Source organism: Onychomys torridus, chromosome 1, assembly GCF_903995425.1.
Source record: "Onychomys torridus chromosome 1, mOncTor1.1, whole genome shotgun sequence".
Taxonomy (NCBI): domain Eukaryota; kingdom Metazoa; phylum Chordata; class Mammalia; order Rodentia; family Cricetidae; genus Onychomys; species Onychomys torridus.
In genome coordinates this window covers 79,176,139-79,245,168 of record NC_050443.1, presented here as the reverse complement: position 1 = coordinate 79,245,168, position 69,030 = coordinate 79,176,139, and the positions used below count along the sequence as shown (strand labels likewise).

General features: G+C 48.9%; 1 protein-coding gene across 1 annotated transcript; it reads right to left on the bottom strand.

Annotated features, from left to right (window-relative positions):
- Window positions 1-46,590: 46,590 nt before the first annotated feature.
- Window positions 46,591-68,443, bottom strand: Chrdl2 (chordin like 2). Its single transcript, XM_036175608.1, has 13 exons — window positions 68,337-68,443; window positions 67,448-67,766; window positions 67,092-67,222; window positions 65,106-65,244; window positions 61,600-61,693; window positions 60,052-60,194; window positions 57,669-57,762; window positions 55,952-56,004; window positions 53,865-54,024; window positions 52,742-52,936; window positions 52,274-52,447; window positions 47,587-47,679; window positions 46,591-46,745 (listed from the first exon to the last, which is right to left on the bottom strand). Exons 1-13 carry the CDS (start codon window positions 68,441-68,443, stop codon window positions 46,666-46,668), a joined length of 1,782 nt encoding a protein of 593 aa, XP_036031501.1. The 3' UTR covers window positions 46,591-46,665.
- Window positions 68,444-69,030: the final 587 nt, after the last annotated feature.

The window sequence follows — 69,030 nt, the reverse complement described above, 5'->3', positions numbered from 1 at the left end:
AATGTGCCTGCCTGAGGGATTAGGAGCAGACATCCGGGAGGCAGTGCTGAAGGTGACATCTTGAGCAGACCGGAGCTTGGCAGGCAGGAAAGAACACCTGGCAGGAGGAGCAGGGATGAGGCGGGAGGAGCAGGGATGTGGCGGGAGGAGCAAGGGATGAGGTGGGAGGAGCAAGGGATGAGGTGGGAGGAGCAGGGGTGTGGAAGGAGGAGCAGGGGTGTGGCAGGAAAGAGCACATGGCAGGAGCAGGGATGAGGTGGGAGGAGCAGGGGTGTGGCAGGAAAGAGCACATGGCAGGAGGAGCAGGGATGAGGCAGGAGGAGTGTGGCAGGAGAAGCAGGGGTGTGGTGGGAGGAGCAGGGATGAGGCAGGAGTAGGGGTGTGGTGGGAGGAGCAGGGGTGAGGCAGGAGGAGCAGGAGTGTGAGAGAGCACAGTGCTGCTCATTCTGAGTGACTCGGAGAGGCAGAGCAGTGGGTCTTTGCACTATGCAAAGAATTTTAATGTGTCAGATCCATGCATTAGAAAAATCACCCTTAATGGCCCGAAGAGAGCTGCGAGCTAGAGTATGAAGCCAGAGCCAAGCTGCAACTGCAGCTTGAGAGAGCAAGCCGAGGGAAAGAATTTGAAGTTGGATTTTGTTCTGTTTTTAGCAGATGATTCCCTTGATCCCACTGGAAACGCAGGACTGGAGAACATTTGGAGTGACTTCAGTGTGGGGTGATCAGCCTCTGTCGGGTCACCTCCTGCTTGGAAATCCTTTGGCTCTCGCCTGAGCCATGGTCCTGGTTAAAGCATGGAGATGGGATTGGTTCCACAGCTCCTCTCAGGACTCACAGAGGCCCTTCTCTGACGCACATGCACACTCTGAGTTCTAGCCGGAATGACAGCAGCTCTCTGGAATCCTTGGGGCCAGAGTGACCCATACTCACAGACTGGTCAACTAGGCCCAGCCCAAGGCATGTTTGCCATAACCTACTGGAGGGCCAGGTGCTTCTGTAAACTTGATAGCAGTTTTTATGAAGTATGGCCAGCCCGGTTTCATGAATTAAGAAGGCCAGAGGCTGCCCAGCTAGGATATGGCAGGGCTGGGAGCGCAGGGCTGGGAGCTGAGAGGCAGGCTGAGCTCTTGCCGTGCATTCTTGATGCCCGTTCTCCCTAGCGCTGGCAAGTGCAGTACACAGTTCTGCATGTCGGAGTTGGGTGCTCATGTCAGCTGTCCGCCGAACAGTCACCCGACTTTGGACAGTTCCATAAGAGAATGTTTCTCAAGCAGTAAGGGCTGTCTTTGCCATAAACCCCAAAGTTCACCCCTAAAACTTGGAAACTGCATATAACTTCCACATCCTAACTCGGCACATAGCCAAACTCATAGTGTTCGGTGGGTTCCCAGGCCCCACACTTTAGAAGCAGTAGAGCACCTAGAGATGGACACTCCACGGTTTTGCGGAGAAGACTTGACCTTCAAGCGCTGCACTGATTGGATGAAGTTCAGTGCCCATTTACCACCAGTGGTAATTGCTTTGAAACAGGGTCTCCTGTATCTCAGGCTATCCACTAAGTAGTCAAGGGTGACCTTGAACTTGGAACCTATTGCCTCTACCTCCCAGGTACTATGAAGTGCCCATCCCTGCCAATGTATGTGGTGCTGGGGTTGAACCCAGGGCTTCGTGCATGCCACGTTGAGTGCGCTACAACCAGAGCTACATTCCCAGCCTCAGTGTGACTTCAGAGACAGTTTGTGAGTGCTCACCCACTATGCTAAGCTAACAGCTGCCTAAAGGTGACTGTGGATGGGAGAGAAATGTTCCCAGTGGCTGGTCAACAAGTGCCGTTAGTATTTTTAGAGCAATGCTTTGGCCATTAATCTTACCACTGTAAGAAAAATGAGTTGTCATACTTCATTAGTTTTTTCCCAATTCAGTTTTATTCAAATGTCCACTTGATATTACAAAATAACATTCAGCCTCAACACTGACGTCATAACAGAATGAGGAGGGAGTGCTGGTGGGCCCAGTGTCTGAGTGGGTGTCCTTGGGATAGTGCCCAGTTGTGATCCATGGCTCCCTCTATGCCATCAGCACCCCTGCCTTCGAGGTGTGTGCCATTCTGTGTGTAGAGAAAACATTTGCTCTACCTGGATAGTGCATCGAGAAGCCCCTGTCTCAGTGCACAATCCGTTTCTGCAATCACAGACATCAGAGGATGCCATGACTGACAAAAAATAAAGAGATCCCCAGCAGTGGTGAGGCCTCCCCAGGGATGCATGGGGTGCTCAGGCAATAGTCACGCCTACAGTTCAAGCCCATGTGTTTCCCCTGGTTGTTCCCAAGTACTGTCTCCTTGTGGTTTCCATCACTCTCCAGATCAGCCAGCTCCAGCTCTCCTTCCTCCACTGGTTCAATAGCTGTCTTATTCCAACACACTCCTCTCTGGGCACCAGATGTAAAGTTTCAAGGCAGCAGAGGCCAGGCTGGCCAGTGCTGGGACACCTGCTTTGCAGGCAAGCCAGTCAGCTGCTGCTTCTGATGATGTTGGCCCTCTTTCAGGACAGCATGGGGTGTCGACTCCACCAAGTGCACACATGGGCAGTTGAGGGAGCCTCATAAATTAGGGCTTTGTTTGTTTACTTCAGGCAGACATCGCGGTGTAGGGGAAAGAGCCTTGCCCTCAGAAGCCAAAAGCCAGCGTTTGAGTGCTCACTGGTTATGGGATTTTTTTTTGGGGGGGGAGGGTCTGGGAAGTACTACTGTCTTCATAGCACTTGTCACTAGCCTAGCTGTTAGCATCTGTTGGGATGTCTGCTTAAGGGCTGGTGCTACCACAATATCAGTTTTTCAGGAAGTCAGAGACTGTCTTGTCCATCAATTTTATCTCTGAAGCTGGGACAGTGCCTGGAACATAGCACACACTTAGAAAATAATGAAGGAAGGAACAAATGAATGAGTGAATGAATGAATGAGTTCCAAAACTGCTTCCTTGATTCATTGACTTGTGATTCCAGGAAAGCCATTTATCTTCTTTGGGTTCAATTTTGTCAACCTTAACTCGAAGGCTTCTCTCTCGTGTACACTAAGGTTTAAGAGTTTATTCATCGGGCAGTGGTGGCCCACACCTTTAATCCCAGCACTCGGGAGGCAGAGGCAGGCGGATCTCTGTGAGTTCGAGGCCAGCCTGGTTTACCAAGTGAGTTCCAGGAAAGGCGCAAAGCTCCACAGAGAAACCCTGTCTCGAAAAACAAAACAACAACAACAAGACCCCCCCAAAAAAACCAAACAAAAAAGAGTTTATTCAGAAGGGGCTGGCGATGTGTCTCAGTTGGTAGAGTACTTGCCTAGTATGCACAAAGCCCCAGATTTAGTCTTCAGAGCCACATAAAATGGGATTTGGGCATATTCCTGTAATTCTGGGACTTGGAAGGTGGAGGCAAGAAGATCAGAAGTTCAAGGTTATCAGCTACATAGCAAACTCAAGGGACTATCTCAAAACAACAACAAAACAAAACAAAACAAAACAAAACAAGAAATTCCCCCATGTCTCTATGCTGAGCATTTTGGCAAGCCTTAACAACAGTTACCGACAAAGCCAGAAACAGGACTTGTCCACGTGAAGTTTTGAGAGAAGCAACCAAATCCGTATCTTCATAAAGAAATGTCAAGAGGCCACTGGAGAGGTGACTCCATTAACACAGTGCTTGTGCAGACACTCAAGTCTGACATCCTTTCCATCTTCCAGATGGTGAAATATCAGACCTAAATGCCTTCTACTGGGCAGATTCAACGTCTCCTAAGCAGACCTGGTCTACAGACTCTTCCTGAGTACAGCGCTCTCCTTGGGAGACACTACAACCAAATCCTGGAAACGTTTTAGGTTGTTCTTTTCTATTTATTGACTTACTTTATGTGTCTGGGTGTTTTGCTGCATGTATGTGTGTGCATACATGTAGAATCCAGAAGAGGGCATCAGATACCCTGGAACAGGAGTTACAGACAGTTGTGAGCTGCTGTGGGTGCTGGGAGGCGAATCCAGGTCCTCTGGAAGAACAACCAGTGCTCTGCCCTTAACCTCTGAGCCATCTCTTCAGCCCCCTAAGGGTAGACACTTGAAGAAATTCTTAAGATATCCTTCTAAAAGATTGTATCATTCTTATACTCATTATGGGGGACATGAGGATGGTTTTCCTCACAGCCTCAAATCACAGAGGCCAAATCTAAGCCAGTGGAACCCAGCTCCTAATCAGACTGATGTTGTTCACTTAGAACCTTTGACATTTTAAATGAAGAAAGAAGGCTGAGCTTTAGGGACAGTGTCCAGTGGAAGCAGGATGCAAGTGGAGGGAGAGGAGGAAGTGGAAAGGCCCAATCCTCACGATGGTGTGGTGTGGTGTGGTGTGGTGTGGTGTGTGTGTGTGTGTGTGTGTGTGTGTGTGTGTGTGTGTGACAACTTGTATGTTCTGCTGCTGCCACTCAGAAAATGATGTGCTTGTGAGTCTAAACTGACAGAACACTCACACTGGAGGCCTTGAACGTACCCGAGAAGGGGCCCGCAGAATGCTTGTTCTGTAAACATGAGAACCACCAGTATAAAGGGCCAGGTGTGGCACTGGTACCTGAGACTTCAGCCCTGGATGGGAGAAGCAGGTACTTTTTTTGTTTTGTTTTGTTTTGTTTCGTTTTGTTTTTCGAGACAGGGTTTCTCTGTATAGCTTTTGCGCCTTTCCTGGAACTCACTTGGTAGCCCAGGCTGGCCTTGAACTCACAGAGATCCGCCTGCCTCTGCCTCCCTGAGTGCTGGGATTATAGGTGTATGCCACCACTGCCCGGCTTGCTGGCCTTTTTTTTTTTTTTTTTGGAAAAATTTGTTTATTTATTATGTATACAGTGTTCTGTCTGCATGTATGTCTGCAGACCAGAAGAGGGCACCAGACCTTATTATGGATGGTTGTGAGCCACCATGTGGTTGCTGGGAATTGAACCCAGGACCTTTAGAAAAGCAGCCAGTGCTCTTAACCGCTGAGCCATCTCTCCAGCCCCAAGAAGCAGGTACTTTCAAAAAGAGCTTGCTGGAGAGCTAGCTTAGCTGAAATGGTGAGCCCTCTGGTTTAGTGGGAGGCCCCATCTCATTGTGGGAAGGTAAACATGGACACATGGCCCCACACACCCATTCATACACCACAGAGAGAGAGAGGACTGAGAGGCTGAGTTGGGGAGCAGCAGAGGATGCCACATTAGCAACCAGGCCAGGACCGTGGTCATTGCCTCATCCCTGCCTGCTTCCTATGCTTTTTGATCTTCCACAGTTCCTCGCCTAACAGTGGGGTGATAGAGCAAGATCATGTCTCGGGAAAAGGGGGAAATTTATTTGTTTTGTTTGAGAGAGGGTTTCTCTGAGTCTGGCTGTCTGGAACTCACTCTGTAGATCAGACTGGCCTCGAGTTCACAGAGATCCACCTGCCTCTGCCTCCCAAATGCTAGGTTTAAAGGCATGAGCCACCACAGCCAGCTAAAAGGGGGGTAATTTTTAATATAGAGCTACGTGGTGATTTGAAAGAAAGTGACCCCAAAGGGAGTGGCACTATTAGGAGGTGTGGCCTTGTTGGAATAGGTGTGGTCCTGTTGGAGGAAGTATGTCACTATGGAGGTGGGCTTTGAAGTCTAATATATGCTCAAGATACCACCCAGTATCTCAGTTCACTTCCTGTTGCCTGCAAGATGTAGAATTCTCAGCTACTTCTCCAGCACCATGTCTGCCTGCCCATGCCATGCCCCACCATGATGATAATGGACTAAACCTCTGAAAACGTAAGGCACCCTAATTAACTGTTTTCCTTTATATGATTTGCTGTGGTCATGGTGTCTCTTCATAGCAATAGAAACCCTAACTAAGATGGGGACAACAGCCAAGACTGCATAAGCCAGGCATGGCAGCACATGCCTATAATTTCAGCATTAGGGAGGCGGAGGCGGGATGATTAGTAATTCAAGGCCAGCCTTAGCTACATGAGACCCTGTCTCAAAAGCAAAACAAAATCTAGTGTAATTTGGTAAGAGAATGGACACATAGATCAATGGTACAGGAGAATCCAGAAAACAGATCCACATCAACCAGACAGTGACTGACAGATAGGCATAGGCAGTAGGATAGAGGAAAGAGAGTTTTTAGCTAATGACAATGGGACATCCATGCACAAAAGAGAAAACTAAGCAACAGATCTTATCACTACCATCGAAATCAATTGTTCAGACCTAAATATAAGTCTCTAAGAAGCCAAAAGAGAAAACCTATGGTCAGGCCCGCATGCCACGAACCTGCCATAGAGTAGCACAAGCATACGAACTGAGACTAACTTGAGAGAGACAACTAGGAAACTGGTTTTAGCTCCATTTTATAACTTTTTTTTTAAACTGTTGCCCCATGTTCTGGCGCCATTTGTCACTGGAGTTATCTCCAATCCCGCGTGGGCCTGCAGCCACTCAGACTCAAATAAACACACAGAGACTTATGTTATAAACTGTATGGCTGTGGCAGTCTTCTTGCTATCTAGTTCTTGTATCTTAAATTAACCCATTTCTATAAATCTATAAGCTGCCACTATGACCTTGGATTTGGTGATGACCTTTCAGCTATGTAATACCAAAGGCAAGATTTATGGAAGAATCAATAAGCTGGAGGTCACTAAAATGAGAGAATGTGTGTTCTGGAGATGTTTGTAAAAGAAGGAGAAAAACCACACAATGAGAGAAAACATTTGCAAAGATCTCCAAAAAGAGACTATTATTCAAAATGTAGAGAAATTTTTTTTTAATTCAGTAAGAGATCAAACTGATTTTTTTTCCATGGGTGCATATCTTTATGTGTGTGCAAATGTACACATGTGTGGAGGCCAGACAGCCTCACACACACACAGCCTCAGGCACCATTCACCTTTTAATCAATTTACTTTTATTTATTTAGAAACAAGGTTTCTCAGTAGCCTGGAATTTACCAAGTAGATTAAGCTGGCTGGCCAGTGAACCCCAGGGATCCTGTTTCCCCTCCCCAGCACTGGTATTGCATGTGCTGTCCTGTGGGCTCTGGGGACCAAACTCAGACTCCCATGCCTGAGCTGTCTTCCCAGCCCCTGTGGTTTGTGTTTTGGTGGTGGTGATGTTTTAATGGGTGTCTTAGGGTTCTATTGCTATGAAAAGACACTATGACCACAGCAACTCTTAAAAAGTTAGCTCAGTGGTAGAGCATTTGCCTGGCAAGCGCAAGTCCCCAGGTTCAATCCTCAGCTCTAAAAAAAAAAAGAAAGGAAAAAAAAAAAAAAGAAGAAGAAAACATTTAATTGAGGCTGGCTTACAGTTTCCAAGGTTTAGTCCATTATCCTCATGCTGGAAAACATGGCAGTATGCAGGCAGACATGGTGCTGGAGAAGGAGCTGAGAGTTCTACATCTTGATCCACAGGCAACAGGAAGTGAACTGTGTCACTGATGTAGCTTGAGCATAGGGAGACCTCAAAGCCTGCCCCCATGTGACACACTTCCTCCAATAATGCCACACCTACTCCAACAAAGCCACACCTCCTAATAGTGCCACTCCGTATGGGGGGCATTTCCTTTTAAATCACCACAATGGGCAAGACTTGAGCTTTCAGTGAAGACTTTCAATGAAGAAGACGTATAGGTGGCAAGTGAGGACATACTCAACATCCTTTGTTAGGAGATTGCCATCCAACAGTGAAGCCCCCACCACACACCATTAGAATGGCCACAATCCAGTGGACAAACACCAGACCTGGAGATAAAGTCGAGTGTTTCTTTACAAAGGTCTTTTTAAAACCTTATACTGGGAGCTGAAGAGATGGCTCTGGTTAAAAGCATTTGCTTTTGTTCAGTTCCTTGTGCTCATATGGACCCTCTGGAAATGGACTAAAAGGTATTTGTATTTCCTGGCCTCTGCCATCACCTGCATTCTTACACACACACACACACACACACACACACACACACAGACAGACAGACACACACATAAATAAATAAATAAATAAATAGATAAATAAATAAATAAATATATAAAAATATTTTTTTAAAAGTCCACGATAAAGTTAACAGCAAATCAAACACTGTAGAAGAAAAGCTTAATGAATTTCAAGGCAAAGAAGTTGAAACCAAACCACAGAGTTGGCATGGATGTAGCTCAGTGGTCAAGCTCTTGTCTAGCATGTGCAAGGTCCTTAGTTTGAACTCCAACACTGAGATCAATCAACAACGTCAACAAATGTTTTTAAAACAAAGGAGGGGGGAAATAACAAAGTTTCAGTATATTTAGCGAAATTGTGAGAGGAAAATTTCCAAATTTTATAGAAATTCTAAGTCTATAGATCCAAGAAGTTTCTTTGGCACAATGAAATAAAGAAACCCCCACTGAAGTAGCAAAGTAAAATTTCTGCCAACAGGGTTGAGATATAGCTCAGCGATGGAGCACTTGCCCAGCATGCTCAAGGCTCTGGATTTGATACCTGGTACCAGATAATAATAGTTTTTGCCAAGAAACAAGTGATAGAAAGCAGCCAGAGGGTGAAAATCATTGTGTGCAAGCAAAGAATGACCCTGCACACCAGAGGTCAATAGAATAGGACAACCCAACATGGTGATAAAAGAAAGAAAGCCCACAACTCTATACACCTAAGATGGACTTCAACAATTAAAGCAGGAGCTGGAGATATGGCCCAGCAGATGATTTTGCAGAGGACCCAAGTCTGGTTCTCAGCACCTAGCTCAGGCTCACTACCACCTATAATTCCAGCTCCATGGGCTATGATGCCCTCTTCTGGCCTTCACAGGCTCCTGCACTTGTTTGTGCATACACACAAAAGGTATTTAAGATAAGACGTTGCAAACAAAAGTTCAGAGAACTTGTCATCCCTGAACTGTGCTGTAGGAAATGCAAAAGGAGGTTCTGCAGGCTGGAGAGAGGTAATACAGGGTGGAGACCCAATTTTACGTGCTTGCATAAAGATCCTGGAAATGTTCCATGTGTGGTAAGCATTAAAGATGTTTTCCTGATTTATTCACTTCTTCCAAAGATAATTGAAATCAGCCAGATTTTACGCATTACCATGCTTCTGGAAGAAACATTATGATGGCTGCCCAAGGAGAACCCCAAATTCAGTTCTAAGTTACATGGATTGGTGACAGAGGCTATAGAAAATCTACATTTGTGAAACATTACTTGGTGAATTTGACAGGTATGTGGTTGCCTTGGGTGCTGAGTTCAGTAGCAGAAGATCACTTGTAAACTACTGAATGCAGATGGGGGCTGAAAGCTGGCAGGCTAATATGTGGCTAGCACATCTCTAAGTCCAGTGTGCTGTTATAATGCTTGATGGGACATCAAGAACTACTGGGTAGGGACTTGGGTGACAGCTCAGTAAAGTTCTTGCCATGCAGACATAAGGGCCTGAGCTTAATTCCCAGAACCCACGTTTTAAAAAAAGCTAGGCTTGGTGGCATGCATTTGTAATCCCATGCACCTGGGAAACAGGCAGGTCCCTTGGGGCTTGCTCGGTTGGCCAGACTAGCCTACTTGGCAAGCTCCAAGCTAATAAGAGACCCTGTATTTAAAACAAAAAATTGCCATAGGAACAACATCCAAGGCTGACTGTCTGGCCTCAACATGCATGTACACATGTGCATCTGCACATACACATACATATACACACAATTACTTTAAGACCATTCATGTACAAGTACATGAAAGCAAGCCCACTATGTTGTTATATGGCAACTAATTGTATATGAAACACATGGTGAGACCCTGCCTAAAATAAGTGTACACTGCTTTTGCAAAAGACCTAAATTTGGTTCCCAGCACTCACATCAGGCAGCTTATAACCACCTGTAACTCCAGCTCCAGGGGATATGAGCACTCATACACATGTACATGCATATATACATGTGCACACACATATATACACATAAGCAAAAAAATTAAAGGAAGTTGGCAGAATTAAACATAATTATATTGGCATAAAACATAAATGGACAGAACATTCCTATTAAATGGCATAATCCTCAGAAAAGATTAGGAAAAAAATGTTCAGCGGTGTTGGTGCACACCTTTAATCCCAGCACTCAGAAGACAGGTGGATCTCTGTGAATTTGAGGCCAGTCTGGTCTAGAGCTGTTGTACAGAGAACCCCTGTCTTAAAAAAAAAAAAAGCTGGACCCAATTATACTATTAGCAAGACAGCATGTTAAGCATAGAGGTGCAGACAGGTTGAAATTCCTGGAATAGAAAAAAGATAGGCCATGTAAAATAGACAGCAGAAAACCTGGAATGGCTACAGTAGCATCCAATGAAGTAGACTTCAGAACAAGGAAGAGGTCTTGTGTGTGTGTGTGTGTGTGTGCCATGTGAGTGCAGTGCCTGTAGAGGCCACAAAAGGTCATCAGATCCCCTGAAGCTGGAGTTGCAGGTGGTTGTGAGCCTCTCCACATTGGTGCTGGAACTCAACTCTGGTCTTTTGGAAAATCAGTATGCACCCTTAACCACTAAGGTCGCAAGGATTATTTCTTTTTGTTGTTGTTTTTTTGGTTTGGTTGGTTTTTTGTTTGTTTGTTTGTTTGTTTGTTTTCAAGACAAGGTTTCTCTGTGTAGTTTTGGTGTCTGTCCTGGATCTTGATCTGTAGAACAGGCTGGCCTCAAACAGATTATTTCTTAGTAAGAAAATCAGTCACCAAATTTGTACTCATTTAGTGCCTTGAAGGGAAAAGCCCATAGTGTAGAAAAGCTACCATGATGGTGTAGTGGATAGCCATCCCAGCATTGGCCTGGAAGTTCCAACCTCCATTGAGGCTTCAGTAATGATCACGCCCACAAGGCAGGGCAGAGGAGGGAGCGGAAGACCAAGGAGCAGGAGGAGGTGGCTCTCTTGGTTCGGGACGCTGGACGCTGGAAGTAGACCGAGCAGAGTTCTCCAGAGAACACCGCCGGACTGCCCTATACCTTTGCCAGACCCTGCAACCTACCCCTTCATTTGTAAGTTACCCCACAAAATAAACCTCCCTTTTAACTACGTGGAGTGGCCTTAATAATTTCACCAATATCTGGCGCTCACGTGGGGCAAATTCCAAAGGCCCAGGCGGCTCCCTCCCTCAGCCTCCTTCTGGCTGGCGGCTGGCGGGCACCTAAACCCACCTGCAAAGTTCCATTTAACCAGGGGACGCCTACACGGTCCCATTCCCGAAAAAGGGAACAGCAAGTCCGGTCTCAGTTCCCTAGCTTAGCCCCTAGACCAGCGAAAACCGCTGTGAGTGAGGCATTCCCACTCCTCCCTGAGTGCCGGCTCCCCGCCATCTTGGCTCCTGCCTTCAGCTGCCGCCAGCCAAGGTCGCTAGCAGGCCTTGCTTTGGAGCTATACCAACGCCTCCTGCTGGCTGAAAAGTGCTACTGCACCCCCCCCAAAACCACGGAAAGGTAAGCTTCTTTCAAGTAAAAGTATTTGATAATTTTACACCTTAAAACTGACTAACAAATTTTGAGTAATTCTTGTAATATGGCTGACAACATTACCTCACAAGAATTTAAAAACCTTTTTGCCTGTATGATGAATGACATTTTCCTGGAAATATACGACCTCCCTAAGACATATCTGGCCTGTACCATTTTGACATTCATTGTAATAATTCACACAGTGTTCAAACACTGGTTTAATAGTAAGAACAAAGATGAGTCATTATTGGGACTGATACAGGCTTTAAAAGTTAGCAATGAAGGCTTACAGAAAAAGATTCTGTCTATGGAATCTGCTGACCAGGACTTACATAAAAAGATTCTCTTTCTGGAATCTGCTAACCAGGAATTACAGGTTTTAAAAGATAGCAATGAGGACTTATATAAAAAGATTCTCTCTCTGGAATCTGCTAACCAGAATTTACAAAACAAGCTTGTACCCAAAATTGCTTTTATTGATAATAAATATGAGTATTTAATGGATAGAACAGTAACTCTCCAGAGTGAAGTTGTAGCTACTCAGACACTATATAAGGAAGAAAAATTATCATTACTTGATAAGATAAGGTCCATGGAATCATGTGTTTCAGAAGAACATAAAAACTTACATGATTCCATGAAAAATCTGGAATCCCTTACAAGAGAGGAGGTTTACTCCCTGGAACAGACCCTAGGAGCTCGTTTACAAGCCCTGGAGGAAACTCTCAATAAACATGACAAGGGACCTAATAAGCAGAAGGGCAAGACCATACAGGTTGTAACATCTCCAAATGGCTCTCATACAATGGCTTATCCTGTTATCATCCATGAGAAGCCAGCAGATGACACACACCCCGAGCCATATACGACATATACATTACAACCAATTTCAACAAGGGACTTTAAAACTATAAAGGAAGCAGTAGTTACATATGGGATACACTCCACATATGTAAAACAGATGTTAAATTCGTGGTCTACCTCACATAGAATCATTCCAGATGACTGGCATCAGTTAATTTCAGCTGTTCTAGAATATAGCCAGCAGTTACAGTGGAAAAGCTGGTTGAGAGAAGAGGCAAGAAATTTAGAACAACAAGGTAAACTCAGAGGTTTTGAGATCTCCCAAGATCAAATACTTGGTGAGGGATGTTTCGCTGACAGGAATGTACAAGCCATTTATGATGAGCATACAATATCCCTATGCCGTACAGCAGCTCTAAATGCTTGGGAAAAAATTCCAGAACCTGGAAAAGCAACTGAGGTATACACAAGATATTTCAGGGACCACATGAACCCTTCACTGATTTTTTACAAAGGCTGAACACAGCTATAACAAAAGCTGTATCAGATAAAGAATTAAGAAAAGTATTAACTGAGTCCTTGGCATTTGACAATGCTAATGCAGAATGCAAAAGAATACTTACACCATTAAAGATCAGATCAGCTCCTTTGGAAGAATGGATTCAGTATACTAATGGTGTTGAATCTTTTAACTACAGTAATGAGGCTTGGATAGGAGAGACAAATCCCAGAGGTGAAAGAAGGCCCCGTGGTACCAAATGTTTTAAATGTGGTACACCAGGTCATATAAGTAAAAACTGTACATGGGGTAATCCTAGAAGCAATACTCCTTCTAGGAATAGCCTAAACAGGAGACCCCAACCACCTCCTGGATTATGTAGAAGATGTGGCAAAGGCCGACATTGGACCAGTGAGTGCAGATCAAAAATAGATATACGAGGCAACCCTTTACTGGCGGGAAACGCCTCAGGGGGCCTCTTGCAGGCCCCCAAATCAAATGTGGTAAGAACATTCCCGGCCACTGTGGAAGACATTCCTCTTCAGGACAACTGAATAAACCAATGCCTATTGTAAAAACCAATACTGCAATGGATGATAAAACAGCTCTGATAGATGAATCACAGTTTACAAAGAACACAATAAAACAAATATTTTGGCAGACTTCCATAAATGAACAAAGACCAAAGCTTAGAATTCGAATTAATGGCTTGGTTCTGGAGGGCCTGGTAGACACAGGTGCAGATGTGACTATAATTACACCAAAATCATGGCATCCAAATTGGCCTCTTCAAGAGGTAGATGTCCAACTTTTAGGAATTGGCACCCTATCTCAGATAAAACAGAGTTCGAGATGGGTTGAATGCATAGGGCCAGAAAGACAGAGAGGAAGGCTGAAGCCATATGTAGCAAATGTAGCAGTAAATCTATGGGGCCAAGATCTGCTACAACAGTGGAATACCCAGATTAAAATTCCTACACTCTCAGAAAAGGAATACAGGCCAATGCATGTTTCTAGGAATAATATCATAACATGCTATAAAAACCAGTCACCTACCATTCAGGCTGTACACAGAGCACAACTGCTGTTGAACTCTCAGAAGTACCAACTGCCTTACCTTTAAAATGGCTAACTAATAAACCTGTCTGGGTTGGACAGTGTTTGTTTGTTTGTTTGTTTGTTTGTTTTCAAGACAAGGTTTCTCTGTGTAGTTTTGGTGTCTGTCCTGGATCTTGATCTGTAGAACAGGCTGGCCTCAAACAGATTATTTCTTAGTAAGAAAATCAGTCACCAAATTTGTACTCACTTAGTGCCTTGAAGGGAAAAGCCCATAGTGTAGAAAAGCTACCGTGATGGGATCAGGACAACTTCTGGAATGGCTGAGTAAGGAGCTTGAAAACCCTTCTTCTGAAACAAAATAAACAAGCCCAAAAGTTAAAACTGGTAAAAACAAAGAAATGCCCAAAGGCCTACAACAAATTAAGACGCATTCATTCATGAGAAACTGCTGAGCTTGGCATAAGAACTGTGGGATTCCATGTGGTTTTAACCTGGGGCTCCAACACTACCCCCCCCACCCCTACACTCCCAGCTTCTCTCCACCTTTCTAATCTTAGGTACCATGGCCATCGTTCTCCGTGCAGTGGCAGCTTTTGAAATCTTGAAGCTTTTCTCTGAGGAGAAAAACTTTGAGCTGAGCTTGGGAGATACACACCAGGAGACACCAGTGTCAGTGCCAGGGCACTAGAAAGACCATGGCTTAGCTAGCCTGAGGCCGAGTCCTAGTTGGAGCATGCTAGGGACCAGGGAGACACAGGCAGTGAGGAAGTTGTAGTTGGGCCTGGCAACATACACATGCAGGAGGAAGTGAAGAGTGACTCAGCTGCCTACTTGCTCTTGATAGAACTTGAGGCAGATGGGTAGAGGAAGCATGAGAGAGCCCAAGGGTAAGAGAGATCTGGGGCAGACCTACAAACTGCCTGGCTTTTCATTTGTCCCTCAATTCATAAGGTTCTGACAGAACTGTTACAGAATGTGGAAGTCTTAGTAGTCTAGAATATTTGAGTGAAATCTCTGATGTCATTGGCAGACTATTAGGCAATGAAGACATGGGTAAAATCCCTGGAAAGCAAGATTGGAAAACAAACAAACAAACAAAAACCCCCAAAACCAAGATGGCTAAAGAGATGGCTTAGTGGATAAAGTGCTTTGCAGTACAAGTGTAAGGACTGGATTTCGGATCCCTAGCATGCACATAAATGCCAGTGGACATGGCAGCAACCTGTAATCCCAGCACTTGGAAAAGGAGACAAGATCCTGGGAGTGAACTGGATAGCTACATTAGTTGTATGTATGAGCTCTGGGTTTGACTGAGAAATCCTGTTTCAACAAAGAAGGTGAAAAGTGATAGAGAAGGACTTCCTATGTCATCCTCAGGCTTCCACCCTAATGCATACAAATACATTCACACATCCCTGTACAAACACATTTGTCTACACACCTGCAAGCAGGCAGGTATACCTATCTCATGCACATTCAAGAATGAAAGGAAAAAAAGAAAGGAAAGAATTAAAAAACAAAACAGAAAACAACAATAACATAAGAGACACAAATGGTCCCACACTGCAGACTTCACATATTTCATCAAGTTACCAACAAACAACAGCAAGGTAATCAGAGCAGAAATCCACTACACAGGAGCTAGAATGAATTATCTGAAGTGTCCAGCTTTTAACAATAGAGATGAGCCAAGAAACAGTAAAATGTGTGTGTGTGGTGATACTCTAGCAAACTTTCTTGTTAAAATATCTGTTGTGGTGCCACTAGCTCCCCAATAACAACACAGAGACTTATTATTAAGTATGAAAGCTTGGCCATTAGCTTAGGCTTGTCTCAACTAGCTCTTATAACTTCAATGAACATATTTATATCAATCTGTGTTCTGCTATTTTGTGTTACCTCTCCCATCTTGCACCTCCTGTTTCCTCCCAGCATCTGGCTGGAGACTCCACCTTTCTTCTTCACAGAGTTCTCTCTCTCTGCCCAGAAGTCCTGCCTATACCTCCTGCCTAGCTATTGGCTGTTCAGCTTTTTATGTACACCAATCACAACAATACATCTTAACACAGTGTACAAATATCCCACAACACTTCTAAATAAAAATGAAAGGTTTTAACTCTAACACAGTTAAACTATATACAATAAGAGCAATTATCAAGTAATAATTACATTTACAATGTCCAGTCCATTTGCATTTGGCAAATTTGGAGACATTACTTTTTTTTTAATCTATCCTATTTTGATGTGTCTAAAGTTTTATACTTAAACCATTTTTTTTACCATAATTTGTATTATTATTCTATCTTTTAAGACTTTAAAACATCTTAGATCAACAACTTGTTTTTATGTTTCTCAACTTTATAAACTTTATATCTTTTATTCTAAATTTGATAACAAGGAAAACTGTATAACTATCTAGTCTTCAATCCCCATCAAAGACCCAAGAAGGATAAAATGTTATTTGAATAAATGAGAAATGCAGAGCAAACAACTTTTAAAACTATAGAAACAACAGAGACAAGGTTCCTCTGCAACATTGGGGCATCCATTTTCAGCTTGTAGGTCTAGAATATCTGACAGACTTTTCTGTGAAGCAGGAATTTTGAAGGACTGTCCTACCTTTCCTGGCAAAGTTCAGCAGTCTCTTTTCTGTCTTGCTTGTCCAATTTGGACAGCATACTGTCAGCAGTTGAGGCAAGGGCAGTTTCTTGCCCAGATGCTACCTTTGCCACAAAGAAAGCAAATTCCATATGGAGGTTCTTTGATGCCCATGGTAATGCCAGAAGCAGATGTGTCTCATTGTCATGAAAAGTCTTATGTTATTAAATCATCTTAAATGCCATATTTTGTAGGTCTTTGAAGTGTTTGAAGACCAGCTATCTATCTAAAATACATGTTTAACCTTGAAAAATACCTAACATGACCACAAGTTTGATTATTATAGATGACTCACTACTAACCTATATTTATTAATTATACATTACATTTTCAAATGAGCTGCATAGGTACAATACATATATATATATATATATATATATATATATGTATATATATGTATATATATACATATATATAGTATAACAAAAATAACTTTAAATTTGTATCAATATACAAAAATATCTTAAGTAACAGTAGAAACATATATACAGTACAACAAAAATAACATTAAATTTGTATCACTATACAAAAATATCTTAAGCAAAAGTTGAAACAAATATACAGTATAACAAAAATGACCTTAAATTTGTGTCAATCTACAAAAATCCATACCAATGTGAAGTATTTGAGACTAGTAGCTGCTTTCTTAGTTTAAAAGTAGATTCAATAATCTACCCTTTTATCCTATCGTTCCTATATCCCATTTTTGATCTTTTTAAAAAAAGATCCTTGAACCTGACCTATTATGTTTAAATTTTCTTTTCCTGACTATGGCCAGTAACAACTTGTAAACAACCCCACTAAACAATGACAAACATTCATAACCCACCAAACAACCAAAAACAACCCACTCCACTTCTTGGGAATGTGGGCATCATGTTTTCTAGACCTTTCTGTTGTCTGGGGTGACAGCATCTTTAGGGGACCCTAAGAAAATTGAGATAATGGTCATGTCCTGGGAGAGCTAGCATTATTATTATTATTATTATTATTATTATTATTATTATTATTTTGGTTTTTTGAGACAAGGTTTCTCTGTGTAGCTTTGTGCCTTTCCTGGAACTCATTCTGTAGCCCAATCTGGCCTTGAACTCACAAAGATTCACCTGCCTCCACTTCCTGAGTGCTGGGATTAAAGGTACTGTATTATTTTTTATTTAGTCTCTGTGTGATGAGAAAGGGTAGAGCTTATCTGAAGTCTTGGCTAGAGTAGTCTGGGAGGCTGGACCACCTCAGCTAGAAGCTTTGAAGTTGTTCTGGATGCATAATTTTGAGGAAACTGCAACAGAAGCATTAGGAGAGGCTGGGTCATTTGTGCTACTTGTTTTCACTGGTGTCTGGTCCTTTTTTCTGGAAACACAAACTTTAAGGTAACATATATATTTGCATTAACACAAATATGGAATGTGTGGTGTGTACAAGTTAGCTAAAGATGATTTTCTGTTCTATGTTTGAGCAAAAAAAAAAAAAAAGGCATCTGTCAAATTTTAAGTCCATTTGAACTGTCTAACCAAACTGTCATAAGTACACTGTAGCCAATAAGATTTGTTAAGTTTCATCCAGTCTCAGAGCTGTTCCTACGTGGAGGGACCAGCACATACATCACCTGTCTTGAGGTTTTTCTTTTGTCTATTTTTTTATGTTTATAGCCAAGATTTTTAGGAGGTCTCCCTCAACTAAATATGATGTTCATCAATGCTGAAGAGATCCATAACTTTTTGTTTCCTGTAGAAACAACAGCAAAACCTCTCCCCCAATGCAACATATTTTCTGGCTTCCATTCTGAAGTTAAGACATTCTTAAAGCATATAGGCTGGTTTTATTCAGCAGTTTCCACAATCCAGTGTCTCTCAGCAGCTATTGTGTGTTTCCCATATTTACAGGACTTTTAAAAATATATTACTTTACTCTTTCTTTTAAAACTTTATTATTTTTAAAATATTTATTTATTGATTTTTCTACAACTGTCTATTTTCTTTTCTTTTTTTCATTAGCATCTAAGCATATTTTTAAGCATACTGTAACCTGTTCAGAGGTTTTCTCAGTCTGAACCTGACTTTCTGTAGGTCAGCAGCCTCCTCTGACCATGTGAATCAAATCTTAAACTGATAGGCTACCACCACATGGCTCAGCTTATCACATGGTGTGCTGGCAGCTGGCTCCTTCCCACTCTGTTCCATCAGAGCCTAACCTTATGCTGGTGGGTACTGGCCCTGGAGCCGCATTTACCTGCCCCAGTTCTGGGAATTTGTTGTGTGTGTGAAATTTTATTTGTGCTGAAATGTGATATTTTATTTGTATGTTAATAAATAAAGTTGCAGCTGGGCAGTGGTGGTGCACGCCTATAATCCCAGCACTCAGGAGGCAGAGGCAGGTGGCTCTCTGTGAGTTTGAGGCCAGCCTGGTCTACAGAGCTAGTCCAGGACAGGCTCCAAAGCTACAGAGAAACCCTGTTTTGAAAAACAAACAAACAAACAAACAAACAAATAAGTAAATAAAGTTGCCTGGATATCAGAGGTCAAATAGCCATAAAACAAAAGTCAGGTGGTGGTAGCACACACCCTTAATCTAAGCACATGGCAGGCAGAGTCTTCGTGTAGTCAAGGACACAGCCAAGTGTGGTGATGAGCCTTTACTCCCAGTACCAACCATAGAGACCTGGAGGTCTGTATAGACAGGCAGTGACAAGGAAGTCATGTGGCTGGGCTTAGATCCAATGATAAAGCAGAACAGGAAGGCAATAAAAAGACAGATTAAATGGGAAGAGGCTCTCTCTGTGGAAGCTACTGCTGGTGGTAAGCTAAAGCTAGTTGTGGCTCTTCTCTGATCTCTTTGGCTATCACCTCTGTGTTTGGCTCTGTGTTTCTTATTTAATAAGACTGTTTAGAAATTTGTCTATAGTTGTATCCACTTGTGGCAGGAGTTTGTACACAGTGCAAGCTTCTCAAGTGCTCAGCTGCATAGCCGGGCCTCTTAAAAGAGCCTCTCCTCTGTATTCCGAGTTTACCTGAGAATCTGCTTTTCTATGTGGATATTAGAGTCTCCATATTGGATGCTATAGATAGCAGTACTTTCTTGTTGGGACCACCAACTCACAAATAATGACACAGAGACTTATTATTAATTGTGAAAGCTTGGCCATTATCTTAGGCTTATCTCAACTAGCTCTTATAACTTAAATTAACCCATTTATATTAATCTACATTCCATCATGTGACATTACCTCTCAGCCATCTTGCATGTCTTCCTGTTTCCTCTCTGTGTCTGGCTGGCAACTCTATCTTTCTTCTTCTGAGTTCTCTCTCTGCTTTAAGTCCCACCTATACCTCCTACCTAGCTATTGGCCATTCAGCTTTTTATTACACCAGTCACAGCAGTACATTTTCACACAGTGTATAGGTGTCCCACAACATGATACAATGATACATTAAGATGGAAGAGACTGTCATTCAACTTGACTTGAGAAATCTTTGTAGACTAAGGCTCTCAGTGGCCACAGGGAATCCACACAGTTGCATATGAGTTTTTATAAGGTTTAACACCTATACTTGAGAAAAAGAAAAACAAACCTTTCTAGAAAGTAAGAATGGGAGAAAGCACACTTAAGCTGCTAACCAGAATCTATAGAAACCTGGATTTCAGGCTGGAGAGATAGCTCAGCAGTTAAAAGCACTGGTTGCTCTTCCAGAGGACCCAGGTTCAATTCCTACCAGTCACATGGCAGCTCACAACTGTCTGTAACTCCAGTTCCAGGGGATCTGACACACTTACACAGACATATATGCAAGGAAACACCTATGCACATTAAATAAATAACTAAATAAATAAATAAATAAATAAATAAATAAATAATCCAACAACTGGATCTCCTATATCGCATGTTATGGTGAATTACTGAATACCTTTCCACATTTGGGACCAAGGCGATGACATTTGCCATCACCAGGTCATTCGATGTTACATTTCAGGAGCTTGTCATCATTTCATATGACAAGAAAAGTCATGCAAGGCATTCACAATGAAAAACAGGGGAACAGCATTTTTAAAGAACATGATCATGTACAGAGACAAATTTAACTTAGAGCTGTTTGCATGCTAGCAGGGAGCAACTGGAAAAGAAAAACTTTGACATTTACAACAGCTTAAAAGTATAACATGGGGCTGGAGAGATGGCTCAGAGGTTAGGAGCACTGGCTGTTCTTCCAGAGGTCCTGAGTTCAATTCCCAGCAACCACATGGTGGCTCACAACCATCTGTAATGAGATCTGGTGCCCTCTTCTGGCCTGCAAGCATGCATGTAGGCAGAACACTGTATACATAATAAATAAATAAATCTTTAAAAAAGTATAACATATTTAGAGATAAATTGAATAAAATATTTAAGACTTTACACTAAAAATTACAACCATTGACGAAAAAAGCTGAGGTACCTAAGTGAATGGACATTCTGCCATATTCAAAGATTGAGAGGATGCTGCATTATTAACTTGTCACTTCTCACCAAATGGAAGAATAGATTTAAAAAATTGATTTCCAACAGGCATTCTTTTTGCCAACCTCAAAAGGCAGAGACAAGGATCTGCATATAAATAATCTAGAATAAATTTCTCTCTCTCTCTCTCTCTCTCTCTCTCTCTCTCTCTCTCTCTCTCCCCCTCTCCCTCTCCCTCTCCCTCTCTCTTTCTCTCTCTCTGGTTTTTCAAGACAGGATTTCTTGGTGTGTCTAGTTCTTTTGGAATTAGATTTGTAGACCAGGCTGGCCTCGAACTCACAGAGATCTGCCTGCCTCTGCCTTCTGAGTGCAGGGATAAAAGGCGTGCACCACCACCTGACTAGAATACATTTCTTAAACTAGGACAGTGAAGAGCTTTCATTACTTGTCTCCAAACTCACAACAATGACACAGAAATCAAGAGAATATGTAATTGTCACTGTCTTGAAAAATTCAGTGGCCAGGACTGGATTGTTAGTCTGGAAATACAAAGTAGCCCAGGACTGAATTGTTAGTCTGGAAATACAGATTAGCCCATTGATTTTCATCCAAAGGCCAGAGCAATTCAATATGGACAGAGACACCTACTCAGCAAACAAGGCTGGGACGAGCTATGGGGCATTTTCTTGAAGGAAGAAATGCCTTAGATGATGGGCATGATCCTTGGGAAGGCCAAGGTTTCTCAGATGTGGCCTAGACAATGAGAAGAATAAAAGAAAAAACAAAATGGAATTCACCAAAATCCAGAGCTCTGCCTACAGAGACACCATTAAGGAGGTGAGTAGGAGGTAGATGGTCCACACACCTGTGTCTCTCTGTGTCGGGAGTTGTGTATGTGTGATGCTGGTGTGGAACTTAAGGTCTTGCACATGCCAGGGAACAACTCTACCACTGAGCTACAGCATGAGCCTTTCTAATCTTCCAGAAATGTTGAGACTGGGTCTTTATGAGCCGTCTTCCCAGCTTGGAACTTTCTCTGTTGCCCAGGTAGGACTTGAGGCCCACCCAGGGGTCCTCCTGCCTCAGCCTCCCAAGTGCTGGCATTGCCAGGCTAGTTTGAGAAATATTGGTATCTAGGGAGCCAGACAAAAAAAGGGAGAAATAATATTTCTTTCAGCAGCTGACTCCAGACAATTAGATCCCACACGAGTGGTGATACTGAACCCCTTTCCTACATTATGTGAGAACTGAGGAGGGCTGTGGTAGAGAGCTTTTTAATGGCTCTAGAGTTTCAGTTTTGCAAGACAGAAAATTCTAGAGAAACCATGAACACTAATAATCTGCCACTTAAGATAGGGGCTCAGTGGTAAAAGCACTGGCTGCTCTTGCAGAGGACCTGGGTTCAGTTCCCAGCACCCACATTGTGGTTCACAACCATCTGTAACTCCAGCTATAGGGGTTTGATGCCCTCTTCTGGCTTCCTTGATACCTGCCCTCCCCCACCATATAAATAAACATAAATAAAAAATAAAGCAAGTCTTTAAAATTTTTAATAAAAAGTATTAAAATTTTAAACTAATAATGGATCTTAACACCTAAACACAAGAGCTAAAAGTTATAAAAGTCTTAGAAGAAAATGGGTCAATTTTCATGACCTTAAGATAGGCAAAGCCTTCTTAGACACATTGAAAGTTAGATAAAGAAAAAATAAATTGATGTTTCAAGAGACATTCTCAAAAAGGAAAGAAAGAAAAGAAAAGAATAGGTCATATGGAAAGTAATTGTAAACCACTCCTAGATAAGGAAATTGTATTCAGAATATATAAAGAATTCAATATCACAAAGGCAAATAATCCAAAGAACATGCAAATTGCCGGTGGCCATCTGAAAAAAAGTGTTCAATGTTATTAGTCAATAGGGAAATGTAAACCAAGATTGCACATGCTACTTTATCCCACTAGAATGACTATAAAAAGGACAGAAACCGATTTTTAATGAGGATGTCCAGCACTGGAGCCTACAGCTGCCTTGGAAAATTGGCAGTTTCTTACAATTTTGAATACAAATAGTCCGTAAATTCCACACCTGAGTATATAATCACTCCCCAAGCCACACATTCACACAAAAACTCGTGTGTAGCCAAAAATGGAAACAACATACATGTCCATCAAATAATGAGTGAATAAATAAAATGTGGTATATAGAGGAATATTGTCTAGCCCTGAAAAGCAATGAAGCTATACCATGGTTACAAGCCTAGTTCTCACTACACCAAATGAAGAAAATAGATCACAGGCTATGCAGCAATCAGACGTGAAGTGGACCAGAAAGGTAGAGCACACAGTTATCTGCTGAATGAATAAGTGAGTTATTAGATAAAATGCCCAGAAACTGACCAACTGGATTTAAAAGGAGAAGGATAAGTTAGTGATGAAGAGGGTGCTGGGTTTTTTCTAAGCTGAGGTGTAGGAGGCAGTAGGGATATGGATGAGTTCTGAAACATTTAAAGAGAGTATGGTCAGAAAGCATTGCAGGGGTGAGTGAGAGGAGTCAGAAGGCATTGCAGGGGTGAGTGAGTGGGTGCAAGGCACTGCAGAGGCAGTGAAGAGGGTCAGAAGGCATTGTAGGGGCAAATTAAAGGGGTTGGAAGGCATTGGGTGAGTGAGGGGGGTAGGAAGGCATTGCAGGGGTGAGTGAGAGGATGGAAGGCATTGCAGAGGGCAGTGAAGAAGGTCAGAAGGCATTACAGAGGGGAATGAGAGAGGTAGGAAGGCATAGCAGGGGTGAGTGAGAAGCATATAGCTGCTGCTTTTGTGTGGTTTTCCAATGCTGACAGTCAGCTCCGTTCACTAAGCACTGAGGCTCAGAAAGTGAAATGTGCAGCTATCATTGTGCAGGAAGGGGAGAACCCGTGGACCTCTGTTCCCTAGCTTAGAGGCAATGCCTTTGTGTGAAGAGATGACTAAGTTGACCAAGGGAGAAACAGAAATACAGAGCCCAGGGTGGGCAGCGGATGTTTCTGCCCTTTCTGGTTTTCTTTCGTTTTCTTTTTGAGCGTGTCTCTTGCTTTCTGATGCTATGATAAATGCTGACGGAATTAACTCAGGGAGTTGTATTTGGCTGACACTTCCTGATCACAGCGCATCATTGAAAGCAAGATAAAACACTCAGACCAAAAGCAACGTGTGGAGAAAAGGATTGGCTTATAATAAGTCAGTCTGTCATCAAGGGAAGTCAAGGCAGGAACTGAAGGAGAGCTCCTATAGGAACGCTGCTTGCTGCCTTGCTCGCCTTGGCTCATGTGACTTGCCTTCCTAAACAACCCAGAACCACCTGCCCAGAGGTGGTACCACCCACAATGGGCTGGGCCCTCCCACATCAATCAATAATCAAGAAAATGGCCTCTTCACAGACTTGCCCACAAGCCAATCTGATGGAGGCATTTTTTCAGTTGAGATTCCCTCTTTCCAGATGACTCTAACTTAAGTTGACAAAAGCTAACCAGCCTGTCTTCACATTACTTATGTAGTTGAAGAGAACATTGAGCTCCCAGCCCTTCTGCCTCTGCCTCATAAGGTGTTAGGATTTCACATTATGTGCCACCACACCAGACTCCGTCTGCCCTTCTTGTTATAGGGAGACCCTGACCCTGAGTATTCAGGTCACAGTAGAGGTGTGTGTGGACTGACTCGGAGGGCCCAGCTTCCTTGGATTAGCTCCATACTGCTACTGTTCTGCCTCGGACAGACAAATTTAATGTCCGTGTCATGGTTTGCTCATCTGCAAATCAGAGATGACATCATCAGATGACACCATCATCCCTGTACCTCCCAAAGTTGTTGTGGTACCAAAGAGGAGAATGTATGAGAAAGTGCTGGGGTCGGCAAAGGCCTTATCCTGTCCAGGGATTGCTGCTGGGGTGGGAGATACAGGTAGCTGTGAAACGGAGGGTCTGTGAGCATGCGTGTTAATGTTTCCTAAAACTCAAAGGAAGGAAGGAAGAAAGAAAGGAAGAAAGGAAGGAAGGAAGGAAGGAAGGAAGGAAGGAAGGAAAGGAAGGAAGAAAGGAAGGAAGGAAGGAAGGAAGGAAGGAAGAAGAGAGAGAGAGGGAAGGAAGGAGGGAGGAAGGAAGGAAGAAGAAAGGAAGGAAGGAAGGAAGAAAGGAAGGAAGGAAGAAAGGAAGGAAGAAAGAGAGAGAGAGGGAGGGAAGGAGGAAGGGAGGAAGGAGAAAGAAAGAAAGAAAGAAAGAAAGAAAGAAAGAAAGAAAGAAAGAAAAAGAACCCAGCATCCACAGCAAGTACTGCCAGGTGCATCGTGGTTTTTCCAGCTCTGAGAAGCAAATAACAGAAAGGTGCCAACTGGCTCGCCCAGGAGGACTGTCTTCACCAATTGAGTCTGAAGTCACGGCCGGGGAATGGCTGCAGGCGCTGGCCCAGGGAAGCTGGCCTTTTCCTGGGCAGGCAGGACCTGGGAAGGACATGGCCACAGAAGCTGTCCAAATGGCCAGAGACCTGGTTCCCAGGCCATACCTAGTCCCAGATGGCCCATGAAGGGTGCTGCCCATTCCCCAGAACATGTTCAGGAGCGTCACCTCAGAGTTAGGCAGAGAGTTACATGGCTTTACCCCAAAATAGGCCCCGCCAGGTTTCTAAATGGCTCCCCAGGTGGCTAGTCTCATTAGTGCTGAGGGTCTCATTGGACCTGCCAGGACTGTGGCCACGGTCCAGGCCCACAGACATATCTCCCCAGATCCCTGGCTGGCTGTGAGCCCTGTTTGTAACCTGGGCACAGTTTTTGAAACACAACTATAAGATGGCCCTACTCCCAAATCTTCCCAGTAAGGGCCAGAGAGGACCTTAGCAAACATCTGGTCCAGGCCTTCCATTTCCAGGCTGAGGAACAAGAGGACCCAAAAGTTGCTAATGGACAGAAACAAGGAGGCTCTTGGAGGCTTTGCAGTGGGGCCGGGAGCTGAAGCTGCCCTCCCTGCCCCCTCTCCTCTGTACTGCTGATTTCTAGCCTCTCCCCTTGGGGCTGCTCCCTCTCGCTAGAGTTTCCTGGCCAGCCCTGCCAGCTCCCCAACTCTGCCTGCTCTCACTGGCCAGCTTCAGGGGTGGGGGCAGGGCACAGGGAAGGGGTGAAGCCGGTCTAGCTCACTGTGAACTGGCCCAGGAGTATGAACGGTGTCTTCATGGGGCAGGGGAGATGGCTCAATGTGTAAGTGCACTTGTTGTGCAAGCCTGATGTGACGACTTGAGGCTCCTGGAACCCACATGTGGCAGCACACATCCTACAGCTTGATGGGACACAGAGCCAGGAGAATCTGCCAGATACCCAAGGGCCAGCTAGCCCGGAGTACTACTCCACGCAGAGAGAGGCCTTGCCTCAGAACCAAGCGGAGTAGATGGGGTCAAATGGATATTCTAGATACACCCTCTTAGCATATAAAGAGAGGACAGTTGTCTAGAGCAGAGGAATTGGAAGGGAAGGTATCAAGAGCAACAACCTGCCTTTTCCATCATGTCCTGGTCTTTCTACATAGGGTCCAAGGCAGTCCAACGTGAATATAACGTTTGTAGAGTGCCAGCATCAGGACCTCTCCTGACCTGGCCTGGGGCTTCCCACTCAGCAACAAGGAAACAAGACACAGTCCTTACACAGGGCACGGGTCAAAAGCAACCACAGAATGCTCTAGAAAGGCAAGTGCCTAGGCACCGCCCTGAGTTTACCGGTGTGTGCCTTCATCCCATAGACACCTGTTAAACACAAACTACATGCCAGACATGGAGGCCCAGGGAGCCCATGGAGCTGGCACTCCATGTTTCCATCTGTGCCTAGAGGTGCTCTCCTGGTGATACTAAAGCCCTGTGTGTGTTGTGGGCTGAATTGCCAGAATTCATATTTTGAAGTCCTAGAGCCCAGCACCTCAGAATTCGATCATATCTGAAGATACAAACTTTTTGTTTGTTTTGTTGTTTGAGACAGGGTTTCTTTGTGTAGCCTTGGCTGTCCTAGAACTAGCACTGTAGACCAGGCTGGCCTCAAACTCACAGAGACTCACCTGCCTCTGCCACCGCTGACCTGCGATGATACGGTCTTTAAGGAGGACTTCAGGGGCTGGAGAGATGGCTCAGAGGGGATCTGAGCACTTGCTGTGCAAGCGTGTGTACTTGACTTCAGACCCAGCATCAACATGAACAACTGAGCTTGGCCATGTCACGCCCATAATCCCAGCACTGTGGGGGATGGAGACGGGAGGATCGCTGGAGTTTGCTGATGCCAGCCTAGCTCCAGGTGCCTGGACAGGCCCTTTCTCAAACGAAGAAGGCAGAGGGTGATAGAGCAGGACACTGGCTGTTCTCTGGCACTAACACACACCAGCGCTTACACATACTCATACATGCACTTTTTTTTCCCCCTGAGACAGGGTCTCACCCCCTTGGATGGCCTGGAATTTGCTACGTAAACCAGGCTGGCCTCAAGCTCACAGAGATCTCTGCCTGCTGAGGGCTGGGATTAAAGGCTTACACTACCACACTCAACTCACAGTTTTTTTAAAGGTTAATTAAGACAAATGAGGCCATTATGACGGCCCCGTGGTGGTTAGAATAGGAATGTCCCCATAGGTCGGGTGTTTGGACCCTTGGTCTCCTTGGTTGATGGTGCTGCTTTGGGAGATTATGGGACCTTGCTGGAGGAAGTGCTTCACTGGGGGTGGGCTTTGAGGGTTTCCTGTTCCCTCTTTCTGCTTGCTATATCTGGATGAAAATGTTCAGCCAGCTTCCTGTTCCTGCCACCATGTGCTGCCTTCCCTGTCACGGTGGACTCTCATCCCTCTGGAACCATACACCATACTAAACCACTTCTCCATACTAAACCTCTTCTCCATACTGAACCTCTTCTCTCTTACATTGTTTTCAGTCATGCTTTTATCACAGCAACAGAGAAGTGACCATACAGGTCCCAACCCAATGTGGCTGGTGACCTCATGAGGAGCTTAGGGATGGAGACGACCAGGGAGAAGGTGACCATTTGTAAGTCGAGGAAAGAGGCCTCAGGAGAAACCACCCTTGCCCATCCCTGGATGTAGGATTGTGAAGAAAAAAATGTCTGTGTATGTCTCCAGTCTGCAGTGGTTTGTTCTAGAAGGCCTATAAAGGCATTGTTCCTATGAGTTGCTGTGTAAGAGCCAGCTAAGGAGGCCATTGGCAGATAGGGGGCTTTGTGGGCGGGGCTGAGATGCTCAAAGTTTAGAGGTAGCTGCAGGTCACCCCTGATGGGGAGCCAGTTCACCTCCCCTGGGTCTCAGAGTGTAACCATCCAACAAGGACCAGCAGGTACCTGAAGGCACTTTGCTGCTAAGGCTCTGCATTCAACTCTGTCAGCCACGGCAGGGGTCCCTGTCACCCACAATGAGCCATGTCTGTAGAAATGAACAAAAAGCCTCAAGATTCCTGTCTCCCACAAGGAGGCTCCCATAGGGACAGCACCAAGCCTATGGAGCCCAGACAGACCTAGCGTGGGCAAGCACCTGGCCCAAGGTCCCACAGTGTGACAGGTGGCACCAAAGCTGGAGTCTAGCTCCCTGCTGGGCCCAGCTGCTTCCTTCTCCCTCCTGGCACCTCATGCCACCCAGTCTGTTTTCCCACCCTCTCCTCTGGTGCTAAGTCCAAGAACATGACCCCATAATGATGAAAGCCAGCTCCTGAGGTCACGCCGGCCTCTTCTTAGTAGCTGTAATTTGGCATGGCCCCATCCCTCCCTCCCACCACCAAGGAGGCGAGGCAGCTGCCAGGCCTTTTGCACATGTCTGGGGGAACACAATGAGACATAGAAGGGCTCACTTCTGTTACAGACTGTCTCCTGGCCCAGCCCTAGTCTGGAGGACACACAGGCTCGTACTGAACATCGACACCCACGCCACGCTTCTGCCAATCACCCCACACTTACCAATCAATGCCACCCAACTGCCTGGACTGGACTTCTTATTCATCTCCTGGTGTTTTCTTGGCTTGGCTTGCTCTACCTTACTCGTATCCCCTTGTCTGTCTGTCTACCTAACTCCTACTCATCCATCAGTGCCCAGCTCTGGTGTCCCTTTGCCCAGCAAGTCTTCCCTGACTGTATCTCCAGTAAATGGGCCCAATATATCTGTCCCGTTTACACCCTTAATTATCTTTATGCTCATCATATGCATGCCTTTCTGATTCCCCATCCAGAATGGGAGCTTCTCAAGAGCAGGGATGGGTTGGGACTAGGGCTGACTCATCTATGGCCTACCTCCCAGTGCAGAACTCAGCACAGAATGAGTTAGCAAGTGTTCACTGAGAGTTGGAATCTCCCAAGATATACAAACACACACACACACACACACACACACACACACACACACACACGCACGCACGCATGCACGCACACACGCGCGCGCGCGCACACACACACACACACACACACACACACACTAACATATGCATGCACTAGGTGAGGCTCACACAAAGTCACATACTTGCTGCTTCATTGGAAGACTGAGGCCAAGAGAAGGTGCCAGACCTGTTGAAAATCCATGTCCAAATCAGGACAGAAACCAGAATATATCCTTCTGTTGTTTAGTTCTTCTACAAGGACCACATCTACAGAGCACCCAGCCAGAGGAAGCCTCTGAATGCAGTCTCTCAGTCTCTCAGTCTCTCAGTCTCTCTCTCTCTCTCTCTCTCTCTCTCTCTCTCTCTCTCTCTTCTCTCTTTCTTCTGGTTTTTTCAGACAGGTTTCCATGTGTAGCCCTGGCTGTCCTGGAACTCACTCTGTAGACCAAGCTGGCCTCAAACTCACAGAGATCTCCCTGCTTCTGCCTCCTGAGTGCTGGGATTAAAGATGTGCACCACCACACTCAACCTGAATTAGTTTCTAATTACTCCTAAAACAAATCACCACAAAGTTAAGTGGCTTAAAAACAACACACTTGGGCTGGGAAAGATGGCTCAGTGGTATAAAGAGACTTGCTGCCAATCCTGATGACTTGAGTTCAATCTCCAGATCTCACATGGTGGAAGGAAAGATCTGACTCTACAAGGTGCCTCTGACTTGCAGGTGTACACACACACACACACACACACACACACACACACACACACACAGTCACTTCTTATGTCCCAGGCACTGTGGATGCTGAAATCATATCTGTTTTGTTTTCATTTCACTGTCTTACAAATAGGACATTGGATTCATTTGAGTGGAGCATCCAGCCAGAGGGACACAGAGGTGGAGCATCAGTTTTCAAGCAGACACTTCCCAGTGGGAAGCACCTGTCCTTCTCCATTCACAGAGCATTGCTGGGCTTGGGGACCAAGAGGATGGGAGGATGCGCTGAGAAGCGGGGACTGGTCAGCTAGCTGGGATGAGGCGGGTGGGCAGGGTCCACCCAGCCTGTGTGCCTAAGGCAGGGTGAGAATGCAGCTGCTCAACCAGCTTTGGCTGGTTTCCAGTGAAAACTCAAAGTATGGTCACACCAGAGTTTATGTACTCTAAGAAGTCTAGCTCTGTTTTTCCATACCTGTTCCATGTAGAACATTTAGAAGATCTCAAAGATAAAAGGGAAATAAGACACAGTGTGTGTGTGTGTGTGTGTGTGTGTGTGTGTGTGTGTGTGTGTGTTCAAGTGTACATACTTGTGTAGGGCAGAGGTTGACCTCAGGTAACCTCAGGTGTCATTTCCCAGGGACCATCCACCTAGCTGGGATGACAAGTGTGCAGCTGGTTTTCATGTGGGTACTGGAGACGGAACTCGGTTGTCACTCTTGCATGACAGAGCCCTTTCCCCAGTCCCTTTACAAGTGCATTGCTCAACATGTGATGACATAAGAGGGTAATATGATGAACACTCCTTTATCCCCCAGCTAGAAAAACAAGATATTACATGGGATCAGATGGGGTTTCAACTTTAAGCTGCTGGCGAGATAGTGATTCAGTCAGTAGAAACTGTACTTAGAATTTTGAATTCAGGTCTGTCCCCAGCCTCGTGGTAATGCTCTCTCTTAGTTCTGGCAGCAGCAAGTTCCTGCTCCCAGTCAGCCATACTCTCAGAAGGGAAAACCACTTGTGACCTAATGGAGGAGACTCCACCATATTGACAGCAGTGTTTAGATATTGTGTCTTCTGTTTCTTGTCCCATTGTGTGTCCAAAATGCCCACCTATATCTGTACAGAAATAGTCAACACTTAGTATAAAGTAGGCTTTGTGTTAGGTGAGGCTGTCTACCTGTACAGGCCACTGTTCAGGCTCTGAGCATGTTGATGGAAGAGGTGTGTTCTCCATGCTCCTTTTAATGGTACTTTAAAGTTGGGATGGGTTTGTGGGGGCATCTCCCTGGGGTGAGCCGAGGAGCATCTGCGTCATCCCCTGTGCCCGTTTCCCAGGGCATGTCCCTTCAGGACTTTCCCTGTGCTTTTGTTTAGCTGATACCACGTTGACATTACAAGTGTGTGCCACATGAGTTCAGAGGGGATGTCAGAGGTTCCCAACCATCAGGTGATGGCTCCAGAACTTTTTCTGAAGGAAAGAGCTCATGAGCTGGAGAGATGATTCGTGGTTAACAATGTTGTTGCTCTTGCAGAGGACCCAAGTTTGGTTCCCAGCACCCACATGGTAGCTTACAGCCACCCATCGCTCCAGTTCCAGGGGAACATGATGCTTTCTTCTGACCTCCTCTGCTACTAGGCACACATGTGGTACACTCCCATACTTTGTGGCAGAACACTGATACACATAAAATAAGTATTTAAAAGATTAAAAAAAAAGAAAGAAAGAAAAGAATTTGCCCTTCACACATGGGTTTTAGTGGCCCAGCAGTGTCTCTGTCCTCAATGATTCCTGCCCTAGGTGTGCAGCTGGGACCTGCCTTGCCATGGCCCCTCTGCCCGTCCCTTCCTACCCACCTGACCTCTGCGCTCTTTGCCCACTCTATTTCTTGACTGCTCTCTGTCCTCCGATCCTAGCCTCTTTGCCTTTTCTCGTCACATGAGTCCCCATCCCCTGTCTCTGCCCCAGCCCCTCACTCACTGCTGCTCAGCTAGGTAATTCTGCTGTCTGCTGAAAGCCTCTTCTCCCATGGTTACAGTGCCTCCCCCCCCCCCCACTTCTCCCCTGATGCCTGAAATGCTTCCATTTCTGCTCTCTGTATATTCACTCTCAAGCATGGACATCTGCTGAGACCCTGGCTAGCCCTCATCCCTCCTTTCTTCCAGCAAAACAAAGCCAAGGCCGAGAAGTCCCTCCTGCCCACTGTCCCAGAGCTCTGGGAATCATTATCACCCAGAGAACACCTGCAGGTCAGACCTCACCCAAACTCTGCTTCCAGAGGACTTGGGGTGGGGGTACTGTATACATGTTGGGATGGGGTGTGTCACTGCTACCTCCCAGCTGGAGCATGGAGAAAATGTAGCTGAGATGAATCCTGGGTGGGGGTTGGTGTGACTCCTAACTGCCCCATTTGTGGGAAGTGTTGGGCCTGGTGAAGCCCTATAGATCACTTGAAGCCCAGAGATACACATCTTGTACCCTTCAGTCAAGTGACTGGCTCCGACACCCAGACCCGAGGAGGTACCAGATTGTCTTCCTGTGCTCACAAGTCCCTGTTTCTTGTTTTCTGGGGCGCTTGATTATACTCCCTACCTTTCTATGCTGCCTTCACCAGGCTTGGGAAGGACAGGGACAAAGCCACCTGGGTGGAAGGGGCTGTTCTGCTTCAGTACCATGAGGTGGGACTTCAGTCAGGCCGATGGTGTTAAGTCCCTCTTGCTGTCTCTGTCTCAGTCAAGGTCACTATGGCTGCAATGAAATGCCAGGACCAAAAGCAATTGGGGAGGAGAGGGTTCGTTTGACTTCCATACCCTGCATCACAGTCCATCTGGGGAAGCCATGGCAGGGACTGAAGCAGAGACCACGAAGGGGCGCTGCTTACTGGCTTCTTGTTCCCAGGCTCATGTTCAGCTACTTTTCTCATACTGCCTAGGCCCACCTGCCCTGCGGTGGGTGGTGCTGCCCACTGTGGGCTGAGTCCTCCCACATCAATTAACCATCAAGAAAAACGCCCCCGGGTTGGGGATTTAGCTCAGTGGTAGAGCGCTTGCCTAGCAAGCACAAGGCCCTGGGTTCGGTACTCAGCTCAAAAGAAGAAAGAAAGAAAGAAAGAAAGAAAGAAAGAAAGAAAGAAAGAAAAAAGAAAACCGCCCCACAGACATGTCTACAGGCCAGTCTGATGGAGGCAGTTCCTCAATTGAGGGTCCTTCCCCCACATTTGTCAGGTTGACCACAAAGATGAGCCATCCCACCTGGGCCAGCCACTAAATCTCGCTGAGGCTCCACATCTTCCCTCCCTGTGTCGAACTGGATAACTGTGGCATTTACTATGCAGATGAATTAAGATAATGTGGGGGACTGCAGAGCCCCAACAAATGACAGCCATATAATTCCTGCAGATGTCCTGGGCTCTCCCTGGGCCCCATGACTGAGACCCTAAGTGGCACCAGATTTCTTAGAGCTCACTGAACCTCCACCCATGCTTGACTTCACAGGTCAAAGGTGGTGGTGGTGGGTGTCACAATCTAACCTGTCCAATGAAGAGTTCACAGTCTGGGAAGGCAGCTATGTGTATACACAGCGGAGCTGCAGTCGGAGGTGCCAGGGTCAGGAGCCCAGGACTGAACCTTGAGGCCACTGTGGCCACACCACATGTTGCTCTGAGGCTACAGCTTGGTGCTCGGCTCTGCTCAGCCCCTAGCATGGGGCAACCCAGGGCTGGCTTTTGAGAGAAGCGGCTGGCACAGCTGCACCCCTTGGTGTCTGCAGCAGTATTACCTTCAGCAAGGATCAGGCTTGGACCAGGACCATCCTGGTTCCCTACCGCCGAATATGCTGTTGGGTCAGCTCCTTGGGACTTTCTTGAGGCTCATTCTGTTCCCCGGTGGTGGGAAGACTAAGCATAGCTCCCTAGCAGATGGGACTGTCCTGTGAAGTCTATTTATTCAACATTGAAACAGTCTGTTAAGACCCCTGAAATACAGAAACTTACAGACACAGACTTAGCTTTCTTGGAGTCACAGACCTTTCCTTACGGTTCCACAAGCAGTGACCAGTCACTGTTGGGGAGAAGAGCTCTGCTGCTGCCTTTGAGTCACCCCCACTCCTGTATGTAACCCTCATAAACTGACTGGGGCACCAAAGCTAGCCTTGCTTGGGATTGTTTCTTTGGTCTCTTTGGTGCTCTATCTGGGGTGAGTAGACATTTGTTCATGTCTCCCCAGGAAAGTCACACAACACAAGGACTCTGAGCAGGAGCGGCACAGTGGAGGTGACCCGGAAAGGGGTGGTGACTATGTGAGTCTCCTCTTCCAAACACAGACTGAGCTCCTGGAGGCTTGTGTTCAGGTCTTACCCTCTTGCCTCCTTGCCTACCCTAAATGGTGCTGGCTATGTAAGAGATGCTTTTCTGTGTCCAGAGGTTGAGTGACTGGATCTTCTTCTAAGCCTGAACCAGGGCAGGAGTTGCCATTTGGTGTTTCCACACGGCTGAGCTCATCCATGATGAGTCACTTGTAACTAGATGCCCAGTCTCTGTGCACTCTCCAATTTGTGACCTCATATTATTCTCCCAACCCCTGTCCCCTGCCAATTTCATGTCCTGTGGGAAGACATGGAGACATGGGGATTGGTCTCTCCAGTTTCTAGATGGGAGAGTTGAGTTTGGGAAAGGGTACATGACTTATCTGGGATAGCCTGAAATTCACAGTAGTTGGGACTCTTTTCTTTCAACTCAGAAGGTTTCAGGGAAGTTCAGTGGTGAGCATGTGTGGTTCAAATTCAGGAGCAGAAAGCCACATAGATACCATGGAGACATGGGAGCAGTGGGGGAGGCAGAGGACTTCATGGATGGATGCCAGAGCCAGAAGTCAGCTAACATTGGGACAAGTGACCCCCCCTCCCCCCAGGTATCCTGTTGGAGCATGGTTGACCATAATGTGTATTAGAGGGGTTGACTCAAGGCAAGGACTACTTTCTGGAGGTATGGGAAATTGTAGGAAGCACATGGGAGGTACGCATATGGTGATAAGCCCCCATGGAGCTTGGAGAATGGTCAGCAGATATGCAATAGATCACCTGGAATGAACACCCCCAAAATAATCCAACTTTATGTGAAAAGAGAGTAAATAGTACCCAGGTTATCATCCTGGTCTTTATCAGAGAGAGTGGCTAATGACCCAGAAGGACAGCATAGCTGGAGATCAAGGAGGGAGGTCTCATGTCTTTATATCTACTGGTCTACTCAAGAACATTTCACAGGCTGAGAAGATTACAACCTGGCTTTACCTCCATGCTAGAGGAGGGCGTGTCTGGTTTGATGGATTACTGGGGACAGCTGGAGTGATGTTAACTAATGGAGAGCTGCCCGAGGAGAACAGAGGATCTGCCTGCATGTCCAGGAATGCCAACAAGCCCTACCCAGAGCAAGGACTGCATGGGAGTCTGACCATTCTGACCCTAGGGACTCCAGGTATCTTGTAGCTCTAATTCATGAGAGCATCCCAAAGAGGAGGCTCCCAGAAGCAAGTGACTAGTTTCTACCGACAAGGAGGGAGATGGAGGCCTACAGAGGCAATGTGGGGAGGCTCCACTTCCAACTTTATGGGGTGACCTTGGACAAGTTAGTAGCTTCCCTGGTCCTTGGTGCCCTCCACTATAACCTGAGTATATTTATTGCTTTTTTTTTTTCTTTTTCATTTTAGTTTTTGGAGACACGGTTTCTCTGTGTAACTCTGGCTGTCCTGGAACTCACTCTGTAGACCAGGCTGGCCTTGAACTCACAGAGACCTGCCTGCCTCTGCCTCCCAAGTGCTGGGGTTAAAGGCGTGGGCCACCACCGCCAGCTTTGTGACTTTTATCTCTTTGACATCATGACTGACAGAAGCCATTTAAGGAGGGGTTTAATTTAGCTCACAGTTTGAGGGCATAGTCCGTCACGCAGGGAAGTCTTGGGGTCAGCAGAGTGAGGTGGCTAGTTATACTATGTCTGCACCCAGGAAGCAGATACAGAGAAATGCTTGGCGCTCAGCTCACTTTCTCCTTCCTATACAGTCAAGGACTGTAGGTAGCCCATGGGATGATGTCACTCACATTCCGGGTGGGTCTTCCCACTTCAACCTTTCTGGAAATGCCTTCACAGACTCACTCAGAGATCTATTTCTTTGCTGATTCTAAGTCCAGACAAGTTGACAAGGAAGGCTAAGCACCACATGGGGAAACTCAACACTGGTCAAAGCACTGGGCACATGAGGCATGTGCTCATCTGAGTCACTCTTGACCCTAGTCTTCGACAGAACTTACTGGAAAGCAGGAGCCTGCCTGTCTAGTTCACCTCCATGAGCCCAGTGTCTGGTACACAGTAGGTGCTCAGAAAGTAGATGAGGGAGTCGGAACATTTTGAGACATGTTATTAACGATGGTCATTTCATGTGCCAGCAGAGAAGGTAGCCAATGGGGCCTGTTGGAAGTTGCATCGGGCCAGCAGACCTGGGTTCTGTGTCATCCCTGCCACTGGCTAGCTGAGGGACCTGGCAAGTTGCATTAGCAGTTCGAGCCTCAATTTTCTTACTTGTTCGGCGAAGAGTTGGACAAGACAAGCTTTCTGGTTCCTTTATGGCTCTTAGGTTGCGGGTTGGGCAAGAAGGACTGTGTGTTCCTCCACACTTGGGTCCATAATGATAATGGAGTCAGCCTCCCGGCTCTGCCCTCTCCTCGTATGTTAACTCCCGGGTATTTTCTACTCAGACTGGACCAGGTTCCTTTGTGGAGTCTAAATGCTGTTTTGAGCCTTTGCGGGCACTCCCATCCTGTCTTCAGCGCTCCTTGTAGGCGGCGTCTCCTCCCACTCTCCTTTAGAGGAGATGTCCACCCCCTCAACCTGCAAATGCCCCTCCTCCCCAGCACTTAGGGACCAGTCTCATTTTTCCCTAGTCTTTACCCAGGGCCCAGGGCTGTAGTGGCCCCTTAACCACGGGTCGGGGCGGGGAGGGCAGAGTGACAAGTTTGCTGACAGACTGGTGGCCAGAGTGCTTCGGGGAGCAGGCCAGCAGCCGCAAAGGTGCAGTCTGTGCCAGGTGGGCCTTGCCAGCCTGAGCTATTTTTAGAAGCCATGTTTGCAAATTTTGTGTTAATAGTGTCTCTGTCAAGCTCTGGCTCCCAGGGCTTAGGGAGGGAGAGAGCCTTGAGAAGTCCTCCCCCGGGCTGCCTCCCCTCCTCTTCTTGTCCTCCTCCTCACAGGTGGCTGGGATCAGCGCCTTCCCCCAGGCTTCCATGGCAGACGTTGGGCCAGTGGGGGTGGGGAGGGAGGGAGGGAAGTGTAAAGTGAGAGATGCAGGGACCAGGCACAGGACACCTCTGTTACTGCTCATCTCACTGGATGGGCATGGCCAGTCCTTTTGTTCCCAGTCCCCCCACCCCCCATGAGCCCGGGGCCTGCCTATCAGTCTCCTGTCATTCTCTGAAGACTCCATCCTATCCCAAGGGCCCCGCCAGGCCACTGTGGCAGCCTAGGCTGAGCCCTGGCCCACAGCAGAGAAAACACACCTCAGTGGATCTTCCTGGGCCAGCTTATGAAGGGGGGAACCGGCCGTGATGGGAAGGGCAGGCTGGCAAGCCCTTACAGTCCCACCCTGGGGGCTTTTTGTCTGGCCTGAAGGACAAACACACTGAGCATGTCAGTACCCTAGGATGGCTATTCCAAAGGGAAGGTGGTGGGGGCTGGGAAGTCATAACCCACTCTGAGCTGAGGGCCTAGTAGAAGCCAGGTGAAAAGTGGGTGGTAAAGAGCCACAGGGCACACTGGGAGGTTGGGGATAAGAGGGGACCCCAGACTCCATACTTCCTTCTGCCACCACTGAAGACAGGGCATCCCTACAACCACGGAGATTTCCATCTTTTCCTGATTCCCACCCATCCACACAAATCTGAACCCTGAAGGCGCACCCAAGCACCCCGTCACCCAAACCTAACACAGGATTCACCAGAATAGTAGCCACTGATGTGTAGCCCGGAGCCCTAAAGACTGGGCTAGAAGGAGCCTCAGGGCTCCAGGCAATTCTGTCTAGTCTCCTGCTGGAACACCCACCCCAGGGGAGCTCTCCGGGTTTGATGGGAGGGGGGCGGTGAACAGGAAACGCCTCCTTGCCGAAACCCACCTTCCTGTTGCCAGCTGGCCCTTCCTAGCTCTGCCGCTTCGGAGAGGCGGCTTCCTGTGGCTTTGGGAGCCTGGGTTCCAGCCCTGGCTCTTTCTTTTAGAACCGTGTGACCTTGGGCGAGGCCCTCACTCTCTCTGGACTTCATCTGTAGAGTAGGAAGAGCTTTAGGTGGGGCCTGGAACCCTGGAGGCTTCACAGTTAACTTTGCCATGTTATCATCACCCAGCAATGGAGGGGAAAACTGAGGCCCGGAGCGCCCAAGCTCCTACTCAGGGCTGGGGCTTGCCCGGAGCAGGCAGGGAGGACAGCCGTGGCCTCAGGGGCCCTCGCCAGATTCCGCTGGACCGCTGCGCTTTACGAGCAAAAACAAACACGTCCCACAAGCCGGGTCAAAGCCGGCTTTGTGCCCGCCCTGCCGCCCCCGCGGCCCAGGCGATTTTAATTAGCGTCTGGGTCCAGGCCGGAGTTGCGAATCAAAGCCCGCGTTCTTCAGCGCCCACGCCCCAATCCCAGGTCCCGGGCTCCGCGCACCCTGCTGGCAGCCGTGGGCAGTGGAGCCGTTTCGAGTTCGAGTCTTGCCTCTGGGCAAGTGATCCAAAAGCTGAGTCTTAGTTTTCAGCGTTATTCACAACACTCACCATAGCCAGACAGCCCTCACAATGTGGCTTGGGATGTAGGAAGATAGACGGCTGACAGGTGAGCGCAGAAGACCCTTAGGTGAGAGGCTGCGTCTTGGGAGGATGAGGAGGTGCTCACTGGGGACACTGGGTAGGGAGGGCAGCTAGGCAGTGGGAAAGGTACAGTAGTCAGTGCAGGCGACCAGATTTGGGGTGGGGGTGGGGTGCTTGTTTAAAACACCAGTTTAGGAACTGGGGATCTGGCTCAATAGGTAGAGTGCCATAAAGAGGGAGTTCTTACCCTCAGACTCCTCGTGAAAGCCTGCTTAGCAACATCTATAACCCAACAGAGACATTCCGCTCCCTGGGGCCTCTTGGCCAGTCAGTCTTGGTTTGGTGAGCTCCAGGCTCAGTGAGTGACCTGGTGGTTTAGCTAGGGTTTCTATTGCTGTGATAAAATCATGACCAAAAGCAACCTGGAGGAGAAAGGGTTTATTTGGCTTACAATAGAGATCACTGACAGTTACTAAGGGACGCCAAGGTAGGAACTCAAGCAGGGAAGGAGCCTAGAGACAGGAACTGAAACAGAGACCATGGACATGTGCACTGCTTACTGGCTCATTGATCTCCACTGCTTGCTCAGCCTGCCTTTTATCATACAACCCAGAACCACCTGACCGGGGTGTAGGCACCGCCTACAGTGGGCTGAGATGTCCCCATGTCAATCATTTAATCAAGAAAATGCCCACGGATTTGCCTACAGGCCAATCTGATGGAGGCATTTTCTCAATTAAGCTTCCTCTCAGGTGTGTGGCTTGTGTGAAGTTGACAAAAATAAGTCAAAACAAAACAGTTGAACCTTCCTGGAGACACCCTCAGAGACACAACCCAAAGGTTCATTAATGCCCTAGATCCATTGATCTTTCCCTTCAACATCTATTTAGTGTGGTGTGTGTGAGCATGGACATATGCACTACAGTGTGTGCACAGAAGTCAGAAAACAACTCTTAGGAGTCAGTTCTCTGCTTCCATCATACGTAACCCAGGGATCAAATTCAGGAGGTCAGCCTTGGCAGCAAGCTCCTTTACCCGGGGAATCATCTGATGAGTCCCTTTGGTGTTTCTTAATCCAAAGAAGTTACAATCAAAGTTAACCACCACACTGGACCTGGGTCTCTTGGAGGCTGCAGGCTGGAAGGACCGAACACCTGGCATGTGGTAACTGCTCTTTGCTGGGATGCCTAGACTCCGAGGTTGAGCTGAGGCATCTTGTGAAAATGAAGTCTTAGGAGGTGTTTTCCAAGACAAACCAGTAACTGTGGAGTAGAGGAGAGGAGGGGAGAGGAAGGGAGGATGGGAGGTGATTCAAGTCAAGTCCCACAAAGGGGAGCAGGGCTCAGTCTTTCAGAGAAGCTCTGGAGATGGCGCTGGCCACTCCTGGGCTGTTGATACCAGCATGAAGGAGCTGGAATGTTAATACCGCACACCCTCAGCCATCATCGGTGGGATGGGGGTGTGTATCCTCTGGGTTTCTATACTGGGAGATCACCTGGAACCAGTACATACGACAATGACAAGGGAATGGAGATGTCACAAGTGGGGGCTGGCTAGACTTGCTGTAGCCAGTTAGCAGTAGGAACTGTGAAGCCATCTGTTTTCTTAAATGTTGAGGGAGGGAGGTGGTCGCCATGTCTGATCGGCATGGCTTTTGTTGACTCGACCTTCTATTTAGGTGGGGTTCTTAAATCCATCCACTTCCATCTCTGTGGCCATGTTCTGGCCTAGATGGCCAACCTCTCTGTCACTGAGAGCTGTGGTAAGTCACTAAGCTGTTCCCCTGCTTCTCTTGTAGACTTCTTCCACAGAAGCAACACCTACCCCCAGGCCCCATACTGACCCTTGCTCAGTTGTGCCCATAGCACCAGTAGCCCCTGGAATGAAAGGGATGGGTACCCTCCCCCCATCAAAGACCACACTCAGGAACCGGGAAGCCTGGGCTTCTCTGTCCAGAGAGTGGGATTTGCCTAAAGTGTGACCCCACCTATTCTCAGAAGGACCACTGACTATAGCAGAGGACAGCAGGATGTGGGTGGGATCTGGACAAGTTCCACTTACCTTTGCTGCATGACAAACTACTGCCTGCCTGCCCCCCAACTACTGCTTTTGAATGCTTCTGAATTCTGTTTGTTAGGAGCTGGGACCAACCAATACAAATGCTTTGTCTATGTCCCACCATGCCTGGACCCTCTAGCCACATACTCGGGCTCTCATTTCTGGTAGCTGGACTGTTGCTCAGCTGGACCTGGTGACTGAAGCATCTAGGAATACTCCTCCACGTGGCTTGGCTTTCTTACAGCATGCCACAGAGTCACAGCTCAGAGCTCCAACAGCAAGTCTCTTTGTAACAAGGCAGCAGCTGTGGGGCCTTTTCGGGCCAGAAGTCACCTGTCTAACTTCTGCTTCATTCTGCTGGTACAGATGAATTCTCCCAGGTTTAAAGGGCAGCATAAGGGCTTCCTGGCCCAATGTGGGGAGAAAAGCATCTATGGATATGTTCTAAAGCTGTCACGGGATGCAGACTTTGGTGGCCACACCTGTGAACAGAGGTAGAATAAGAAGAAAAAAAGGATCTAGACATGATGATACATGTGTGCAATCTCAGCACTTGGGAGGAGACGGGAGGAGGAAGATTGTGAGTTTGAGGCCACCCTGGGATATCCCTCTCCCCAAACAAAGAAAATAAAGAAATGGCAGAAAGGAGGGGGAGGAAGAGCCAGGGAACAAGACTTGGTTCTTTCCTGTGCTACCAAGGGATTCAGAGAAGTCATGATACTTTGTATTTGAAGTTGGCCTTGAAGGCCAAAAAGAGCTTTCGTGGGGATGGTTTGTTAGTGGGAGTCTCAAGTTTTAAGGATTTGAGGTACACAGGCTCTGTTTGCATTCTGGGCCCCATGCATGTGAGATCCCGGTGGTGAAGGTGGCTGTGGTGGTGACTGTGGTGGTGACAATGGCAGTGATGATTCAAGGACTCAGCAAACACCTGTTGAGCACCTATGACCCGTCCCTTCCCTTCACTGCTACTGTCATGGATCCTGCTTTGATTATTGTGTATTGAATGTCTCTTGTGGGACACAGGCTGGCTGCAGAGAGAGACTATACTCCTGCAAGAGAGACCCACTGCCTGGCAGCAGGTCTTTGCTATATAGAAGAACAAGTTCCATTATGGAAGAATACAATGTGTGGGCAACAGGAAGGACCAGGGAGGGTGTCTCAGTGATTATTTTATTGCTGTAGAGACACCATGACCAAGGCAACTCTCATACAAGAAAGCATTTAATTGGGGGCTTGCTTACAGTTTCAGAGGGTTAGTCTATGATCCTCATGGCAGGAAGCATGGTGGCAAACAAGCAGGCATGGGGGAGGGAGGGATGGAGGGAGGGAGGGAGGGAGGAAGGGAGAGAGAGAGAGAGAGAGAGAGAGAGAGAGAGAGAGAGAGAGAGAGGCTGGACCTAGCATGGGGTTTTGAAACCTCAGAGTCCACTCCCAGTTATACATCTCCTCAAACAAGGCCACACCTCCTAATTCTTCCCAAACAGTTCCACTAACTGAGAACCAGGCATTCACGTACATGAGTCTATGGTGGCCATTCTCATTGAAACTACCACATTCCACTCCCTTGCCCCCATAGGCTTGTAGCCTGGACCCTGGAGTGCTGTTGGGAAGACAAGCAAGGAGCTTGTGTTGAAGAGGTAGCAGATGATATCAGGTAGGGTCAGGACAGAGAGCTTTGGTGTTCCCCAGGGGCAGTGGAAAGTCCTGGAAAGACAGCTTTAGTAAGGGTAAAACTGGCGGGATGATGGTTTGGAAAGGCCACCAGGGCTGACAGGCAGGACTTTCTAGCAGGGGTGAAGGGGGAAGGGGAAAGGTCGGTGGCAGGGAGCTGTGAGTAGGTTGTAACAACCTGAACCTCTTAGTCACAGCCTCTGAGTGGGTTCATTGCTGGTTGACCTTAGGCATAGTGTGGTTTGTGCTAGAGCAGGCGAGGCTGAGAGTAAGAGCAGATCCATGTGGTCATTACACCAGCCAGAGCAGAGGTCCAGATCCGAGGTTTAATTCTAGAAAGCTTTCCCTGTGCAGAGACCCACACCAGGCCAGCTCCTGACAGCCTCAGCCACACCAGACGGCAATTCCCAGTCTTCTATACACGACTCCCAGGAGAAGTCGGGCAGGGGTGCTTTCCAGATGCTAGGCTGAGGAAAGGTGGGTTAGTGAGCCAGTCCTAGAGAGACACCATTGTGCCAGTGTGGCCCCAGGCCTCCCCTCACTTCCAAGGCAGCCTCAGACCACTGGTCACATCTTGGTTCTCAGAAATACTGCCATTTCCCAGAGCCCAGTATTCCTGGAGGGATGGGAAGAGGTGGTGTCACCTCTACAGGAGGAAGAGCAGGAGGGATCAGCCCCAAGAAACCTGGAGGCACCACAGTGAACGAACCAGTTCTGGGACCAGAAGGCTCCCTGGGATGGACAAGTGGAATACGGGCTCTGAGGGCAGGTCTGCTGGGCCCTCCAGGGCTTTGAGGTCTGCAGGACCCCAGCGTCCTAGACCCTAGCTGGAACCCATTTCCTCCTTTTATTATCATTCACCCCCTGGGTTTTCACTTCCTCATCTGTGAGACAGCAATAGTAGTCCCCACTCACTGTGGAGCAGATACAATGATGGATTTGAGTAGACCAGCACGGTGGGGTGGGCGTCACTCACCTCCAAGCAGGACAGTAGACCCCTGGGGTCTACTGTGGGAGCCTTGGAGAGTCCCTAAGACTGCCTTCCCCTTCTTCCTCAGTAGCCTCACGTGGGATGGGTCAGGGTACCACAGTGGGGGTTGTGGCCAAGAGAAGATGATCATCTTTGAATATCCATCTCTCCATCCTCAGTCCTCCTTTCTTCTCCTTCCCTGGGATCTTCTCCTTACCAAGACTGGCTGGCTTCCCACCCTCCAAAAGCACCTTCCATGCCACGCACACAGCCAGCCTCCTCCTCCTCTCTTCTTACTGCCAGATTTGTGAAAAGTCTGTTTCCTCGCCTCTCAGACACCACCTCAGGTGCCCCAAACCCAGCTTCTGCTTCTCAACCGACGCTAATGGTTGTCATGGCCACAAGGCTGCCCTTGTCTCCACAGAGGGCTCTTTCAGGCTTCGCCTGTTTGCCTTCTTGGTGAGAGTCTCCTGCCTTCCCTCTGCTCTCCCTCGTCATTCCCTTGCAAACTGCTCTATGCCTCTGCCTCAGTCTCCTTCTCTTGTCATTCTGCATGGTCCCTCCCCTCCTGGGTTAGGTCACCATCTATAAGCCAACATCTCCCACCTTCTATCCCTAGCCCAGCCCAGCCTTCTGGTAACCCATAATATACCTAGAATGCTGACTGTCTCCTCAGGTGGCAGGTGTGTGTGTGTGTGTGTGTGTGTGTGTGTGTGTGTGTGTGTGTGTTGTGTATGTGTATGTGTATGCATGCACACACACATGCGAGTGTGTGTGCCCATGTGTGTGTGTGCACATGCACATGTGTCTTCTAGAAACCATCTGGTGAGATTCTTCCCTCTCCCTCAACTTTAAGTCCAGTTAGTCCATCCTGCCTTCCCCATGGCCTCCCTCCTACCCAAGCTTCTCACGTTGATTCCCTAAACAGTTCCTCCCTGGCTTCAGCCCAGCTCTGCCAGGCCATTCTTCTGCAGTGGTTCAAGGCAACTCTCTAAATCACAGATCGCTTCTTGGGGTGAAGCCAGAGACTCTCAGCTGGAAGGCAGCCTCTCCTCCATCTGCTTACTGCCCAACACTGTCCAGCACTGGTGAACGATGGTGATTCTCCTTGTCACTTGCTTCTCTCACCTACAAAGTTTTCTGCTCCCACATCATTACCCAGCCTCCTTGCCCCCTCTCCCACTGTTTCTCTCTCTTCCCCATCCTCCAGAGCCTGTGGAAGTGTCCTCCTTGGGGTTGGGGGCTGTGCCCCGCGGAGTCCTGCCTTCACCTCCTTCATCACTCAGAGATCACAATGTCATCTCTTCATCTCATTGCTGCTGTCCTCCTCCTCCAGGCCTGGGAAGGGCAACGCCAGCTCCTTGCTGTGTGTCAACTAGTCTAGGGTAAGGCTTACCCTGGAGTGGCTCAGAGACTGTGTGAAATCATGGAGTAGTTCCGTGTTGCTCAACGTGAGTGTTTGCTCAAACAGACAGGGCTGGACTTAAGTAAGGAGGGCTTGATGTGTAGACTGTGTCCCCCGATGGGGAAGCAGGCTTGGGGCACACATATAGGTTTCACATAAGCCTACTAAAGAGATCAGGGAGGCAGCTTGTCCTACCACATCAGAAAGTACACTGAGGACCCATGCATGGCCTGAAACCCAGGACTGCAAAGCCCCTGTAACCCTTTGATGGGGAAGAGGGCTGGATGTGGGCCAAGGGGCAAGGATGCGGCATTGGGGAAAGCTGCTGAAGAGACATCCCATATAGCTGGGAAGATGGTCAGAGCCCACACTATGAATAGCTGGGCTTCTAGGTTCCCGAATTGCTCAGAACCCACCCCTAGAGTTGCCAAACTAAGTCCCTGTGGTGAGAAGCTAGCCTAAATTAAGCCTATCCAGTAGAAGTTTCGGGTAGGGGCTATGGGATGACAGGGGGACCACAGACATGTTTTTCCTAACCTCACACTCTCAAGCCAGTCCCCCCCAGAGCTGGTGATAGGAGCTTAAGGAAGGTGATTCCCAGTTAAGGTGGCATTGGTGGCTGCTTAAATCTCCCGGACCCGGGGTGGGGGGGGGCAGTGTGGTGGGAGCCAAGGCTGTGGAGACAGCAGGAGGGGCTCTCTAGGTGGCTGCACAGATCCCATCAACAGACCCACCACCTCGTCACTGCTTTTAATCCAATCTGGATGGGAGAGCAGGGAGCCGGGGCTGTGGAGGACTGAGCCTGGGTATCCCGAGAGTTTCAGCAGGGTGGCAGAGGGCCTGAGTTCAGGTCCTGCCTTATTACGTATCACTGTGAGGCTCTGGAAAAGACTGCCTTTCTCGAGCCTCAGAGACCTCTCCAGAGTCGGGTGTGTGTGTGTGTGTGTGTGTGTGTGTGTGTGTGTGTGTGTGTAAACCCTACATTGTTTGACGTAAGTGAAGTCACGGGCCATAAAACATGCTTGACAGCACAAGCACTTACACACGTGGGCAGGAGAAATGGTTGATTTGTCTTTCACTGTAAGGGTTAGGCCTTCTGGGACAACGGGCCAACTTGGCAATCTGACGGCAGTCTTGGATCCCTGTGGAGGTGAGGCTGTTCGTGTGGCAGCGAGAATGGGGGAGGAATCCTAGCCTGGAGCCAGAGCCCTGGCTTCCAGTCCTGGGCCAGCTACTCACCCCTCTGTGCCTTCAGGTACATTACGCTCCAGCTTTCCTCTAAATCCAGATTCTCTGAAGTATGGCTGGCTGGCCATAGGAAGGCCCCAGGCCCCGGGGGAAAGTGCTTTGAGGCTGTGATCACCACCACTTGGCTAACCAAGTTAGTTCCTCTACTTAGGCTCAGTGCTATGACGCCCTGGAGGGGTGGGGGTGCTACCTGTAAAAGCAGCCTGTTGGGGGCGCTCAAGGGTAAAGGTGCTGGGAGACAAAGGCCTGGGCAAGGAGGCTGCCAGACCTGTCCATGGCTCTGATGAAAAGCTGCTGTGAGGACCACGGTTCTGGATTGGCTTCCACCCAAATGAATTTAAGATGAGGCATCTATCTACCTAGAAGGGTCCCTGGAAATGGGATGTGAAGTCAACAGGCAAGGATGGGGGGGGGGTAATGCAACTTCTTTATTAACATATAATAACAAAAACAATAAAGCTCATATCTGCAACTGTTTAGGTCCTTGTTATAATGTCTTGGTCACTTTGTCTGGGCTGGCTGTGACTCTCAGCTCTGGAGTCTGGGCTAGGAAGATGGTCCAGTAACCTGCAGGAAGAGGGGCAGAGGAGACAGGGGTGTGTATGGCCATGTACGCTCATGAGCACAAGTTCAACAGTGGCAGTGACTGCACTTTTAATGCTTGGGACAGGAAGACTGTGGGCTAGGCTTTGGGACCCACTGGTGGAAAGCTGAGGTCCCCAGCGTATAGTTGTATGACTCAGCCTTCAGACACCCTGCATTTAGGGGCTGGGTTTCCTAACTCCATTCCTGTGAGTAACATCTCATCTGCCACCCGACCTGCCACACCCCCCACCCCACCCCGCAAAACCCCATCCAGGTCCATCTTCATAGAATAATGCAGAGCAAATTGGAGTGTCAAGGAAAGTGGTTAGAAAGGTCTCATTGGGAATGGGCAGTCTAGAGAAGTGGTTGGTTCTCAACCTTCCTAATGCTGCGACCCTTTAATACAGTTCCTTGTGTTCTGGCAAACCACAGCCATAAAATTGTTCTGTTGCTATTTCATAACTGTAATTTTGCTACTGTTTTGAATTGTAATGTAAATATCTGATATGTGCCCCCAAGGGGGTGGTGACCCACAGGTTGAGAACCACTGGTCTAGAGGGATGGAAAGTACCACGGGCCTCCGACCTGACCCTACCGAGCCAAGACAAGGCCAGCTGCTTAAGCTCACCTTCTCTCTCTCACTTAGGGATTGAGAAATCTCTGGCCCAGACACCCACTGGATTCCTGTGCTGGGAACTGACGTCTGTGGCTGACACCCCCCCCCCAACCCTTCCTCCTGACACCAGCAGCCTGGGAACTCCCCAGGAGGCCCTGCTTTGTCTCTGCTCCCCTCCTTGGCCCGATTCCTAGCCCAAGATCCCACCTTCATGGGTGCCGGTGAGCAGCCGGAAGTTCTGGGCTTCTTTCTGGAAATCTTGCTTCCTGACTCTCTTGATTTGAACCAAGTGGAAGATTCCTATGGGCAGACAAGGCATGAGCTAGGATGGTAGGACGGGCTGACAACTCACAACTCACCCCGCCACCTCCCTCCCTGCCTCCAATCTGACTAGACACCAAGTCATGTGGAATAACTCTGCAGGGTTCTCCCACCCCACTGCCCCTCCTCAGTCACCACACTAGGGCCCTAGCCCCTCTTAAACCACAATCTGAATGGTGGCCCTTTGAAATAGGCTGGCTTCTCTGACTACCTGTCCCCTCCACAGTAAAGAAAATGCGTTCTTTAGCCTCTTTTCTCGGTGGCTGCTCCTGTCACCACACACACCTGCCCACAGTGAAGGGAAAAGAGGGAGAGAGGGGAGGAGGGAGGGGAGGAAGGGAGGAGGGAGGGGAGGAAGGAGGAGGGAGGGGAGGAGGGAGGAGGGAGGGGAGGAAGGAGGAGGGAGGGGAGGAAGGAGGAGGGAGGGGGGAGGGAGGAGGGAGGGGAGGGGGGGAGGGGGAGGGAGGGAAGGGGGGGGGGGAGGGGAGGAGGGGGGAGGGAGGGAGGGAGGAGGGGGAGGGAGGGGAGGAAGGGGGAGGGAGGGGGATGGGGAGGGAGGGAGGGGAGGAGGGGAGGGAGGGGAGGGAGGGGGGAGGGAAGGAGGGGAGGAGGGAGGGGAGGAGGAAGGAGGGAGGGGAGAGGGGAGGGAAGGAGGGAAAGGGAGGGGGGAGGGGGGAGGAGGGACAAAAGAGACAGTAAAGGAGAAAGGGCTGAGCACCTAGAGGAGTCAAGCTTTTCTCTAGCGTACGGATATGATAAAAACCCATAGCCGTGTCTTCAGACACCAGAGAACACAGAGCTAGCATGTCCTGAGTGTGGCCCAGCCCTAGCTAATCCTTGAGATCCTAGGAGGAAGCCAAGGCTTTACAAATGCCAACCCTTCTGCTAGTGCTTGTCTACACCTCCTATGCACAGCAAGTGAGCCACCCATCCACCAAATCTTATCGGGAAGGCTTCCCTGATCCACCCTGAAGAGATTATAGCCTCCTCTCTGCAGGGCCTATCACACTAAGGTTCTGTTTATCATTTTACCCATTTCTTTTTAAATGTGGTGTGTGTGTGTGTGTGTGTGTGTGTGTGTGTGTGTGTGTGTGTGTGTGTACATATGTGTACATGAATGTAGAAGACAGAGGACAGACAACCTTGGGTACCATCCTCAGTAATGTTGCCTTCTTCCTTGGGACAGGGCCTTTCATTGGCCTGGCTTACCAGGCAGGCTAGTGTGGCTGGAGTCCCTCCTATCTCCACTTCCCTGGTGCTGTGATTACAAGTGTGTGCCCTTACACCCAGCATTTTTACACGCCTTCTGGGGCCTGAACTTAGCTTCTCATGTTTTTGAAGCAAGCAAGCCCTTTCCCAAGTGTCTTCCTAGACCAATCCCACCCACTTCTATGGTGCTGTCATCGTGCCTCTTCCCACCTTCTCTCCCAGACCTGGAACTCTTGAGAACTTAATTCACTCTCTGGGTTCTGAGCATGACACATGTAGGATATATGATTCCCTGGATAGAAGGATGGATGCATGCATGCATGCATAATGTGTATGTATGAATGAGTGGATGATGGATGGATGGACAGATGAATAGATGGATATATGGGTGAGGGGTAGGTGGATAGATGGGTGGATGGATGCATGCATATGTGTATGAATGAGTGAATGGATGCATGGATAGCTGGATAGCTAGATGGATGAATGGATGAATGATGTGAGGTCGATGGATGGGTGTGTTGATGAATGAATAGATGGATGGATAGATGGGTAGGTAGACAGAAAGATGTGTATAAGGTGGATGGAGACAGGAATAGGGATGTCTGGATAGCTGAATAGATGGGTGTGGGTGGATGGGTAAGTAGATGGGTAGATAAATACATATGTACCTAGTTCAGTGAGGCCTCTGGAGGAATGAGGTATTAATTAAATCCTCTGATATTTTCTCTTTGTGGGCAGCTACCCCTGGCACCATACGTGGCATGAGGTCCTGAGCACATGGGCTGTGAGGTGACCAAAGAGAACAAGTACAGCCAGCAAGGCCTCAGCTAGGCCAGCACTGCCTTGGGGGACACCAAGAACCAGACCTGTACCCAGGGATCAGAGGGGGCCCCATGAAGGGGAACAGAAAATGCAGAGCCTGAGTTTCAGGAACTGGGAAACAGCCAGCACTACCCTTGGAGCTCTAGCTTAGATGCTGAGAGCCAGCAAATAGCTCCAAAGGCCCCGGGACTACATCCGGGTAGCAAGAAATAACTTCTGAGATGAGGACGGGCCCTCCTGCACAGGCCTACCACAGCCTGCTCCCCAGTACACAGAAAAAATGGGAGAAGGGGCGACAGGTGTGAGGGATCCCTCTACTGTGGTCTACAGGGCGTGGTAGAGAGGAAGATACTTTGGGGCCTGGGGGTCTTGAATGTGCCTCTTGCTCTTTTGAAAGGTTGTGTCAAGTCTGAGCACAGCTGAGTCCGTGGTGCCCTAGGCAGAGCTGGCACTGGTGAATGAGTTCCAGGCAATAGGCCAGTCCAGCTCACAGTGAAGCCAAACTTCTCTGGACCAAGTTGTTCTGGGCTGAGATGGAGGCACCTGCATGGGGTGGGGCAGGGGCCAGGGACCATCAGAAGGGACATTCTCTGAGGCTCCTGAATTCTGCCCTACCAGGAAACTCCAGAATCTCACAGGCTCTTAACCCTGAGCCCATTATGCTCAGAAACGAATGTCCTGGGCTGGTCCCAGATGGAGGGGCCTCACTAGTGCCGGCCCAGTGGTCGTTTATTCCCACCCCTCTGAGGGAGGAAACGGCAAGCGCCCGTCCTGATAATGAACCCTGGGAGTGACAGTCTGGAACAGGGAGGGAACATGGACATGTGGGTGACCCAGGGGCCAGGAGATGGGGAGCACTCCCAGGGGTGGGGCAGTAGGGCCTGGCATGGTAGAGCTGAAGAGTCCTCCTCATTTCTTTTATGCTGAGTGCGGGGATGATTAGATGGGAGATAAGTCTCCTCTCTCTGGCCCTTCTTGGTCTTTCTCAGGCACATCCCTCAGTCTTTGGGCAAGTCATGTTATCTTCCAGACTGAGTCTGCCCTTCCTTCCTTGAACAGGATTTACATAGCCCAAGCTGTTCTCAAATCCTCCATGTATCTGAAAATGACCTTCAAAGTCTGATTTCACTTCTGGGATTACAAGTGTCTGTCACACTGTGTCTGGTTTATACTGTGCTAGGGATTGAACTCGGGGCTTCCTGTTTACAAGGCCAGCATTCCAGAGACTAAGCTACACTCCAGCCTCTCAGACTTAATTTTTCTTATCTACAAAATGGGGCCTAAGTACATACCATGAAGTTGCTTGTGAGGATTATTTATTTGTTTGTTTATTTGTTCATTGTTTGTTTTGTTTGTTTGTTTGTTTTTTAGGTGAGGACCGAACCTAGGGCCTTGTGCTTCCTAGGCAAGCGCTCTACCACTGAGCTAAATCCCCAACCCAGCTTGTGAGGATTAAATGGGGCACTTTGCACACAGTGTCTGCTGCATACAGATCACAGAGCACAGAGCTGCTGCCCCCCTGACTGCAAAGCCCCTGTGGCATATCCAAGGCCCTCCTGCCTCCCTCAGTTGCAAAGGTCCACCCTCTAGGAAACCTTCCCTGGCCAGATCAGCTCCCCATAAGCACCTGTTGCCTATGTCATCAAACCATCTGTTCCCAAGGCTGGGGGTGGGAGGGGGTGCTCACTGCTTTCTGCTGTCCCAGCACCTGCTGGGGTGTACAGTGTGGGTGGTCTGAGAGCCGTAGCCAGCACCAGCCCAGAGAAACAGTATGAGCTAAAGGTTCAGAACAATGGCAAGAGTTCTCGCTTCTTCCTCTCCTGCTGTGAGCTCTGCACCTTCTTCTCACCAAAGGAAGGCTCCAAGGATGAGCAAGTGCCTCCTCTTACTAAATAGAAGCCCACCTTTCTGCCCTTCTAACCAGCTGGTGTGGTAGGAGGAGACAGATATTTTTGCCACAGTCCATAGGTCAGAGATTATCCCAAAGCACCTTTCCCCCAGTTCACAGAAGAGAACACTGAGGTCCAGAGAGGTTAGGTGATTGTTCGAGATCACACAGCTAAGAATGAGAAGAGGCAGGATTTGAAGTAGTGGAGGTGAGATTTGAACCCAGGTCTGCCTGGTGGCATAGCCTCTGCTTGTGGTCTGAACTCTGCAATCACTCAGAATAAAGCTGTTCCCTCTGACAGGGCAGCCCACCAGAGTCAGGAGCCAGCAGTCCCCACCCCTGGAATCTTCTTTTCTCCAGACTTTGGACCATGGCTTAATGCTTCAGTCTCACCGGAGAGTCTATGATTTTTAAGGTCGGCTCCTCAAAGGGTGCAGTAACCCTCAATGACCAGGAGAGGGAGCATTCAGAGGCCTCCGCGAGCTTATCAGAGCTATCAGAAATCACAGAGGAATGGGAATGGGGATGGAATCAGGGGTTCTGACTCCTGGAAGGATGCTGAGGCATCTTAAAGCCTCCTTAAGACCCCTTGGATTCTGAGGGCAGGAAGGTACCAGAGGACTATGAGGCCCGGAGCAGGAGCTGCCCACTCACCTTTCACGAGCTTCCAGATGTAGATCTCTACCTGGTCAGAGGCTTCATGCTCCAGGACAAAGCGATGCAGGCCATCTGGGCTTGGAGATAGCAATGTGTACACAGAGACCTGGCCTGGCACCTTGGGACACTTGGTGGAATTGACCTCACTGTGGTTGGCATCTTCCTCATCCTCTAAAAGAAACAAAGTTTGTGATGGGTTCAATGAACATGGGCTAGTCTCAAAATGTCCAGTGTTCTAATACTTTGTGACTTCCTAGGATGCAAAACATCATTTGATTTCATGTCCATGTTGAGAGCCTCTGAGGCTACCACTGTCACGATAGAAGGTTCCACGTCACCTGGTATTTTCTGTGCCTGTGCTTCTAGCAGTCTGGACACCTGTAAACCCCACATCCCGTGGCTAAGTGAGTACCCAGAGGTTCCCAGTATGGCCAGTGCCTTCCCTGCCTGCAGCAAGCCTCCTACCTGGGCAGATCTTGCAGCACTTCCCAGCTACTTTCTTGGGTTGACTGCAGGGGTACTGGGTGGGGCAGGTGACTCGATGGCACTCCTGGTCGCCATCCACACACGTGCACAGGATGCAGGGCATGGGACCGAAGGAGAGCACAGTAGGGTGCCACACTTCCCCGTGGGAGTACGTCTTCCCATTGTGGGTGCAAGCTGGAACATGGAGAGCAGGGTGGAGGGAGGGAAGGTCAGTGCCTCGGGTCAGCCCAGAGTTTCTAGCCCAAAACGTAGAGTGTCTAGTGAGCACCAGCTACACTGCCTGCAAATTGCAGGCCAGGGAATAAAACTGGTACCAACTCTGACATCCCTCCAATACCCAGGCTTTGCTGAAGATGGAGAGCCCTCCCCGGGCCTCAGTGGTTCATCAGGTGGAGCAAGGAGAGGGCTGGCCTGCAGGAGGGGCACCAAAGACAGCTGTTAGCAGCTGATGGCATGAACTCTAGCAGGTCCCCCTCCCCCCATCCCCTGGCCTTAGTGTCTCATCAGAGGTCCAGGATTGGGGCTCTGTAGCCCATGACCCTTCCCTCCCTACCAGTCTGAGCCCTGCTGTGAACCCCATCCTCTCCTTGTTCAGCCATTACTCCTTCCCTGTCCCTATGTCACCCTGCAGAACAGCTCTGCCCCTCCTTCATTTGACAGTCTCATCCTCAGCCCTGCCTCATGGAAATTTATTCACGTGTCTCCCCAACTAGTCTAGGAACCCACTGGGGCAGAGACTGGGTCACACTCTGTTCTGTTACCCCCCCTCCACTTTTCAATAAAGACATAATAGATGCTCAATAAAATATTACTTAGGAGGCTGAAACAGTAGGATCTGAAGTTCAAGGCCAGTCTAAGCTACACAGTGAAACACCCACCCCTACAAAACAACTGGTTCTTTCCCTGACTCAGGACTTATGCACCTCAGTGTCCTCATCTGTCAAATGGGAGTTAGGGTCCATGATTTTCAAGGGTGCACCCAGTTTTGTTTGTTTTTGAGTTTAAACTCATGATCAGATTGAGACTGGAGAGCCAGAGTAGGGAGTGCAGGAAGTAGGGGTCCCTACCCCATCAGCAGGTGGGAGGAGGGTCCAGTCCTCACCTTTCTTGTGCTTCTCCTTCAGGATAATCTTGATAGTAGTGCTACCTGTTCCTATTGGCCGGAAGTAGCGAGGGATGAAGCCCAGGGGGGAGCTGAGGCTGGTGGGGGCTGGAGTGCTGGGGCCTCTCCTCTTTCCATCCTCCGAGTGTGGATCCTGTCTCTGCAAACAGCAGACAGGATGCAGAGCTGTCTGAGTGGGACAGGCCACAGCTGGGGCCACAAACCAGGCTGCATTGAAAGGTCTGCTAGTGGAGACCAGGGGACTTTTCAGAGAGAGAGAGAGAGAGAGAAGGGGAGGGAGAGAGAGGGATAGAGGGAGGGAGGGAGGGAGAGAGAGAAGAGAAGAGAAGAGAAGAGAAGAGAAGAGAAGAGAAGAGAAGAGAAGAGAACTTTGCATGGGTTTCACACAGAATTGTCTGAGTGAGGGCTCAGCTATTCTCAGACTGATCAATGAAAACACTGAGGAGGATTTGGCAAGCCAGCTTCAGACCTTGGTGCTGCCATGGGTAGGCAGAGCAATATGGGATCAGAAATAGAGAAAACTTGTTGCTTAGGAAAAGTCAGGTGACAAGACAACAGAATGGGCTTCTGATATCCTAGAAGGTTCCAGAATTCCACAGTGCAGGAAAACAGAAAACAGGAGCCGGCAGTGGTGATGCACACCTTTAACACACACCTAGAATTCGGGAGGCAGAGGCAGGCAGATCTCTGTGAGTTCAAAGCCAGCCTGGTCTACAGAGTGAGTTCCAGGACAGGCTCCAAAGCTACAGAGAAACCCTGTCTTAAAACACAACACAACACAACACAACACAACACAACACAACACAACACAAAAGTGTCCACCCAGAGACACATAATCACTGGAATCCAAGATCCTCACTCTCAGGCCCTACTCCCAACCCTCTGCCCCTCCAGACCAGACCTGAGGACTGAGACAGTGAAGTGGGGGTGGGGGTGGCAGCTTATGGGGTGGATGCTCTGCAGCTCAGTTTGGGGACTGGGCTCCAAGCCACAGAAGGGGGAATGACAGGGTTGGGGGCAGGAAGAAAAGCCTGTCCTTTCCCTCGATATCCATGGACCACTTCTACCCTTCCTTCTACAGTCTGTTCCCACTCCACAGTCTCTTTCTCGGCACAGAGACACAGCCTGCAGAATAGAAACACCCCAGACCCCAGGACAGGCTCAGACACACGGAAGAGCCCAGGAAACGCTGGTCAGGTGGAGGTGAGGCAAGGGAGGCAACTCCCAACTGGTACATGGACCAAGACATTCAGTTAGTCAGGAAGGAGCTGCTCAGGGTCTGGCACTGGCCTGTGGGCCCCACACACTGCCTTCTAGGGACAAGAGGAAGGAGCAGATCAAATGACTCAGGGTTATTGGCCCTCCTGAGAAATCAGCCTGGTAGATGCCCTGGCTGAGGAGGGAAGGTCAGGAGTCCAGCTTTGGCTGTCCTAGGCTCCTGGAGCCCCAGGATGAAAGGACAGGAGTTTTCACACTGTAGCATGACACCGAGGAGCTGTAGGGCACCTGAGTCAGGCTATGGCTCTTCTCCCATCTCCTTCCCCCCAGACCACAGAGTGTTCGGAAGGCTAGGCCATCTGAATTCTAGACAAGATCGACAGGAGCCAAGATGGAGGTGGGGGGAGCAGAAAGGCAGATCCCTGGCAAAGAACCTGCACCCCAGAAATGAGGCACAGAAGCACGGACCAAGCCAGAGGCCATTCTGGGGGGCTTGGACTGATCAATACACACACAGGCTGTGGATGGAGTTGTGTCAGAGAGATTCCCCAGAGGGAAATGAAGGGGTCTGGGGCCTACCCTGCCCTGTGCGGCAACCTGTTCCCTTATGGCCCATCAACCATAATGGAGACCCAGATGACAGGTAGGGAGAGAGGCTGGAATACAGAAGTGCCAATACAGCTGATCCAGAGTCAAGTTCTCAGACTTAGGGTGGGCAGAGGGATATGGGGTCGGGAATAGATAGTGTAGTGTTTAAGAAAAGTGAGTGCTGGAGAGTCGTGCAGATTTTTGGCTTTGGACAGCAGCCTCGCTCCTCACCACGTCTGCAGAGCTGTGTGTACACTCACCTCTCCAGGCTGCAACTGTGTTAAGTCCTCAGTGGAACTCTCACTTGTCCTGTCTGAAAACTCAAAAGGAAACAGGGTCAGCCTTGCGGCCATGGCCTCTGCCTATAGTTCTGCTCCTTCCAAAAGCCTAATACCACATCTGTAGACCCAGCCTACAAATTACCTAGGAGGGGCCTAAACGTCCTGTACAGACTGTCTGTCTGTATTGAGTTACCAGAAATCTCCACCACCAGGATGCTTCTTCAGTCCCTCAACACTGACCTTCTGGGCACTCCAGGGACTGAACTGCTCAGTTACGTCAGAGTGTCTTATTTAGCCTACTTAAAAATCACCCCTCTGGGATACTGGTCATACCTTTGTGGATGGTCCCAAGATCCCAGAATCCCATGCTTACAAACAGGGTTTTCATTACATACTTCCAGGGCTCTACTCTCCAGTCCCTCTGCCTCCAGGGGCCTCGAGGCCTCTTCCAGTGGCTGTCCTTAGGGAACCAGCACACAGAGAGCCCTGTGGCTTCCTGAAGCTTGGCTCCATTCTCTTTCCCAAGCCCTTGCTTCACTATGCTGTGTGGCTTGTCTTGAATGTTCCTGCTTCAGCGAGCCAGCAAATAGAATTAGGCTGCCAGTTAGATCCGCTGAGGCCGGCCTCCCTGTTCACCTCCCAGCTGACGTCCAGAGGAGGAAGACTATACAGAAGTACACCTCCCCAAACACCAACACCGGAGGCTCCCTGAGAAGCTCTCCTTGGCCTCCCTAGTCCACACGGACAGTCCAACTGTTATACCTCTGCTCAAGCCCAGTCTGCTCTTCAAGAACATACATGCCAGCCTCAGTTTACCCAGAGAATCTCCCCCAGGAGTCCAATCCTGTGCCAGACAGGAGAGACGAGGACTCAGCCTATGCTTAGCCCCTCCCGGGTGCTTCTTTGTTCCCTTCGGCCTCATTGTGGGGTCAGTCACTGCAGTCACTACGACTGCTTCTGCTCTCAGAGGCGAGGTGCCCTCAGGGTCACCCTAGCAGAGCCTCCCATCCACGCCCCCTGCCAGGCTCCTCCCCACACTGCCCACTCCTCCCAGGGCTGCCCATCACCCACACTGCAGAAGTGAGGGGCGTTAATGAGGGCTATGGATGTGAGATTTGGCCAATGGGAGTTGACAAGGTGGGGGATCGACTTTGCACAGGATTACCCATGGATCCTGCTTTCTGGGACATCCATGCCAAGCTATCAGCTCCCTGTAGGAAGGAAGTATCTACAACATGCTGGCTGCCCTTAGGCTCTTCCAGCTGGTTCATAAAAGGGGTGCTGTAGGACGCTGGTAGACTTCAGGAAGACTCCCAGTACTAGTTACATTCTATTGCTGTGTTAAAACACTCTCACCAAAAACAATTTAGGGGAAGACAAGGTTTATTTCCATTTACAAGTTACAGTCCATCGGAGAGGGAAGTCAATATAGGAGCTCAAGTGGGAAATTGAAGCAGAAACCATAGAAGAATACTGCTTGCTGGCTTGCTTGGCTTAGCCAGCATAGGAGGGACAAGCTGCCTAGGGAATAGTGCTACCCATAGTGGGCTGGCCCTCCTGCATCAATTAACAATCAAGACAATTCCCCATAGATACCCCCACAAGCCAGCCTGATCCAGGAAGTTCCTCAGTCGAGGCTCTCCTCTCGGATGACTCTAAGCTGTGTCAAGCTGACAAAGTTCACCGTGACACTCACCTTTGAAGGTCTGACAGCAAGAGTCAGGCAGAGGGAGTGGGGTGGGGCAGCCGGGTTCAGGGCAGGTCATGAGACCGCAGTAAGTGTGGCCCTCCTGACGGACAGAACACACCAGATTGGAAATGAGCTCTGTTGAAGAACAGCCTTGGGGCCCAGGAGAGCCTCTTTCCCTGGGAGCAAATAGCCTTGAGGTTACCCCTAAGGTAAAGGATGCAGGGAGTGGTGTGTGGTTCCTGAGCGGGGAAAGTCAGCTAGGAGTTTCCCTTTGACCCCTATTCCCTCTCCAAGTTCTTAAAAGAACGTCATCTCCAAAATCCTCTCAGTGTTCATGGCACCTGTGAAACGGGCTTTGAGATGAGGGGAGTTCTGGGGAAGAGCGGGGAACTGTGCCATCCAGCCATAGAGAAAGTCAGAGTAGAAGGGACCAGAGACAGGCTTCAGGTTTTTCCTACTGAAATCAGTGTCTTTCTTCTGGGCCCGCATCAGGTATCCAGCATGGGAGGGCACTACATGGGCCACCCCTAGGCTTCTATCAGTCTTATTGGAAACCATTGGCCTTGAACTTCAAGGCCCACTCTGAAAGGTGAGACTGCAGGATGTAGGGCCCTCAGGGAGGCAGGAGGCTGGGCACCTTTGGAGAGTTTCACCTTCTATGAAAGGCAGAGAGCGCACCCCTCGGGTTGAGAAGATCCGCTGGGAGTGTGGCTGTGAAAAGCGGCTGTAAGGCCCTGTGCTCCTGTAGTCTGAGAGGTAAAGATTTTGCTCCAGAGGGGAGGTCAGAACTCAAGCCAGAGCCATGAATGAAAGAGAGGAGAGCCATGCCTCCAGAGAGGATGGGCAAAGGAACCACTAGAGTATCCTCATCCACCACCACCACCACCATTTCTGCATCTTCCTACCGCCTTGTCCTAACACGGGCCTCCCCCTTTATGGGAAGCAGCATCCTACTGGGAAAAGAACACGGACTTTGGGAGTCAGGGAGGTCTGGGTCTGGAATTGGGCGGTGTAGCCACAAGCAAGCTAACAACTGCTGGAGCTCCCGTCACTTATCCGAACAGGATGAGATCCTTCCCCTAGGGCCCCTGACTAATGACAGCTCCGTGAGTGTGAATCAAGTGGTGCATCGTCCTATTCTATGGCAAGGGGCAAAGCAGCGACCCGCTGGCCTGACAGGCCGTCATTTCCAGAGGCTAGTTGGCTGTTCCCGCTGCCACATGGACACTTTAAGATTCACAGCCTGAACTGACGGAAACTGAAGAAACTGGGGAAGCAGGGTAGAGAGAGGAACCGAGAGTTTCCCTCCAAACTGAAACATTTCCTCCTACAAGGAGGAGAGACTGGTTCATGGGACTCTGGAAGCCAAAGAAACTTACAGCGCTCAGGACGCTCAGGACGTTCTAGGGTTCCCAAGGCCCCTCTGCAAGATCAGATGAGCAGCAAACAGTATCTGGGGAGAAGGACTCTGGGGTGGAGCTGCCCGCACATTGGGTAGGGAACTCCAAGGACTGCGACATGAGTTGTCACCCATGTTGGGGTGGGATTTTTAGTGATGCTGTGTCTGTGAGCCAGCCACACTCCCATAAGTAACCCAGTATGTCTGCCCCCAAGGTACCACGTAGAATGGTTTCTTTGCAATATCGTTGGTACCCCATCTGTGGAGAACAGATGTCAGTCTAAGTCCCTTCAGGAAAAGTCACACAAGGCCAGGGCAGCGCTGGAGTCACACATTACTCACTGACACCTCATCTAGCAAGAGTCGGCACTCAGCAGACTCCCTCCAGGGGTCAGGACTGAGGCCAGAGAGGCTGGGTGACAGGGAGGAAAGGGAACGGGACACGTGACAGCACCTATGATAGGAAGAGAGAGCCACAAGACTCTCCAAGCAAGAAGATGACTTCCTAAGTCAGGCCATGCTTGGCTTTGCTCTGTCCCCCAACTACAGGGCTGTCAACCCTGCTGTCCCTAGGCCGTATTCTGACCACGGGCAGAGAGAGTCTGAACCGCATCTGAGTCCCAAGACTGTTGAATGGAATTCATTCATTCATTCATTCATTCATTCATTCTGCAGCAGCCACTGGCATCCTCTTGCATGTCAGGCCCTGGACATGGAGCAAGAGAAGACACAGAAGCAACATGCACGCATCCCCTCCCCTCAAAGAGGTACAGTGTCCACTGGGGAAAGTAGACACGAGCTACCCTCATTATCTGGGGATCATGTGTGAAAACCCAGAGAAAGGTCTCCTCACCAAGCTAGGGGCAGGACGTTGTGGACCCTGGGTGTTCCCCTCCCTCCAACCTCTCTTATTCTCACATCATGGCCCACCCCATCCCTCTTTGTAGGAGAGACACTGGCTTGGGCCCCAGAGACTGTAGAAGGTCTTACAATACAGCTACAGAGGACACACTGGTTGGACAGGCGAGTGGGGATCAGCTCCTGTGCACTGAAGATCTCTCCATGTTGGTATGTGGTCTCGTTGAGCTGGCAGGATTTTAAGGGGGCCCGAAGCCCAGAGGGGGCATGAGGATCTGCAGGTGGGAGAGCAGAAGGCAATGAAATTTCCACGGATTTAACATTTTTGCCAGAATTAGGAAGGCCACTTTTCTAAAGATTTTGTTCTCTCTCTCTCTGTCTCTCTCTCTGTCTCTCCCTCCCTCCCTCTCTCTCTCTTTCTCTCTCTCTGTCTCTCTCTCTCTCACTGCCTCTCTCTCTCTGTCTCTCTCTCACTGTCTCTCTCTCCCTCCCTCCCTCCCTCCCTCTCTCTCTCTCTCTCTCTCTCACTGTCTCTCTCTCTCTCTCTCTCTCTCTCTCTCTCTCTCTCTCTCTCTCTCTCTCTCTCTCTCTCTCTCTCTCTCTCTCTCTCTCTCTCTCTCTCTCTCTCTCTCTCCCCTTCTCTCCACTTAGCATTTAAACTATGGTCTGGCTCTGGCTTCCCAGATACTTCCCATATCAGCTAGCCAAGAGGTCTCACTGAAACATCTGATCAATGCTTCTCTCCACTGCAGCCCAGCCACTCCCCCAGTGTCTGAGGTCATTGAGTGTTCATGGAGCACTCTGGGCTTGTTTCTGGACACCAAGAGACAGAGTTGGAGAACACTGAATGCCCACCCCCGTGGAGTTCCTGTGATGGAATCAGGTGTGATGTTCTCTACCATCCTGGTGCTCAGGGTAAAGTCCTAACATTCACTGGCTAACTCCTACTCCTCATCCTGCTGGGTTGAGGGGATGGTCTCCCATCCCGGGACGCCCCTCTAATTTCTTCACAACACCTTCACTAAGACCCTTCTCTGCCTCAGGCACCAGGAACAGATGAGCAAGGCTTGTCCCTGCCACCGAGAGGTTCACAATCGAAGGGCAGAGAAATGTGCCACAGCAAAGACACCATTGCACGCATCCAGGGGCTGGCCAGCCCCGGATCATTCACCTTCACTTTCCCCTTACTTCCGCACAGCCAGAGGGACTGGGGCTCAAATGTGAAGTCAGCGTGCCAGGCTATTCTCATCTCCTTCCGCAGGTCTCTACTCTTTCTTTCCTTAACTTTACATTTTTGTTACCTTTCTTCATTCTGGGGGGAAGGGGTGCAGGCTGCAGCATGTGGTGGGGGTCAGAGGATAATCTTCCAAGTCAGTTTTCTCCTCCTACCATGTGGGTCCCCGGGATTGTTCTCAGCTTTTCATTTGGGGAGCTCAGGTTCCCCTACCTGCTGAGCTATCTGCCCACCCAGTTTCTACTTCCTCTGCCTTCTCCTGCAGTGTGTATCAATTTCAGAGCCAGAAGTCTGCTGCTACCCTAGCCTACTTGGGGGTCAGAATGTGTCCACTGAGCATCTGTTAGTTCCCACACATCTGATGGACAGGGCCGCTCTTTTCCTTCTGGAGGCTTCTTTCAGCCAGGGGCATACAGCAGAGACGGGGGAGGAAGAAAGCTACTTACCCACACACCTGGGGCAGCACTGCTGTGGCTCCATCACAGGCTGTGAGCAGTGGAGGGGCGGGCATCGGAGGCGGTAACACTTCACATGGCCGCTCTGGAAGAGATACATGGTCAGGCCTTGTTCCAAAGAACCACTGCCTCCCATCTGTAGGGGTCTGCTCCCCAAACTTCCATCCCAACGGTAGAACCATGCTCTGTCTTAAGCCTCTGTACAATAGGACCCAAGACAAACTCAAGTGAGCCCTGTCCCTGCCCTGCCCACTAGGCGGGTCTCACTAAGCCTACTCATCTGCAGCCTTCACCCATGGGAAGACAGACCTATCATACCGTACTTTGTGGGTACGAGAAATAGAAGTAAAAGCCTTAAGCTGTCTGGGCATTGATCTTGGTGCTCTGCCCAGGCTATTTTCAACTCTATGGCTTTTTTCTTAAACTTCTGACCCTGAGCTTTGTGTTCAGAGGACAGTGACCAGGACAGGACTAAAAATCTGGTGTGGAAAAGACTTGGGTCTTTATCATCCCACTCTCCAAGTCTCCAAGAGGTCTGTGGAACCCTGGACAGAGCCTCCGGGGTTGGCACCATAGAAGAGACCTGGAGTTCTTTACATCATTAAGTTCAGACAAACACAGGTAGTGAGAGATGAACAGAGGCCGCAGCAGAGGCCACAGCACCTTACAGAGGTTTCCCAGGGCACCAGGCCATTTCTCAGCCCTTCCTCAGCCTTCCCGCACCTTGCTCTTGGCCCTGTGCCAGACTCACTGTTCTCCCTTACTCAACCATGAACTCCAAAGTACGGTTGGCACAGGGCCTGACTCCAAGCAGGCAACCGCAAAAATCTAAAAGTGTGAGTGAGTGATGTGAAGAGAGAGTCAGGGGTCAGACAGGGAGGCTCTCAAATGAATGGAGCAGCACCCTGAAGTTAATCAAGTTGGCTCCAGCTCTCCAGGATGTAGTTCCCTTTTATCATCCTCTGTCCAGCAGAGGCTGTGGACAGCACTTTGCCCAGAAACAGCTTCTTGCACCAAGGAAGACCCTAGACTGCCTGAGTCCCTCTGGAGTCCCTGCTTCCCAAGATGGCCAGAGAGAATGCCAAGGACTGATCAGAAATGGTTTGAGCTTCAACAGTGATCCCCTAGAGACCCCTCACCTGTGGAGCTTAATCAATCTTAAGAGGGTAAACTGAGGCCTTCAGGTGAGAAGCTAGGTAGAATTTGAGGGACATGTGGTCTAAAGAGCTAGAGTCTTGCACTTGCAGCAGTGGATCAGGTGGGGGCAGCTTGGGGGTGAAAGGGCAAAGATAAGGCATGTGGCAGGGCTCTTTGTGGCCAGCGGGAGCTTCACTGTAAGGTCAGATACACTGTTTTTATAGTGGCTGTATAAATATAGATGACCTCATGTCCTGTTCTCAACAACAGCCTGAGAGGCACGAGCATCCATACTGGGAGCAAGGAATGTTCTAGAGGCTGACTGAGAACACACAGCAGCTAATCACCATCACCAGGACCCATGCCTGCATGGGATGCTGAGACACTTTGGGTGCTTGCACTGAGCATAGGCACACAATCAGGATAAGTGACAGTCTCTCTGTTCTCATAAGCTTGTGTCCTAGTGGCTGGAGAGGGACCATAGGGCATTAGGAAGCAGGTACAAGCTAATTTGAGGTGTTATGTTTATGGCCATGACCAAACCAGGTGATGTGATTAGAAGACACATTTGGAAACTGTAAGAAGTGACGGTTACATTGTGAACCATAAAGGAAAAAGCTGCCATTCATGAGATTAGAGGAAGATTATTTGGAGAGAACAGTAAGAATGTTCCAGATGTTGGACGTTCAGACATCAGGCTGATGTGGCTGCAGCAGGGTGTGCGGGTGTGGGGTTGGAAGATAAGGAGGCTGCTGATCATGCAGAACCACTAAAGGACTGGGTGATGCAGCCTTAGGTTCCATCCCTAGCACCCCATAAAGTAGGCACAGTGGCACACACCATGACTATTGAGGTAGAGGCAGAAGGGCAGAAGTTCAAGATTATCCTCAGATACATTGAGGTTAGCCTAGGCTGCATGAGACCCTGTCCCCCCCCCCCCCCAAAAAAAAATGATTGCATGGTTTTAAGAGCAAAGAGATACAATAGTTCTGGGTTCAGGAAAGGCCATTTTAGTTGCTTCACAGAAAATGGATTTTGAGAGGGACAGCAGAGCGCCCTGTTGGTGGGCTCATGCAGTGGTCCAGACGAGAGATGAAGGCAGGTAGCTTAGATGGGGAGGGAGGGCAATGGTGGAGAGAAAGGGAGGCATTTTGGCAGACTGCACTTTGGAAATAAGGGCAACAGTCCTTTGGGCTGACGAAAAGAAACTCCATGTGTGAATTCTGGGGAAGGAGACGTGAATAAGCTCCAGTGGATCACAAAACTGGGCCACGTGACATGTCTGGAATTTTCTGTTATGGTTTCCTTTCTGTTTTCTGGCTATATTTCATGAAGTTCCTTTTTAAATGGCTTATTGGCCTCAGATGTGCTGAGGATAATAAAAACAAGGCAGCTGGAGCCATGGGGGATTGCATCCCGGTTTGTGTCTGAGTTCTACCTGGAGCTAAAATGGAGGGACAGAGGGGAGAGAGGGAAAGACCCAGAAGGAGTGAGCCGAGGGAGGAAGTGGAGAGAGGGGCTGTATCACTTGCTCCCCACCCAGGTCTGCTCTGCCTCTGGAGGTTCTGTCTTAACCATGAACTTCTGCCTCCCTCCTCTCTTGGACTGTGAGGACAAGAGGGTGCTGAGGGTCTGAGAGCCGGAAGCCCCAGCAGCACCCAGACATGAGTTCAAGACATCCCAGCAGGGCTCTGCTGGCTGAGTGTCCCCTGGCTCCGCTCTTCCTGTTCTGCCATCCTCATGTCTTCCTGGAGAATTCTGCATGGCACTGCTTTCCATTAGGCCACCCAGTTGATTGTGCAAGGCCCAGGGAGGTTGGTGATATGGTTTGGATGTGGAATGACCCTGAAGGTGCAGGTGTTAAAGGTCCCAGGGTGAAGGTGTTGGGAGGTTCAGGAGACGAGATTTTTGTGGGCAGTCCATAGGTCACTGTGAGTGTGCCTTTGAAGACTTGAAGACCATGGGACTTGAGCCTCTTCCTCTTTGTTTGGCTTCCTGGCCACAAAGTGAGCAATAAGGCCAATTGACCTTGGACAAGAACCTCGAAAGCTGTGAAATGGAATAGACCTTTCTTCCTTATGTTTATTTTCTCAAGTGTTGCATTGTGGGAATGGAAGGCTCACTGCTACGGCTGGGATAGCAGAAGATATGAATGAAAACAAAGACAAGGCCTCTGCCCCATTTGGTTCAGCCTTTGGCTAGATGTGAGACTTATTCTTGGGGGTCTCATCTAGGAGATGCTCATCACTGTGAACAGTAATTAGGAGAAGGAGACATCGACATTCGTGCAGGCTGTCCTTCCATCCTCTGGTCTCCCAGACATATCCGATACAGGTGACCCAGTTGCCAGAGGGACCTACCTCAGTGCAGGTACATCGCACACAGTATATCGTGCCTTGTGGTTCCAGGTAGGGGTGCCAGCTCTGGCCGGGGGTATATATCTTCTCACCGAAAAGGCAGACTTTGCCTGGGCCTGGCAAGCCAACGAGGGATGTTAGTCTCAGGAGGTTCCAACCTGAAGCCCTGCCTCATCCCTGCTCCCAGAATGTCTGAGTTTGAATCTCAGATGGACCACACGCTTGCTATTGGGCATGTTGCTGCCCCTCTCTGAGCCTTGACTGTTTACAGGGCAGTGAGGGGATCGAGCCATGAAAGGCTTTACAGATCAACACTGTGGTCTAAACGGTAGTTCTTATGCATAGTGGATAATATGAGGTCCAGAAAGGACAGATTGGATGCTAAGGCCACACAACAGTTAGCACACCAAGCCTGCGTCTCCTGATTCTCAATGCATTGCTCCTCAGCCTCACACTCACACTTGTTTCCTTTCCTTTGTTCCATTTGTCTGTCCCTCTCCTCTCAGTCTGTCTCTTACACACACACACACACACACACACACACACACACACACACACACACAGAGAGAGAGAGAGAGAGAGAGAGAGAGAGAGAGAGAGAGAGAGAGAATCTACCTTTCATGTACCATTAAAAATAAACTTTGTGAGCCAAGGGGATGGCTTACTGGGCAAAAGCTTGCTTCGCAAATGTGAGGACTGTGAGAGGCCAGCTCCCACCTTTTAAAGGATTCCTATGAGGAGGAGAGAGGGATAAGAAACGTTTAGATAGAAAGATAGCGAAGAGGAGAAAGACTAACAGAGGATAGCTTCGGGAAGACCTGGATCAAAACCCAATGGTCCCTTCTGCCTCTTCGAAAAGGCTTTTTATAACAATGCCAAGGGGCGGGGCAAAAGACCTCTCCCTTGCTAGATCAAAGCACACCACACAGCCAAGTGCAGACCCTTCCAAACACCTGGTAACCATCCATGCACATGGTCAACCCAACCCCTTATGCAGCCCTGCTGGGTAAAGCAAGCTCAGATTCTCAGACCCTGAGTAAGTTCTCACTAGGAAACCTCTGTGTCTACAGAGGACTGGTATTCAGATCCTCAGCATCCATGCTCACCCAGTGAGAAAGCTAAGCAAGTATTACAGCACTTAATTCTCAAACAGTGTTTAGGAAATCGTTAACTTTTTTTTTTTTTTTTCACACAGGGTCTCATGTATCCCAGGTTGGCCTCAAACTCACAGAGTTGAGGATGACCCTGAACTTCTTATCTTCCTCCTCCACCTTCAAAGTACTAGCGTTCCAGGCCTCTGTTACCATGTCTGATTTCTATGATGCTGAGGAGGATCCAACCCAAGGTCTTGGGTATGCTGGGCAAGCACTGTACCAACTGAGCTACATCACCAGCTCCCATTAAGTAACATATAAAACAGCACAGAGAATAAATGAAGGCTTCTTTCTCCATGTTTCAACATAGAGGTACTGAGCTCTGGCTGGACCTCCCCGTTTCTTCTGAAAAGAAGAGTTGAAGTGATGGAGTTTTCGCTGTAGGAATGCCATCATCCATTTGGGGCTGAAGGTCCCCAGATGGCTGTATGGTGGAGAGTTGGTAGAGACAGGGCAAGAGATGTAGGAGCCCAGATAGCCATGCTGAAATGGGAAGCCTGACCCTGGGCCAGCCAGGGAGTTAGGAGAAAGTGAGGGTGACAATGACTGGTTAGAAATGAAAGGAGGGTGGAGGCTTTAGGGAGAGCAGGGGAGGAGGAGAGGCAGGTAACCTACCTCAACCACAAGCCGGTATTTCAGTCATTCTGAGAAACAATCCACATACCTACTAGCAACGGATACACAGACAGCTGAAAAGTCAGTTAAGGTCAGGGAAGTAACGAAGATGATTTTTGCCTCTCTGTGTGTCGTGTTCATGTTGTGTGTGCACAGATGTGTATGCCAGATGTGTAATGTCAGAGGTTGACATTAGGTGTCTCCCTAGATTGCTCCCCACCTTATATATTGAGTCAGGGTCTGTTTCAACTCTCCTGGCCCCAAGGTCAGACAACCCCGAGGATGAGCCGGGAGAAAGTCAGCCTCTGAGAGGAACACAATTAAGTCCCCGGGGTCGAGTAGGACTGCTGCCTGAGGAGTCGGAGAAGCAAGAAGAGGTGCCAAGGACAGGAGAGGTCTCAGGTGGGGATGAGAGGCAGGGGACAAGGAGAAAAGGGAGAGAGATCGGGAGATGAGGAGTTAGAAGAAGGTCCGGCAGGAGAAGAAGACGAGGGCAGAAAGGGAGAAGGTGCTAGCTAGAGAACCGGCTCTGGCTGCGGGGCGCGCGGCTCTCTGGGCTCAGGGCTCGGGTGGCGCTGGCTGGCAGCGGGCGCAGCGGTGCGGGGTCCGGCACCGGCCTGGGGCGCCACGGGGCGGCAGGACCCTCGGTGGCGGCGCGGGGGAGGCTGAGCGCGGCCGCTGTGCACGCCTTGGGCTCCAGACGCCGCGCTCGGGAGCATTTGTACTTTGCCGCGGGAAGCCTGCAGCCCCGGGCCGGCCTAGTGCTAGCGCCTCCTCTGAAGCACCTCGAGCTCGTGGATTGGCCACCCGAGAAACAAGCCCATTTTCCCCCTCCCCTCTCGTGGAGGGCTCGGAACCTCCGCTCCAGGCGAGGCGCCGAGTGGAGCCCAGGGGGCTGGGGAGGGGGGAAGGGGCCACTCGCGCCCTGGGGTTTAATCTCTGTCTCCCCGCGGTACCTAACCTGCAAGGGGCCCAGCCCCGATAAATTTCAGATGGAATTGAGTCGGGTTGGGGTTGGAGTGGGGAAGGACATAGCACGGGGCTGGGAAAGCTCAGGATTGGGTGCTCGGTGTGTGTGTGTGTGTGTGTGTGTGTGTGTGTGTGTGTGTGTGTGTGTGTGTGTGTAGAAACACTTGCCTTTCTTTGCCTTTCTTAACACATTTTGTGGTCTTGGGCATACTACCTGGGAAGGAGACTTTCCCCCCAGCACTAAAATGATAGTTTCAGTGACTTTTAAGGTCGTCAGTATCGTCCTGTAAATGTTGCAAAGGATCAAATGGGATTGGGAACATCAAAGCACTCCAATTTCGGAGTAGCCACACCATTACCATTTCAGGTATCTGGATTCTCCAGTTGCCAGTTGGTGTCCCAAGCGCCATCCCCTGGTTGAGAGCTAGCCCAGCAAGATTTTCCTATGGAGTCCCTCCTGCTGCCCCTTAACCAAGCAGCCCAGGGTGAACTCCACCTGCACAGGTGAGGCACCGCCACTTGGCACGTGCCAGGCTCGTGCAGAGCACGCTCCCACTGACTCAGACCCCAGCAGCCCAGGCAGCCTGTGATTCCATAACTCATGTTGAACGAGCTCCTGAACTAACAAGACTTTGAGAAGAGAACCAGCTCTGCCCACACCACAGCACCCAGGCTCTGCAGTGAATGGGCAGACTCAAGGGCCTGGCTCCATCCATGTCTTGCTGGGGCACTGTGGGTAAACACAGCCTTCCTTGCTTTGAACTTTGGCTTTCTGAGCTTCTCTTGTACAGCTACCAGAGTCTCTCAGAGAGACTAGGAGAGGGTAAGAAAGGAGAGGAGATGGCGGGCCACACCCCACTCTGGTAGAGAATCTGATTTCCAGGTTAAGACTGGGGTCCCTGTCCCCCTGTGTTGTCACCTCCTCATCCCAGTGGTCAGTGGGAGGAGCCAACGACCGGAAGCAGCCTTCCCTGGGCTCTCAGGATGAAGACAAACGGGAACTTCCCCCCAATACTCCTCAGACTTTGCTTCTCCCCATCAAAACTAGCCATGTCTCCTTCCTCCAGGGTGGAGGGTTAAGTGCACCTCTTTCCTCTCTCTGTCCTTGGTAACCTGCGCTCTGCACCTGTCTTGATGCCTTAGGAGGTGAGTTGATTGGGTTCTTCTAAACCCTGCTCTAAGTCTTTACC

Bases quoted from the DNA above. Each gene is read 5' to 3' on its own strand.
- Chrdl2 (XM_036175608.1), bottom strand. From the start codon at position 68,443: ATGAGTTATGGAATCACAGGCTGCCTGGGCTGCTGGGGTCTGAGTCAG. The intron at 65,245-67,091 runs GTGGGGAGCAAT...GAACCTCCTGAG, and splicing joins ACCCTGACTCAATATATAAG to ACTAACATCCCTCGTTGGCT. The intron at 46,746-47,586 runs GTGGGATCTTGG...CTCTTCCTGCAG, and splicing joins GCTCACCGGCACCCATGAAG to GTTACTGGACCATCTTCCTA.